At 38.2% G+C, this 72,089-nt stretch overlaps 3 protein-coding genes and 1 long non-coding RNA gene across 4 annotated transcripts; 2 read left to right on the forward strand and 2 right to left on the reverse strand.

The window, feature by feature from the left end:
• Positions 1 to 9,481: 9,481 nt before the first annotated feature.
• On the reverse strand, positions 9,482 to 25,101 carry LOC138888745 (uncharacterized). Its single transcript, XR_011406146.1, has 2 exons — positions 25,013 to 25,101; positions 9,482 to 9,720 (listed from the first exon to the last, which is right to left on the reverse strand). It is a non-coding gene; the product is annotated as an uncharacterized lncRNA (long non-coding RNA).
• Positions 25,102 to 25,169: 68 nt separating this feature from the next.
• On the forward strand, positions 25,170 to 28,440 carry LOC104230068 (ABC transporter I family member 6, chloroplastic-like). Its single transcript, XM_009782804.2, has 6 exons — positions 25,170 to 25,298; positions 26,252 to 26,302; positions 26,722 to 26,943; positions 27,060 to 27,182; positions 27,488 to 27,664; positions 28,081 to 28,440. Exons 2-6 carry the CDS (start codon positions 26,264 to 26,266, stop codon positions 28,165 to 28,167), a joined length of 648 nt encoding a protein of 215 aa, XP_009781106.2. The 5' UTR covers positions 25,170 to 25,298; positions 26,252 to 26,263; the 3' UTR covers positions 28,168 to 28,440.
• Positions 28,441 to 29,006: 566 nt separating this feature from the next.
• LOC104230067 (uncharacterized) lies at positions 29,007 to 32,765 on the reverse strand. The gene is made up of 3 exons (XM_009782803.2): positions 31,956 to 32,765; positions 30,763 to 31,035; positions 29,007 to 29,719 (listed from the first exon to the last, which is right to left on the reverse strand). The coding sequence occupies exons 1-3, from the start codon at positions 32,511 to 32,513 to the stop codon at positions 29,450 to 29,452; spliced, it is 1,101 nt and encodes a 366-aa protein (XP_009781105.1). The 5' UTR covers positions 32,514 to 32,765; the 3' UTR covers positions 29,007 to 29,449.
• Positions 32,766 to 70,285: 37,520 nt separating this feature from the next.
• LOC104227814 (uncharacterized) lies at positions 70,286 to 71,137 on the forward strand. The gene is made up of 3 exons (XM_070169617.1): positions 70,286 to 70,492; positions 70,696 to 70,745; positions 70,834 to 71,137. The coding sequence occupies exons 1-3, from the start codon at positions 70,286 to 70,288 to the stop codon at positions 71,135 to 71,137; spliced, it is 561 nt and encodes a 186-aa protein (XP_070025718.1).
• Positions 71,138 to 72,089: the final 952 nt, after the last annotated feature.

Here is a 72,089-nt window from a genome sequence, read left to right on the forward strand (position 1 = left end):
CTGAGATATTATATGAATAAATGAATATGACTGAGTATGAAATATCAATGAAATCAGTCAGATGACAGCAATAAACGACCACTATGGGTCCCAACAATATCGGCATAAAGCCTAAACATGATATCCAACATGATATACAGCTCAATTTACTTAGCACATGGTGAAAACACAGATATCGCCAAAGTAGGACCACTACACAGTGTCCTGAAAACAACAGAGTCACTATTCACAGGGTGCACGCCCACACGCCCGTCACCTCAACATCAATCACATAACACATAATTCGGGTTTCATACCCTCAGCACTAAGTTTAAAAGAGTTACTTAACTCAAACCGTGCTGTTCTTACCTCCGCTATGCCCTTGCCTCATAAATCGGCCTCCGAACGCCTTGAATCTAGCCACAATTAATGTGATTCAGTCAATACAATTTGTAGAAATTAATTTCATGTGAAAATATTAATTTTTCACAAAAATCCAAAATTTAACTAAAAATCGCCCATGGGGCCCACATCTCAGAATCCAACGAAATTTATAAAATCCGACAACCCATTCAATTATGAGTCCAACCATACCAATTTTACTCAAATCCGACTCCGTATCAATGTTCAAATCTCAAAAATACATTTTATGGAATTTTAGAAAATTCTCTATTTCTCTTGAAATATCAATAATATAACTCCAAAAATGAAGATTAATTCATAGAATATAATCACAAGGGAGTCAAGAACACTTACCCCAAGTTTTGTGGTGAACTTTGCCTCTGAAAATCGCTCAAACCGAGCTTCGAAGTCCAAAAATAAAAGAAAACTCGGACTGCTCCGCTATACACTGTCCAGAATTTTTGTGGTACTGTTCACGCGTGTTACTATTTACTCATGTTACTGTTCACTCGTGTTACTGTTCACAGTACTATTCGCAGTGCTGTGAAAAAAATGCAGCAGCTTTTCTACAAGTCTAAATCGATCCGTTAACCTTCCGAAATCCATCCGAGGCCCTCGGGACCTCAACAAAATGCATCAACCAGTCCTAAAACATCATACGAACTTAGTCGATGTCTCAAATTACATTGAAGAATACTAAAACATGAATTACACCCCAATTCAAGCCTATTCAAAACTAATAAATTCAAATTCTACATTCGATGCCAAACCTATCAAATCAATTCTGATTGACCTCAAATTTTGCACACAAGTCATAAATGATATAACGAAGCTGTTCCAACTTTCAAAATCATATTTCGATCCTGATATCAAAAAGTCAACTTCCCGGTCAAACTTCCAAACTCAAATTTCCTATTTTCTCCATTTCAAGCCTAATTTAACTATAGACTTCCAAAAAGAATTCCGGACACGCTCCTAAGTCCAAAATCACTATACGGAGCAATTGGAATCATCAAAAATCTATTCTAGGGTAATTTACACATATTTTACCATCCGCTCCATTTATTCAACTTAAGCTTCCTAAACATGAATTGTTCTTTCAATTAAATTTTGAATCATCTGAAAACAAAACTTGACCACTCTCGCAAGTCATATTACACAAAACGACGCTACTTAAGACTTCAAATAGCTGAACGGGATGGAAATGCTAAAAACAACAGGTCGGGTCATTACATGTGGTTTCCTTCACAATATGCATAAGGAGGATTAAAAGTAGAATTACCAACATCAAAATTCTCATAATTCCATGATGCCATGTTTCTCAAATAGATAACAAAACTAAAAAAATAAAATAAAAAATCAAATACTAAAAAAAAAGTTCAAACTTGAAACCTAGCAATATGTACACCTACAACTACACTGTTAATTCCCCAGCAACGGCGCCAAAATTTGATCACGCCCAACTATGCCTTATAAAAAGGACTAAGCGGTCGTTGCAAATATAATCCGATTTACAAGTCCGGAGTCGAATCCCACAGAGAACTAAGGCTTAGCTACAACTGTTCAATATTGCTAAGAAGACAAGTTCGAACAATTCCTAAGTTATAAATATTAAGATTCTTATATCTAATTAACTAAATAATTAAATTAGTAGATTAACAACTAAAGATACTACGGGTTGGAGAAAATATTAAGGAGGTCTAGAGTTATGATTTTCCCAATTGTCGGAATCCTTCCCGCTATGTCTTCTATAATTTCACCTAAGTATTCTCTACCGATCATGAGCACTCTGCGTGTTTTAATTCTCTCCCGAGTAATTACGATAATTTACTAGACATACTGTCCCGAGTTACGCTAGCTGGCTTTAATTACAGCTCACTTAGATCTCACCCAAGGTTTCATTATCCCTAATCCCACATTTAAACCCTTGGTTATTGATTCCTCACATACGTCGGGAGTGATGTTGTTCAACAACTACCTAAATATGCACTCTCTCTCGAGTAATACATACTAAATAGGCACAGCTAATTGAGGATCCTATCAATTAACTACAACAAGAACGTAGTTGAACAAATAGAGATTATACTACGGCTCAATTATATAAAAACATAACAAGAATTTATCCTACAAAAGGTTCCATCAAAACCCTAGATAACAAATTAGCTATTCATAATAGTATGTAAAACTACAATACTAAAAGTCATAACCAACAATGAAAAATAGGAAGAGGAAGGAAAAACTCGTAGAAGAATTCCCCGCCTTGCTCCTATTGTGTCTCTGCCTCCTTAGGTCGAATCTGTGGCTCAAATCTGTCCAACTCTTAGGTCTAAATTATGTCAAAAGTATGTCCCCCTTCTCAAAATAGAGCTTTTACATGTATTTATACCAAGTAGGGTCGGGCCCAGACGAAAATAACTTCTCCCGCGTGATATAGGGCACTCACTTAATTTGCATTACCGCACCGCATGGGGCGATGCGCCATGCGGGGCGGCAGTGGAAAAGCTCAGATTGTTGATTCTGACAGGCTGCAGAAAATTTTCACAAGCGCAGCGCACCGCGTGCCGCACCAGGCGCTGCGGTAGTGGGAATTTGTAAAATATAAAACATGAAAGTTGTATTCCTTTTAAATAGCTTTCCAACGATATATTGGGTAGCCTAAACGGAGTTGTGAGTGAAACTTTATGTGCATTTTACTAGACAATGCACCGTATGCCCGCTCGATTCTTCATTTCGTTCTTAACTATCATTCGTCGATCCCCGAACACGATCCCGGCTTGATTTCTTGGTCTTTTACTCAAACTTCAAAGCTCCAAATCACTTGAATTCATTCCATAACATCTACATAGCTCGGAATCACTCCTTCAAGGCATAAAATACATAATTAGTGCAAAACACTAGCGATTAAAGCTCAAACTCAATTAAAGTGCAGTAAATTAGAGTGTAATAAGCGACTAAAATACAAAATTATAGCCTATAGTCAGTCTACAATAAATATCTGGGATTCAATATAAATTTAATCCTAACGTCGTTAAATCACTTCAATAAAAAAAATGAATTGATTTTATCTTTTTAGTCGTATCCATTCAGTAGGAGCTTGCTAGTGTACTTTTAGTCGGAGACTCATTCATTATCCATACTTTTTTTCTTATTTCATGTCATGATTTTGGTTTTAGAGTATGGAATTGTAACCATATGATGAATTCAGCTGGAAACCAAAACATGGCAATGATGAATTTCTAACATGAAATTCAAACTGCTACTCCTCATCCATCATAATTTCACATGGCCGGGTCCCAAGCTTCCGGGGATTTGTAATCGTACCCCTATATTTGTGCCACATTTTAATTTGTACCCTATTTTTAAAAATTATTAATTTGGTAGCCAACTGACAAAATATCCGTAATAATGTGATAATTATACCCCTGACAATAGATATAAAACTTGCATCACGCATTAATCGCGTGATCTGCAACCTCATTCGTGAAAAAAGATCTCCTCTTCTCCTCTCAGCAACTTTATCAAAAAATCATAAACTTGAAACAGATTCATCTTCAGAATTACACTTGCATGAAGTTGTTTGACGGATATAGCATGAAGTTTTCACGTTGAAGTCTGAAGTTTTAATCAAACACAAGCTAAAACTTCATGCTAATGTAGCATGAAGTTGTTTCACATTTTCACGTTGAAGTCTGAAGTTATAATTAAATACAAGCTAAAACTTCATGCTAATACAGTATGAAGTTGTTTCATATTGAAGCTAAAACTTCATACTAATATGCTGAAGTTTTTTAGTTCATTTGCTAAAACTTCATACTAAACATGCTTAAGTTTTTGCTAATGCATGCTGAAGTTATTTAGTTTATTTGCTAAAACTTCTACCAAAACATGCTGAAGCTTTGTCCTGTAGTCTACAGTTTTGTCCGAAACTTCAGTCTAAAGAAGCTGAAGTATTTTAGTTCATTTGCTAAAACTTCAGACTAAATATGCTTAAGTTTTTGTGATGATCTGATAGGTCATCTAGAGTTTTAGAACTTAATTCTGTGTTTCGAAGTCTCCAATAGCTTCTTTAAGCCTTCCTCGATTTACGTGTGCAGTCCAGGTGTTTTTCCAGAAGGCTTTTATGTTAAAACTGATAAAATATGAAATTTTACTTCAAAAATTCATTTGAGTTGAACGTTTTGAGCAAACAGACCCGGATCCGTATTTTGACGATCCCCTAGGTCCGTATCGCGATTTAGGACCTGGGTGTATGGCAGGAATCGAATTCGGAGGTCCCTAACTCGAGTTATTAATTTTTGTCGAAATTGAAAGTTTAAAGGTTTAGCGATTTTTAAGAATTGACCGATGTTTGATTTTGTTGATACCGGGTCCGTATTTTGATTCCGGAGCCCGCAGGTCTGTTACTATATTTATAACTTGTCTATTAAATTTGGTGAGAAATAGAATTGGTTTGACGTGATTCAGACGTTCAGTTGTTAAAATAGAAGTTTTAAAGTTTTATTGAAAATTTCATTTGATTTGGTGTCCGATTCGTAGTTCTATGCATTATTTTGGTGTTTTGATCATACGAGCAAGTTCGTATGAGAGTTTTAGACTGGTGTGCATAATTGGTTTGGAGCCCCGAGCGCTCGGTGAATTTCGGATAAGCTGCAGATGTTTTGAAACTTAGAAAATCTGGTTTTTATCAACTTCTGCTTGTTTCTGGTTTCCTTCTTCACGATCGCGAAGAGTGATCTGGGCTGGGTGGGATTTACTTCATCGCGAACACGATGGTTGGGTCGCAAATGCGGAGTGGTGGGGATTTTACCCTCTGCGAACGCAACCAGTCTAATGCAAAGGCGTAGCGTTAAGGACCTGGGGGAGGGGAAACTGACTTACTCTTCGTGAACGCGAAAGCCACTTGGGCTGCTGCACATCGCGAACGCGGCAGGCCCTTCGCGAATGTGAAGAAGGCATGACGCCCAGACCTTAAAACATTTCAAAAATTAGATTTCTCCCATTTTTCATAACCCTTCCATTAGAGCTCGGCCTGGGATCGATTTTTAAGAGAAAACTCAACATCATTTTAACTCATTTTTTTCCATTTCTAACATCACCCATTAATTCCTAGCCCTAATCATTGTTCTTCCATGGTAGAAAACTAGGGATTTAGGAAGAATCGAGGGTTTTTGCAAATTGGGGATTTAGACCTCGACTTGAGGTCGGATTCCGAAACTAATTACATAATCAGGTTCGGGGGTGAATGGGTAAAAGAATTTTGGTCCGAACATCGAGTTTTGACCAAGCGGGCCCGGGGTCGATTTTTGACTTTTTGGGAGAAAGTTTAGAAATTCTAAATTTATGCATTGTAATTGATCTATCTAGCAATATTTGATATTATTGAGTCAATTGTGGCTAGATACGAGTGGTTTGGAGGCGGATTCTAGGGGAAAGGCCCCGGTAGAGCTCTGAATTGACTACAGATTGAGATAAGTGTCGTGATTAACCTTGATTTGAGGGAATTAGGAACCCTCGAGCTCTGTGCTATGTGAATTTTATGTGTTGCAGCGCATATGCAAGGTGACGAGTGCTTATACGCCGCGAATTACCCGTTTTCCCTGATTTTCCGCTTTTCCTTAATTATTTCTTTCCCTGTCTTAAATGTTATATACTCTAAATGCCTTCTATGCTTATTTTCTACCTATTAATCAATGTTTTCTTCTGTTAATAATGTTAGATCCTTTCATATTTTCATGATTCACTGTTACTTGCCTTAACTAACTTACTTGCACCTTCTAATTGTCATTATCGGACTTGGCTTGTAGTGTAGTATTATCTATGTGAATTCCCATGTTGTACGAGGTTTCCTTTTGGGTTCAGCTCGGTATTTATTGATCGTAGAGGTTCTTGTGATTTGAATTATTAATTTGATCGTATATATTGAGTAATTGGTTCTGATATGGTAGGATCGGGTAATGTTGCACGGTGGGCCGGGCCCGGGCCTAAATAGGCTTAATGGGCCGGGCTTAACGGGCCCGGGCTCTGGTGGTCCCGGGCCTGGCGGTCCCGGGCTTCGTGGGCTCAACGGGTGAGACCAGCCCATGACGGGCCTAAGCCCATATGGTCCTGGGCTTAGCGGGCCGGGCTCGTGGGCCTAGCAGGCCTAGCGGGCTTTTTTTGTTTTGTTTAAGGCAATATCTTGTAAACCATATCATGGCTATATAAAATTGTAGAAATCTAATTATTAATAGTGCTTGACGAAAAAGTAATATATATATATAGACTATAGTATACTAGTATAGTATATATAATATATATATAGTATACTAGTATAGAATGTTATGTATATATATTTCATTGTATATTTTCTTGTAGTATATATTGTATGTTATGTATATATATTCCCTTATATATTTTCTTGTAGTATATATTGTATGTTATGTATATATATTCTCTTATATATTTTCTTGTAGTATATATATTGTATGTTATGTATATATATTCCCTTATATATTTTCTTGTAGTATATATTGTATGTTATGGATATATATAGTATAGCTTATATATTTTCTTGTATTATATATTGTATCTTATGTATATATATTATAGCTTATATATTTTCTTGTAGTATATATTGTATGTTATATATATATATATATATATATATATATATTGTATGTTATGTATATATATTATAGCTTATAAATAATTTCAAGTTAAAGACAAAAAAATATTGCAAAAAGATATTCAAGGGCATGTCTTATAATTTTTATTACCAAAAATGACATATCTTTCTTAGTCTTTCTTCTCCCAATGGAATGAGCACAACAAGGTACTAATACCACCATTAAAAGGAAAAAAAATCTAAAAGAAGAGGTGCCAAAGTACAAGTTACACCATAATCTACATTGTATCTCTAACAAATCTCATAAATCTTTCAAGGTTCGGAGGAGGTTGCGTTGGTGGTGGTGGAAAAGAAGCTTGTTCATCACCACTTCCGGGTGAAGCAGAATCCTCCGCAAGTTCCGCCATCATTTCTTCATAAGCTTCATCTATCGCCGGTTGTGATTCCGCAATTCCAAAGTTTCTTCTTTCCGAGCGGATCCAATCTCTGAATAGTACTGATTTTTCCAAGCTCTCCCTCATAGACGCTCTATGATCACCTATTTGAAGTCTTGCTTGACTGAAAGCGCTCTCTGATGCAACAGTTGAAGCTTGAATAGATAAAATATCCCGAGCCATCCTTGCAAGAACCGGAAAATTGCCTTCCACCATTCCAAAAGATCAAAAGAGCCGTCTGGATTCTCCTTTTCAAGTCCCTGAGACAAATAAACTTGAAGCTCATTTAGATGTGAAGTTTCATCATAATTATCACCTTGAGAACCCCTGAACTCCGTCCAAGATTTAAGAGCTTTTAAGCCCGCAACTCTTTTAGACGATTGTGAGCTAGACGAAGTAGGGGTTGGAATATTTGGCCTAGCATGCTCTAAGGCAAGTTGATAAGCATTATAAACTGTTTGAGCATTAATTTTAATTGAGGCTTTTGCATCTGCAAGTGTAGCAAGTTCCTCATTTGAAAGATCTAAAGCCTTATAAATATTTGAATACCAAAAATGAGGACCTCCCAATTTCATTGTAGGATTTAACATTGCAGCAAGACCATAAATAGGAGGGATAGGAAAAAAATATTTTTTAAACTTTTGTTTCATTTCATTTATAGCAAGTTGATAAATTTCCCCACCCTCCAAAAATTCAAAAAACAAATCAGATAGTGCTGCAATATAAACTAAACAGTTTGAAATAGTAGGATAATATTGCCCAGAAAATGCATTTGTAGCAATTTGAAAATGTTCTAAAAAATCTAAAAGAATTTTAACATTCGTCCAATCTTGAGTAGTAAGCATTTCATCATCATCCTCACCACCTACCCGAGAATTAAACGTTGCATTAATTGGGTTTCTATATTCATATGCAACTACTAAACTTTCGTACATACAATTCCATCTAGTCGGGCAAGGTTTAGGAACCTTTCTTTCTCTAAGGCCATATTCATCACATTTTTTAAAATACTCTCTAAGTCTACTTCTACGGTTTGAATAAAAAAGCCAATTAAGAGTCATTCTAACCTTTTCAATTTCTATGTTTAATAGTCTGCGCGCCAGAAATCCGGATAAGGAATTATGTTAACCCGGGAGAAGGTGTTAGGCATTCCCGAGTTCCGTGGTTCTAGCACGGTCGCTCAACTGTCATATTCGACTTGATTATCTGATATAATACATGTTGAACATTTGTGCGAATTTTAACTTTTAACCGCTGTTATCATTATTATTATTTTAACAGAGAATTGCAACATCGTGAAAATATATCTCGAACCACGTCAGATCAATGTACCCGTGGTTATCGACATATTTCGACTCTGTTGAGATTTGGATTTGGGTCACATAAATGTGCACCCGAGTTTAAGAAAATAAATTGTTAAAGGCGCGCCTAAAGCGACTAGCGTATCATTATTTTGGGTAAGGCCGTGAAATTTGCTAAACGACCGATCCCGAAGTCTATACAATTATTAACCATTTATTGAGGGCCCCACAACTTGTGCGTTTTATTGGGTGAGGCTCATCTCATTTATTTTAAAAGGATAATCCTAAATTTCCTACATTTTTTTCTATTAAATTTGTCTCTAAAAAATGAAAGAGAAAAGATCCTAATTTATTTACATGCTTACGAGTTGTTATAGTCGGGTTCCGAACGCAATTTGTTAAATCAGAATGTAAGCACAATATGGACAGCCCGTTGGCCAACGTGGACCCAGGCCCAACGTGTATGGCACAAAATTGGACCTGGGCCATCTCATTCACATGTTATTACCTAGTTACATTATACTAGACATGCTCACAGTTTGTCAAATTAAAAAAAAAACTTGGCAATCTAATTTTAATCCTAAACCATTTACATGCTGAAATTAACCAATAGTATCTAGCTAAACAATATTCCTACAATTTCCGAAACGGTCTATTCGTTTAATGAGCTAACTGTTGAATGTTTAAGAATAGTCTAAATCAGCTAACATGCTTTTTGAGACATGATAATCATCCAACAATAACGAACTAACTGGACAGAGTTACTACACCATTTATTTATTTTTTAGGCAATATATAGACAGTTCGTCCACTAAGCTACTGTCAGATGTTCCATTATATATATTAAACAACTACATGATTCTGATTTAGAGGAAGCTAAATAATGTATATATACAAATAAAATTTAGAATATAACTAAGATAATTCAGAACTTCAACTCTTCATTTCATATTCATGCTTCATGTTTCAGTTTACAGTAACCAGCGTGCCAGTTGTGTACCTGATATTGGAAGCAAAAGAAAAGGAAGATCAGCAGGAATGCAGTAGCATACAACAACAGCAACACCCAGCAACAGATTTGAAAACCGAGCAGAAATCCAGCAACAACCAGTGAAGTAGTAGCAAATAACCAACCAAACTCAAAGAACAAACCAAATGAAAATCTAGAAACACCAACAACAATCAACGGGCAGAAACAAAGTGAATCTTTTTCAGATTGAAAGACCAGTTAATGTTTAACCCTTAATTTCTGAATCCGTATATCCAGTGTATTCAGATTGTATATCGGGTGTATACTACTCTCTCTTTAAATTTCCAGAATGTTTTTTCTGTTCCGAAAAACCCTCAAATCTCTCTTAATATTCAGAAAATCTCCTATTCTCTCTCGATATTTTCGGAATTCTCCCCTACTTTTGTCAAGCTCCCCCCTTTAATTGTGTCCAGCTCCCTTATTTATAGCCAAACTTCAAGCATTTAAAATTAAATCCCACTATCTTCTACCCATCCCCCTTTAACTTCCCACTACCTAATGTTTTGTCCCCCATTATATTAAACAATGTATTAATTCCCCACCATTATGCCTTATCTCCCACTACGTATTATTTTAATATTATTTAAATATTATTTATTACTTAGTGGACAGAGCACTCATTAATGATTTTTAAGACTCCTTTAGAATCCCGAAAATGCCTTTGAAAATACTACAATTTACCATTCTACCCCTGAAAATACTACAATTTACCATTCTACCCCCATCAACTATAACCAATTCACCTAATCAATCTAACCAAAATACAACAGCTATAACCAATTTCTAATCAAATTTCGTCAACAAATTTAGGCTAGAAACTCAATATTTTTGACTGAACAATATTTTTAAACAACAAACATACTTTCAGATTCAATAACAGTAACAAATTGATCATAACAAACAAGTAGATTCAAATCACTAAACTCAATAATCAATTGAACTTTAAATTAAATCTAACAACATTACAACCAACAATTTCTATATTAAACTAAACAAGAACATAAAACAAACTGAAGAAATAATCAAAAATGATAAACAACGAACAAGAAAAGAATCAAACATATACTGATTTCAAATCCGAGAATATCAAACAAAATACGGACAGAAACGAAACTTAAACCAACTAACCGGAAATGACCAACGACGAACTCGAACGGAAACGAAAAACTCGAATCAAGACTGCCAACGACCTAACGGATCTCGAATTCAATGAAAACCCACCTTCTCTTTTAACCTTGACGAACTCAAACTGGACCTCACCGAACGACGAACAACGGACTCAAACAAAACCAAATGAAACCTTGACAGAACTTCGCCGGACTTTAACCGGACTGCCTCGCTTTTCCTCCGTGTGTGTGCGTGTGGTCATGGTAGCAGCAACAGCTATGTGTTTGGACGTGAGCTGGTATTATGGTCGTCGAGCAGCAGCAGCCATGGCGAGCTGGCTGGAGCCGCGACTAGACGAAGCAGAAGCCGATGGGGTTCGCTTGGACGTGATGAACTGGACGTGAGGAGCAGATGTGTTGCTGCTTTGGTGGTTATTTTGGAGGGTTGACGATGAGGAGATGAAGTAGCTGGTGAAGCTGCACGCAATAGTGGTGGCGTTGGGCAGTCCGTCGATGGCTGGAGGCTGTCGTGGTCGTTGGGCTGCTTCACGTAGCAGAAACGATGGCGGATTTGGGTGGTGTATTGTTGGCGTTGTGTGTGTTGTTCACGGCTGGAAGACGAAGCAGGAGGGGGTTGTTCATGGCTGGTCATTCAGCTGAGGAAGATGGACGACGGGGCAGCTGCTGCGTCCATGACGACGTGAAGACGAAGCAGAAGAAGGTGAAAGGGTCGCCATTGACGGGCTCGAGCTCGACTAGAGTTATCGAAGACGAAGAAGATGAAGGATGGTCGTGGGGCTGCTCGTGCGTGTGTGTGTGTTGAAGGAGAAGAGGCGGGGGGAAGGGCAGCCATGGTTGAGGTCGAGCTCGAGCTCGGCTGGAGAAGGTGAAGGGGGGGCGGTTTTGGAGAAGAAGAAGAAGAGGGAGAGAGGGCGGATAGTTTTAGGGTTTTTTAGGGTTGAGAAAAATGAAAAATGAAAATGGGGGTGGGTTGGGATTAGTTTGGGTTATGGGGCAGACTGGGTCGGGTCGACCCGGTAGGAGTTTATTTGGTTTGGGCCATGGTTGATTTAAATTAGAAGGTGGCCCAATCCGATTTTCTTCCTCTTTTATTGCTTCGTTTCTTCTACTTTCTAAAACTAAAATTCTAAATTAAGTTACAAACTAAATTAACTTATTAAAAATACTAATTAATTCCTAGCAACAATTATCTTATAAAATGAAATGACAATTAAAATACAATCACACAATTTGGACACTAAAGGCTAAAAATGCAAAAAATGCCTATTTTTGTAATTTTCATTCTTGTAAAACAAACTTAATTACTCATAATTGCAAACTTAAATCCTAAATGCAAATGCGATATATTTTTGTATTTTTTATTAATTTAGCAAATAAACATGCACAAACAAATGCAAACAATACAAGAAAAATAACACAAAATTCACAACAATTGCAAACAAACAAAAAATTGTTTTATTTTTGGAATTTTTGGGAGTAATTCTCATATAGGGCAAAAATCACGTGCTTACAATATGCAACTACTAAACTTTCATACATATAATTCCATCTAGTCGGGCAAGGTTTAGGAACCTTTCTTTCTCTAAGGCCATATTCATCACATTTTTTAAAATATTCTCTTAGTCTACTTCTACGGTTTGAATAAAAAAGTCAATTAAGAGCCATCCTAACCTTTTCAATTTTTAAATTTAAAATTCGCATACCATCACCGACAATTAAATGATAAATACATCTAACATGGAAAATATTACTAAATGCAAGATTTAGTGTTGTTGTAAGTATGCCTATAGCACTAGTGTTACTAGAAGCATTATCCATAGAAATTGCCATTATTTTATCTCTAAAGCAAAAATATCTACAAATATCTGCAACAGTGTTAGCTATAAACTTACCTGTGTGACGTGAAATTAATTATTCTATACGCAATTATGCGTTTTTGCATTGTCCATTCCTCATCTATCCAATGACTTGTAACAGTTAGATAATCACAATCATTACCACTTCTACCAATATCAGTAGTAATAGAAATCCGATTAGGTATATGAGTAAATAAATACCGCAAATATTGTTCATATTCATGTTTATATTTATAAATATCGCTCTTAACTGTTGCGCGAGGCCAACCTTTATAAGTAGGATTAAAAACTCTTCTAATATAATGAATCCAATTAGGATTAGAAGCAAAAGTATAAGGTAAGCACATAACAGTAATCATCTTTGCTAATTCTTCACGATCTCTATTAGGATCGTAATATAAAATACCTCCGGTCACAGTGTTAATTCCTGGTTGAACTAGATTTGAACCTGTACTAGGGTTAACCGTAGAATCTACACTTGTCCCCTCTAGCTGCGCTTTCATTTGTAAAAATCTAGCTTTATCTCTAGGGTGTGTTTTTATGTGCCTAATCAAACTACCCGTGCCGCTACGGTCTCCAGTATATTTATGCGCCATTAATTTCCCACAAGTTTTACACTTAGCCTTATTTTGTTCTCTTACTTGAGTAAAAAAATTCCAAACTCATGATGTTTCTAGGCGTTTAGCAGGCTCTCTATTAAAAGTAGGAGTTTCTACAGGTGGGTCGGCCGGTGCATCAGTTGGGTTATTAACAGGACTAGTAGGTGTATCATCTAAATCCGGTGCTTGGGTTTCATCATCATCCTCATTTTTCTCATTATTTTCTAAGATAGTTTCATTAGGATAAAGAACATTCATAATTTCATCATCTAATCTTTCACCTGGTGCAACATTATGGCAAAATTCACTATCGGTAAATTGAAAACAAGGGTGATCACTATCAAGAATTACGGGAGGAGGAGGACGTCTAGGTTGGCGACTACTTTCAACTTGCTTATCTTTTCTAGGTGGGGGAGCCGGGGGAAGGATAGTTGGTTGGCCACTACTTTCACCGGTTTTATCTTTTCCCTTACCAAATATTTTTTTCAAAGAAAATGCCATATTAATTACAATTATGCAAACTAAAACACACAAAAATATATTCTTAAAACTTAAGAGTTGAAACGAGTTTACCGGATTGCCGAACAACTTCTTGAAAATTGAAAATCGTTGAAGACTTGAAGACTTCAATTCACTAACTTCACAATTTTTCACGAAGTTTCAACAATAAAATAAGCAATTCTAGTAGAGAGATTGAGAGAAATTGATGAATTGGTGAGTAAAAATGAAAGAATTAGGGGGTATTTATAGTTGAGAAATGGGGAAAAGTGTAATTATATAAAGTTTGGGGGCCAAATGGCTATTTTATAAACTACCAAACGGTCAAAAAAAGCCCCAAACGGCTACTTTTTAAATATGGCCGTTGGGTTGTTTTTTTGTAATTTTTTTTTTTTAAAATTATAGTCGTTAGGCCTGTTGGGCCCGGACCAGGCCCGCCAGTCGGTCCCGGGCTCGTGGGCTTAACGTTGAAGACCAGCCCGCCTCGGGCTTTAAGGGAGCGTTAAGACCGCGGGCCCGGCCTGGTCCGGTTCAGGCCCGGCCCACAGTGCAGCATTAGGATCGGGTTACATGCCACAACAGGTGAAATAAGGGTGAACTTGTACTGATACGGTGGGATCGGGTTGTACACCGCAACAGGTGAAATAAGGGTGGTTTGTCACGGTGAAATAAGGATGAGTTATGATACTGATATTGTTATATGGTGGGATCGGGTTGTGCGCCGCAATATATATATATATATATATATATATATATATATATATATATATATATATATATTGTTGTTGATGTTGTTACGGTGAAATAAGGGAGGATTCTGTGTTGTACGGTGGGATCGGGTTGCGCGCTGCAACAACCTATGTGTTTCTATTTCCTTGAGTTGTGTTGGTTTTCGGTATTTTTATTTGAAACTCTAAGGATTGGTAATTCAGGACGTCATTGGCATATTTCTTGAGGTTGTAGCTATTATTTTTAGTTGATTGTCTTATTTCGTTCCGTATTCCCTTTTCTGTCTTTATTACATACTGCGTACAGATTCTAGTGTAAGTGACCTGCCTTTCGAGGTTAGACTCGGCACTTACAGAGTTCATGGGGTCGGTTGTTCTCATACTACACTTTACACTACTTGTGTAGATTTTGGAGTCGGTCCCAGCGGCGACTATTAGCGTGCTTGGATTGATCAGCTTTGCGGAGACTTGAGGTACAACTGCTCAACGCCCGCAGCTCCTGGAGTCCCCCTTCCATTTATTTAGCTGTGTATTTTCCTTCAGAAAGCTTTATATTTATTTCAGACCCTTGTATGTACTGTTCTAGTAGCTCAGGCACTTGTGACACCGGGTCTAGTGATGTTAGCAGACGTTTGGGTGTTTTAGCTTTCACATTTTTACTTTGGATTTCTGCAGTTATTTCAGTTCTTTCTCGTTATTTTACTTAAACTATTAAAAATAGATAAATTATTCTAACATTGGCTTGCCTAACAAGTGAAATGTTAGGCGCCATCACGGTCCCGACGGTGGGAATTTCGGGTCGTGACAGTTTTTGTCTTGCAGTATGTAATTTTCTAATGAGTTTTTGCTAATGCATGATGAAGTTATTTAGTTCATTTGCTAAAACTTCATACCAACACATGCTGAAGTTTCATCCTATAGTCTACAGTTTTGTAATGAGTTTTATCTGAAACTTCAGTCTAAACAAGCTGAAGTTTTTTAGTTCATTTGCTAAAACTTTAGATTAAACATGCTTAAGTTTTTGCTAATGCATACTGAAGTTATTTAATTCATTTGCTAAAACTTCATACAAAAACATGCTGAAGTTTTGTCCTGCAGTCTACAGTTTTGTCATGAGTTTTATTCGAAACTTCAGTCTATTTTGTTGGAAATAGTCTTTTATTAAAGAAGGGCAAAATCATCTTTTTAAAATACTTTTAACAAAAAAAAGGTACAGATGCGAACGGAAAAACAAAAACGGGTACAAGTTAAAAAGGGGCGACCAAATAGGGTGTCCATAAAATTTTTACCAAAGCTCCCCTAGAATGGTTTCGGGCCCTAATGTGGAAAAGAGTAGGAGTATACATGGACTGGGTTGGTTCGATTTTTATTAAAACCAAACCAAATCAATTATATCGGTTTGGATTGGTTCTGTTTTGTCAGGTTTTGTTGAGTTTTTCGAGTTTTTTTTGTTACATGAATATTATTTCAATTTTACTTTGTTAAATTTTTTATAAGTAAATATATGTTTAGTAAAAATCGAAAATATTGACAAACAAATGATCTATTAAAATAATTTTATGGGAGAATTTTGTTAATAATACATGATAGTTATTTTTCTAGTCGTCTGAAAATAATATTTTGTTGACGTATACTTTTAAGGTTAAACGAATTTATTAATTAAATATAAAAATTAATATGATGCCTAATTAATGATATGTTCTATTTAATTTTAGATTGTCAAAATGCCCCTTCAAATTCGAAAAAGATATAAAAATTTAATAAATCTTGGCATATGAACCTGGAAGAACAAAGAGATTGACGCATTCAGTAATACTTGATAAGAAAATGATTATATAACCCATTACTTAAGGTTAATAAAAATGGAGTACTTCATATTCTATTAAATATTACATCCCATAAGAGAATCCCAAATATTTCTAGAATTTTTGTAAAGAAAATTCTATATAAAGTCTTAAAAGTATATATAAAAATTATATATTTATATGTCGGTTTGGTTCGGATTTTTTTACTCAATACAAAACCAAATCAAACCAAATCAAACCAAACCTAGTCGGATTTTTTAATCGGTTTGGTGCGACTTTTTGATTCGGTTTGTACACCCCTAGAAAAGAGCATTAAGCCCATTATTTTGCCAGATAAGCCCAAATACTTTGTCCACAAATCATCTGGACTCTCAAGTCCGAATAAACATGTAATTCTTCATTCTTGTTATGAACAATAAAAGAAGAAGAAGAAGAATATTGCAGAGAAAAGTAGGGAGAGAGAATTCTTATCGATTTTGGGATCAATTATAATAGAATAAAACTCCTCTATTTATAGAGGAAAAGTGACTTAACTACCAAGTAACAAACCCTAAGATCTCTCTAAAATATAGACATTCACCTTAAATAGAATTCTATATATAACACTCCCCCTTGAATGTCTATTCAACAGATAATGTGCCTCGTTAAAACCTTAACTAAAATAAAACCAAGTGGGAAAAAAAATTCTAGAGAAGGAAAAAGATCACACTTGTTTAGAAATTCACCTTTTGGTTGCCTCGTTAAAAACCTTGCAAAGAAAACCCGGTGGGACAAAATCTTGTAAGGGAAAAAGAGTACAACGCGTATTAACTCCCCCTAATGAGAGCATCAATTCACATCCTTGAGCCTTCACATTCCAATCTTGTGCACTAGCTTCTTGAAGGTTGACGTCGACATAGATTTGATGAGTAAAATAGCCATATTAACTTCAATGAATATGTTGCACCTTGAAAATTCTCGCTATCACATTATCATGCTTATAATTATAGCAAGATACATTTGTGAACAAATTGCACTAAGGAAGTGGTACTTCAAGATCAAAAATTGTATATGCTTCAAGCAATTTAAATCCTTCAAGGATTATCATATAAGTATAGTCAAATAAGACATATAAATAGACTTTAGATGCATATCAAGTTTTTATGTCATGCCTAGACATATAAGATAGATAAAGGTGATTGCACACACCATTGACTTTATACTTTTAAGTTTTTGAACTACATGTCCAAAATTATATGTATTTCATATGATTCTTCAGACTTAAGATCATCATTTATATTTAGTGCTATCATAGATGTCGTCGACGAACATTTTATATCGGTTCCAAATTCCTTATTTTTCATAAAGTCATAACATAGAGATCTCTTCATTCATATTTTCAGATACCTGAATCTCTCCTGAGATTTTATGAAGTGTTATGTCATGTGATCTTCTAGATCACTTGACTCCTTATTATGATCATTTTGATCATTTGCTCATCTTTTTTATCAAGAAGTTTTATTTGAAATCGATTTGTCTATATGCTTTAAACGTACCATAGACTTTGTTCTTCTAGGACTTAATAGGAGCATTTGCAGTGAGAATATAGTTACTTTCTTTGGACCAATAAATGCATCTGGCATGCTTTGCAATATATTGCAAATGAATTATCCTTTTATGAACTTCAAGTTCATATTATTTTATTCAAGGATCCATATGTACACATGATAATTCATTTCACGTAACTTTTTCTCAACTGTTTATCGTGTCTCCCCCTCATGTAAGAAAAACTAACTTGTTTTCTCAACTTTGAGAATCCATCTTTGTGCGTTATGGTGTTAATCAAAATATACACTGTACATCAATAATAATAAGATAGAATTCTTTGGTTCCTGACCCTGAACCATTTGTGAGGGAGAATGTAATATACTTTCGTATATAACCTATATCAAACTGATATAAATAACGCTGTTCTCATAAGCAATAGTTTAGCTATTAAGTGGAGACACTCAATAAATTATTTTGCTAAACCAACTGTGATGTAAACCAACTTATCAAGATGAACTTCTTAAATAGAAAATTTGAAAATTATGCTCGAAATTAAATTATTGAGCAAGTTACCTCGCAAAACACCATGTTGCGAGTTAATAATAATTGCACATGTAACCATCTCATAGATGCATATTATGTGGTATACATGGCAGGTGAATGAGCCCATATTCACCTTTGATATTTCCAGCATTCATGGGATTTAATCCCAATTTTAGTTGGTCAATTAATTAATGAGAACAAGCAATATAAGAGAATTCGTAAAGAACTTTCTAGTTCTTTAATATTTAACCATGTGAATTCTCTATTATTTTTGCACATCATACTTAAATTGATATGGCTAAACCAATTATGCCAACTGAATAAATTATCAATATTGATAAACTTCTGGTTTACACCATGACATGTGCAATTATCAATAAACTCCAAGTTTATTATGATATGGGTTTTTATATCAATAAACATTCACTTTAGTGTGGTGTTCTTTTATTTGTGTAGTACAAACTAGAGAATAAAGCGGGTAGCTTTTCACATACATATTATCCCGCTATAAGTTGTAGTAATAGAAGATATCAAAATTTTCCTTTATTTATAGTCTCAATATAACCGACCGCTTTCGCGTATACTTTGGAAACTGAATAAGTTTCTTTGAAACTTACTACAACATAATGCCTTATTGGTAATCAATTATGTTTCTCCAAAATAGTATAATTGGGTGTTGCAGAGTTCTCAATTAATTTTGTAGTACCACATATTCATCAACATCCATATGGTGAATATCTCTTTTAAAGAGAAAGTTATATCATTATGGTTATGGTCAAAATCCGTTTCTTGCATTATCGTTATCTTTTAGTAATCACAATGCCAAAATATTTTGGCGTACAACAAGTACGTGACTAATGACCATTTATGCCATAATAATGATATTATTTTCTTATATCATCTCAAACCTCCTTCTAGAGATGAGTGTAGTATATTCACTACCACTAGCACGTTCATATTCTTCCAATAATGAATATGTATTCATAAATCAGATGTTGTCACATTCACATCATGAATGGACCATAATCATCTACATGTGCTTTATAAAATCTTATGTCAAATCGATGACAAATATTACTTTCACAGAGTGAAGGATTATTTTGAGAATCCTTATTATTCTCATTATCACAATGATGACGATTATAATTTCGTCTATTACCATGTCCATATCCATTGATACCTTCACGGTAATAATTTTGTCTTCTTTCAGACTTATCACTTATTGCTACCACATTCTCTTAAGGAATGAGAATGAAGCAAATTCAATGGGATGGGTTTCCACTTCTTGTGCCCACGATCATACATGACTTTGATCATGTCAAGACATAGAAGTTTTACCACTTCGAGTGGTTATAATTTCTTACTAACTCCATTAGAGTTATAATCAAAATTTATTGTCTTTGCTTGTATTTAAAATCAAATTATAGAATAAAAGAGAAAAATATGGTAAAATACATACCTTAAATCCAGAATTTAATCATGAAGGAAGTTTAGGGAACAATTGATAATCATTATGCTCAATCCCAAAGCTTCTACTCAATTGGTTAGAGTCTCGTGCTGATAACGTGTTATGAACAATAAAAGAAGAAGAAGAATATTGTAGAGAAAAGTAGGGAGAGAGAATTCTTGTTGATTTTGGGATCAATTACAATAGAATAGAACCCCTCTATTTATAGGAGAAAAGTGACTTAGCTACCAAGTAACAAACTCTAAGATCTCTCTAAAATATAGACATTCACCTTAAATAGAATTCTATATATAACGATTCTTCATATTTTTGTTAACAATTCCGTTTGGCAAATTCTTACGTTGGCTTGTTGGAAAGCTAATTTAAAGTTGCATAGGATTTGATAATTAAAAATTTATTTAATTTATGTTTAAATAAAATATGTAACCAAATTCATATAGGAATATAATTTCATATTTTGAGTTAAAGTAGGTTTTTTATTATTATAAATAGAGATGTTTCTAGCTATTTTATGTGTGGAGACGCGCGTAGATCCACATAGCTTTAGATAATATTTAAATTATAAAAATATTTTAGAAATTTTAAATATTATTCCCCCATGGTTGTTACTTAGTATTCATCAACAACAACAACCCAGTGTAATCCCATAAGTGGGGTCTGGGGAGGGTAATATGTACGCAGACCTTACCTCTACCCCGAGGGGCAGAGAGGCTGTTTTCAGGAGACCCTCGGCTCAAAGAGACAACAAGAGACACTATATTAGTACTATCAATAGACTCATAATAAAACAACATAAAATACCATAAAATCCATAACATAACATACATACCATAAAATAACAAAGTAACAGCAATATAAGAGATATAGGAAATACGAGAAAGATGTAAGGTATTAATACACAGCAGATAAAGACCATCATCAGTAGTTGATCAATAGCATCCTAAGACTAATTCCTAACTGGCTAGTCTCACTCTAGTGCGCTGTAAAAAAGACATCACAATTTCCCCTAACCTACAACCTTAATGCTCGATCTCCACAATTCCCTGTTTAGGGCCATGTCCTCAGTAACCCTAAGTCGCGCCATATCCTGCCTGATCACCTCTCCCCAATACTTCTTAGGTCTCCCTCTACCTCTCCTCGTACCCACCACCGCCAGTCGTTCACACCTTCTCACCGGTGCATCAGTGTTCCTCCTCTGAATGTGCCCGAACCATCTGAGTCTTGCTTCCCGCATCTTGTCCTCCATGGGGGCCACACCCACCTTCTCTCGAATATCTTCATTTCTAATCTTATCCTTCCTTGTATGCCCGCACATCCACCTCAACATCCTCATCTCTGCAACTTTCATCCTCTGGATGTGTGAGATCTTCACCGGCCAACACTCGGTCCCATACAACATAGCAGGCCTAACCACTGCCCTATAAAATTTACCTTTCAGTAACAGTGGCACTTTCTTGTCACACAGGACTCCCGTCGCTAACCTCCATTTCATCCACCCCACCCCTATACGGTGTGTGACATCCTCGTCGATCTCCCCGGACCCCTGAATAAACGACCCCAGGTACTTGAAACTACCCCTCTTAGGGATGACTTGAGAATCAAGCCTCACTTCCACTCCCGCTTCCGTCGGCTCTGCCCCAAATTTGCACTCAAGGTATTCCGTCTTCGTCCTGCTCAACCTGAAACCTTTGGACTCAAGGGTATGTCTCCAAACCTCTAACCTCTCGCTGACGCCGCGTCGTGTCTCGTCGATTAGGACTATGTCATCAGCAAATAGCATGCACCATGGCACCTCCCCTTGAATATGATGCGTTATAGCATCCATCACCAGGGCAAATAGGAAAGGGCTGAACGCAGACCCTTGGTGCAACCCCGTAATAACCGGAAAATAATCGGAATCGCCTCCTGCTGTCCTAACCCGAGTCTTAGCTCCATCATACATGTCCTTAATCGCCCTAATGTAGGCAACCGGGACCCCTTTAGCCTCTAAGCATCTCCATAAGACCTCCCTAGGAACCCTGTCGTACGCTTTCTCTAGATCGATAAACACCATGTGGAGATCCTTCTTCTTATCCCTGTATTGTTCCACCATCCTCCTAATAAGGTGGATAGCTTCTGTGGTAGATCGCCCCGGCATGAACCCGAACTGGTTGTCTGAAATAGACACCGTCCTTCGCACTCTCATTTCTACCACTCTCTCCCAGACTTTCATGGTATGACTTAGTAATTTAATACCCCTATAGTTGTTACAGATCTGGATATCGCCTTTGTTCTTATACAACGGGACCATTGTACTCCACCTCCACTCTTCGGGCATCCTATTAGTCTTGGATATAACATTAAGCAACTTAGTAAGCCATTCCAAGCCTGCTCTACCCACACACCTCCAAAGCTCAACCGGAATTTCATCTGGTCCGGTAGCTCTGCCCTTCTCATCTTACGCATTGCCTCCATAACCTCATCGACCTCAATGTCCCGACAATCACTTAGTTCATGGGGGTTGTCGGCATTCCTCAATTCACCTAGTACAATATCCTGATCCCCTTCCTCATTTAGAAGTTTATGAAAGTAGGTCTGCCATCTCCTCCTAATCTGGTCATCCCCTAACAAAACTTTGCCGTCCTCATCTTTTATGCACCTCACTTGGTCCAAATCCCGAGCCGTCCTCTCTCTCACCTTAGCGAGTCGGAGTACCTTCTTCTCCCCGCCTCTGTTCCCTAGTTCCTCATACAAACGAGCAAAAGCTGTCGTCTTTGCCTCCGTCACTGCCATCTTTGCCTCCTTCCTAACTACCTTATATCTCGCAATGTTCGCTCTCTTCTCCTCCTCTCCAGTGCTCCCCACTAACCGCAGGTAAGTCACCTTCTTCGCTTCCACTTTACCTTGTACAACTGCATTCCACCACCAGTCTCCTTTGTGGCCACCGGTGCGGCCTGAAGATACCCCTAACACCTCTCTCACCGCCTTCCTTATATAGTCCACCGTCGTCGACCACATAGTGTTTGTGTCCCCACTACTTCTCCAAGCTCCCATTGCCGACAACCTTCCTTCCAACTCCTGGGCTTTAACCTTAGTCAAGGCGCCCCACCTAATCCTCGGGCGGCCTCATACTGACCTCTGTTTCCTTCTTATCATAATACTAACGTCCATCACCAAGAGCCTATGTTGCGTTGCAAGGGTCTCACCTGGGATAACTTTGCAATCCTCGCACAACCTTCTGTCGCATATCCTGAGGAGGAGATAGTCAATTTGAGTCTTCGCCACCGAACTTTGGTAAGTAACCAAATGCTCCTCTCGCTTCGGAAAACTCGAGTTTACAATCACTAGATCGAATGCCTTGGCAAAATCCAACAGTGAGGTGCCCCCTCCGTTCCGTTCCCCGAAACCAAAGCCGCCATGCACCTCAGTATAACCACCTGCAGACGACCCAATATGACCATTGAAATCCCCTTCTATGAATAACCTCTCGGAAGGCGGAATACTACGAACAATGTCATCCAACCCTTCCCAAAAACGCCTTTTAATCTCCTCATCACAACCTACTTGTGGTGCGTACGCGCTAACGACGTTTAAAGTACACTCACCCACCACCAATTTAATAGTCATTAGTCTATCATTCACACGCCTGACCTCTACCACCGACTCCCTAAGATGGCTATCCACTAGGATACCCACTCCATTCTTACCCATCACGACTCCAGAGTACCACAACTTATACCCATCCGCGTTTCTCGCCCTCGATCCGACCCACCTAGTCTCCTGGACACACGCTATATTAATCTTCCTCTTCTGAAGGATCTTCGCCAACTCTATAGACTTACTCGTTAGCGAACCTATGTTCCATGACCCGATTCTCAACCTATAGGCTCCCTTGCCCCCTCTACCTCCCCTGCCTCCCGACCCACCCCCTGACCCCGGGCCCACTCTTTGCCCCACACTCTGCCCCACCTGAGGACATGCCTTTAATCTATCATCCCAGACTGCCGCCACTACACCTACGACAGATCTACAAAAGACTCGCTAGTGCACAACGGACAACGAATCAAACTAGAAGGAAACAAGTGACTACCTGTACACCTATTGAATGATTTAACTATTGTGAACTAAAGTAACATCAATTTAGCTAACACCAAAAGGAAAACAGTAGAACGGGAGGTACCAATTCCCGAGAACCAAACCTGTGTTGATTTGCAGCCCTCGATATACTTGCAAGCTCACGCACCGCTTCCCACCGCCCTTTGCTGACGCTCGTCCAGGTTGCTCTCCTTTGCTAGTGCTCGTGCGCCCAACTTGTCTCCAACAACTTTGAGAATTTCCCTGAAAACACAGAAAATACCACGACCCAAAGACCAAAAAGGGCTATCACCGCTACCACTGGTGTAGCACCGAAAGTAACTAGCAGCCGAAATTAACTGAAGAAAAATAACAAGCAAGCTTCTGAAATAGGCGAGGAGATCCGGCAACATAACAACAACAAACCGGTGACCAAACGAGTGCAACTCGATAGCAATGGACAGCGATTCAATCCGCCAAATTCCAGAAATTCTTAAGCTAAAATCAGAAATCAAATTAGCAAAGAAACAAAATCGAAAATTCTCTTATTTCTGTTTTTTTTGTTTATTCTTTCAGCCCTTTCTAAAATTTCAAATCTGGATTTTTATTCCAGATCTGTCAGGTTCTAGTGAGGGGATGAGAGGAAGAAGTCAGCGGCAGCTTCCTCAAAGGGGAGGAATCGGGGAAGAAGATAACAATTTTGGGAGAAAGCAGCCCAGAAAGAAAGAAAACAAAAATAAAAGACAAGATCTGAAGGTGAAAAATCAGAATCAGATCTGTATTTTAAGACGAGATCTGCGCATATGCTACGCACCTACCGAGCAAAGGAGCATACAAAAGAGTGAAACAAAATTCAATCAATCAGCACAATCGCAAATGATATATCATTGAAAATGCCAAATTAGACTAAAGATTAAATATCACAGCAAGCAAATCAGTCAACTAAATCGGAATCAAACGATTTCAGAAGAAAACCCTAGTAAGGTAGGTGTAAGGAAATTAAGAAAACCTGAGCAACGGAGAAACTAGGGTTTCGACGATATAAGAGATTAACTCACTTGAGAGAAATGGATAGAGAGAGAGCTGAAGGAAACGAGCCTCATTACTTAGTATTCATCAACCCATCCAATTCCCTCCTTCAAAAGCTCCGCTTTCGCTACCTCAGTTCACCGCATTTTTAGAGTTAATGCCACCGTTACCGTCGAGTCCCCGTCGTATTCCGCCACTGGCGGCGGAGATGACACGCGGAAGCTGCTGCTCCGAGTGAAGGACCTGTCTGCTGTGATAGCTGAATCGAGACAGCCCATTCTCAAAGGCGTTAACCTCACTGTCTATGAAGGCGAGGTGTTTATTCTGGTTCCTCCGTCTATTCTTCCAAATTACTCATTAACTACACTCTTTTTATTTGGAACCAGTTAATGTAATGCAATTTCCTTATTAGTTCGTTTTACAAAGAATGATACATTGCTAAACGGATCGGATTTCTACAATATGCATGCACCACTTAAAAAAAGGAAAAAAAAAGTATTAAGTGCGAATTGATTTCTAATCTTTTGCGTAAATAACTCTAACATTCGACCAAGTTCACCTTTTAGCCTTCTTGGAACATTGGGGCCAATAGATAATATAAAGATACCTACTAGTGGAAAGACCACGAGTCCATGTGCACCATCGATAGGACATTAAATCCGCCCCTGACATTGCTATGTTAAGAACTAGTTATGCTCTATTTAAAAACTGTTCCGTTTAATGAGAACAACCACACAAATATTATGATTATGATATGTTTAAAAACACAAGTTTTAAAAGTGTTATCGCCACACAATATTGTTGCATGATTAAGACCACAAGTTACTTTATTTCTTAAATTTCGTGTTAAGTCAAACTACATCACTTAATTTAGAACTTAGGAAGTACATAATTTCATTTCTTTGCAGTTTTCACTAAGTTTCACCAATTTATGTTCACTTTTTTCAATCATTAGTGACTAATGTATGTATTTCCATAATATATTTTGGTTGTATGGATTTAATTTAGTACGTACTTTGTTGGACCCCTTAACACTTGAAAAATGGGAGGAACTGTATGTATTTATGCGTTGGGGAGATAGTAATAATTAGATGTTATAACAGAATAAAATAACAAGGATAAATGAAATGTTCCTAAATTTTGCAGTTCAATTTAGTAACCCGTGTGATAGGTTTCCAGCAAACTATTGTGTCATTTTCCATTTGTATCACGGTTGCTAGCTGCTTGGACTGCCTCAGTTCTGATGTGATTATTATTATTTGAATTAGGTACATGCTGTAATGGGAAAGAATGGTTCTGGAAAGAGCACTTTTGCCAAGGTTATTACTTTTCTATAATTTCTTTTTGTTTTAGATTGTAATCACCTACTTCTTTTATTACTAAGATATGAAATTGAGTATTTTGTTTTTATTTTGGATGATAATATTTGGTATCCACCTTTTTCTAGGCCTTAAATTTGCAACTACATTCATTTTTGTACTTTTTCTCTAAGTTCCAGGAGCAATATATAAAACGCTTTCTATTGTTGATTCTTCAATTGGCATTAGCCAATGCTTGGCTATTTTCTATCTACAAAATCATGGTTTCCAGCTTATGTTCTCTGAAACTTATAGTATTACTTTATGTATCTTGTAAATGCATCTCACTAAGATACCTCTTTGATGCTGAAGTCAGTAACTACCAGCTGAGATTAAGATAATGCTGTTCTTAGCCATCTATTTATGTTCAATTTCTATAGGTTCTTGTTGGGCATCCAGATTACAAAATTACTGGAGGCAATGTGTCATTTAAAGGTGAAAATCTTCTTGAGATGGAACCTGAGGAAAGATCTCTTGCTGGGGTTTTTATGAGCTTCCAGTCTCCAGTTGCAATACCTGGAGTCAGCAATATAGACTTTCTTAATATGGCATATAATGCTAAAAGGAAAAAACTTGGACAGCCAGAGCTTGGACCAATTGAGGTAGTTATCCTTCCGTTAGAATAAAAGAATTAAGGTCTGTCACCAATAGGAAACTTCTTGTCTTCTTATTGCCGAAGCTAGAAGACTAACAAAAATAACCATTTGTTCTTGTGCAGTTCTATGGGCATATTGCCCCAAAGCTTGAACTTGTGAATATGAAGATAGACTTCTTGAACAGAAATGTCAATGACGGATTTAGCGGTGGAGAAAGGAAGCGCAATGAGATTTTGCAATTAGCGGTATTCCATGTTCCTTGTCTTTCCTGCTTTGTCAGTAACATGGAGTAAATGTTTATTTTTGTGGCTGCCATATATAGTGAGAATCTACTACTGTCAAGGTTCTATATTGTATCCATATAATTGTCTGATGACTGTACTTCAAATTTTTTGAATGATCTTTTGGTCTATTACTGCCTAAAACTCACATATTATGAGAACTTTATCTTTTGATTGCATAGAAAAGGTTGTTCCAGCTCATCTCTAGGATGAAGCGTTTTACTAACAAATGCTTTATAGCTTTCTAACTTTTGTTGGTTTGTCTGCAGGTTCTTGGAGCAGACTTAGCAATACTTGGTGAAATTGATTCGGGTTTAGATGTTGATGCACTTCGAGATGTGGCAAAGGCAGTAAATTGGCTTCTGTCCTTTAAGAATTCTGTGTTGATGATCACACATTATTTGAGATTGCTAGAGTTTATCAAGCCAACCTATATTCATATCATGGTAAGCAAATTCTACTGAACAGAGTTGCTAAGCGATACACAAAATAATAAGGTCGACTATAGAAGTTGGATGTTGATGAGCAGAAAACAGGAGAGTTGAGACTGTAAACTAGGAATCTATCACCTTTGCGCATATTGCTATATATATTTGAAACAAGTAAAAGTGATTGGCTATATGTTTATATGGTATACTGAGGCAACCGGTACATGCTTCTTCATATATCTGCATTCTACTAATCTCACTTACTTTTGTTCGCTCAGAGTCTGGATCATGCAGTGTATAGTATGTGTATCTCTCAAAATTATGGGTTTACATACTAATGATCAGTTGCAACAAACTTGTTTCTGTTCTCTTCTTTACTTTACACACCCTTAAGTTTTTTAGTATCTAGTGGTTAATATCGATTACTTTTCCAGGAGGATGGGAGAATTATCAAGACTGGAGATATTTCAATAGCTGAAGTTCTGGAGAAAGAAGGGTACAAGGCAATTTCTGGCACATAGGATACGTAGTGAAGAGAGGCCCTCCATACAACATTTTTTGCGTTTCTCATCAGCTCTGAGTAAATTTCGCGTTGGGATATCTTGTGATAGCATTGGGTACCCTTCTTGTAAATTTTGTTTCCTAGTCCAGTTATACTTGTTGAGACTTGCTTTTTGGCTAATTGATATGTCAGAGATTAGTCATTTCATCTTCTCAAACACACTACATGATATTCTAGTTTATGATACCATAGGAAAAAAGGGTACCTTTTATTGAAATTTTGAGTTTTGCCACTTTGCTGATTGCTTCTTAATTTGAGTTCATTTAATGCAAAATGCTTAAAGAAGAATTAAAGATGGTAAACACCTTTTAGCTGAGGATCAATTGGTCACCAATGTCCATGCAGAAAACCAATGTGATATTCCTATTAGACAGCGAATTGGTTCTGATTGCTCTCCATATCTAGTTCTATTTGGCAGGTAAAGACTAATGGGTCTTGTCATTTAAAGAAGTTCCGCTTGGTCCGCAGAAGGAAATATGCAGATTGCAACGAGAAGCTTTGATACATACGTTACTCAAAGCACCTGTATATCTGATCAAAGATTTGAATGTGCTCTCTTCATTTACTTTACCAATGCTTGAGTCTTTAAGACCATGTTGGTCAAGCGCAGGCTTCTTGTAAAAGAACTAAAGCAGAAGCATTGGTCGAGTAACTTCTGCTTCTTGGTAGAGGCACCTGTTCATTCTCAGGTGAAGAGCAATAAAAATGCCAGAATCTGCTCGAGTGAGCTAAGACAAAAAAACAATCCCTGAAGGTGCTAAAGAACAACTCGAAATTATGCAACAATAACACTCGATCTTAAAAAATCAAAGAAGTAGGTAAACTAGCCATCATTTCAGGCAACTAAAGAATTTTAACTGCAATCCCATATCTTTATGATGAATATCAACCCATCAGACTTGGGACAACTCAAAGTAGTTATTTTGCTTCTGCCAGTAGGAGCCCCACAAGGTTGCACAATGAAAAAAAGCATGTACGGATTACATTAAGGATTGATGCCTCCAGGGATATCATACTTATTGGTGAACGGCAAACCATTACAGAAAATTCTGAGGGTATGATCTATATTCCTGCCTGTGCATACCAAAATAGCTGTTAACTCAACCAGAGGTAAGGAAAACTTGCAAACTCAACAGTTAGAGCATTGTTAGCCTTTCGATGCTCTACCTAGTACACTGCCTTTGTAAACAACTCCACTGTAAAACCAAAGAGGTAACCAATACAAAAGAGCTTCAGCTTAATCATCTCGAATCACCTTTTTCAAGCTTTTCAATTTCTTCCTGGTGCCTTCTCTCCGTTTCTTGAAGTTCTCTTTCAGCATCCTCTTCATCCTCCAACTCGTCGCGATCTTCGAACTCCTTAGTTGCTGCCATTGCTTTAACAACGGGATCTCTTAGCTCAGCAATTAGACCACCACCAATCCTGTATTCTTCTTCATCACCAATCAGGAAAAGACGCTGGTCCGGTCCTGAGGCCATCGGTATATCTACTGCCAATAATTTCATATCATACTGCAGAGAGAAAAGCAGGAGGCAAAAAGGTTAGCATAAGCATGGCTAGAATGAACATGAAACCAGTCAGATTCTTCTGCTTTGTTTATTTATCTGGTGTTTTAGCAACCAAATCGGGAAGCTTCAAGTTCTGGTGACCTTTCTTCCTCTTTTTTTGGATACTTCAAGTTCTGGACAACTCTAATGAAAAAGTATATCTCAGACATTTAGTTAGAAATACTACACTGTAAATGATCATTTGACAAACTAATATGGCCTTATTTTGTCCAGAGTGTAAAGGTTGGGCTCTAAACAATCCAGCTCCAATTGATTATAAAACCAATTAACCCGAAATTATGCTCACAGCACGAATACTTGCTCATTAAATTTGAAAAGTCAGTTATAATGGGTTAAATCTGCAGCCAAGCCAAGTACTATGACGATTGCAATTTCATATGGATATCTTCTCCTTTTTTTGGGGTCCTTTTCTTATTAGCTGGAAAGATGGAAATATAATGCTCAATAACACTGGATCGCAATATGAGATCCTATATTTCTATTGATAAAGCTCACTAAAATGTCAGTGCAGGCAACCTCAACGCCTCATAGGCTGAGTTCAAGCCTGTTTTTTAACTTATTACTTAAGTTAAAATCAAACTCAACTCAACTATAGTTGAGCTGATTTAGCAGATTACATTTTACACCAAATTTTGATCTTGCCACCACGTGCACTTTAACTAATTCTGATCTTTCTCCCTCTCCCTCTCCCTCTCTCTCTCTCTCTCTCTCTCTCTCTCTCTCTCTCTCTCTCTCTCTCTCTCTCTCTCACCCTATCTTATTTATTTATTACTTATTGTTAAGTCTTTTAGTTCATGATGCTATAAAAACTATCCCTTTTAAAGCTTTAAATTTTCTACTTAGGCATGATTAGCAAAAAAAAAGGAAAATTACTGGCAGTTTTGAAGCTCATGATATGTGATATTCAGGTATTAAGGGAAAGTTGCAAAGACACACAGTAAGGCTTCATCATATAAAACTGAAGAAGAAGCTGATTTGAATCAAACCTGGCCTTTCTTGTTCTTGACTTCAACACTTACTAAACCTTTCCGCTCAGAACCTCGTATTGGAAAAATCAGAAAACATCTTTTGCCCCTAAAACGTGGCTTGAAGTTCTTAAGGGTAACACCACCTCCTGACATCACATATGCTCTCAAGTCCGTTCCAGAGAGTGGAGCACCCATAACCTCAAGAATTCCAGCTTCTGTATTAAGTCTTCTCATTGCCATTCTGTACACCTTATCAGGATTGATGGTAAATCTTGAGCGAAGATACAAGCCCTATCATAACAAAGCAAAAGTTTTCTTAACTATAGTTATCAAGAAAAAGTACAGAGGATGCTCGTTCAGCAAGAATTCAAGACATAGAAAGAAGAAGGAAAACTGGGAGACTTCAATCATAGACCATCCACTGTTCAAAGCACTAAACAGTTCCTAAAGAGTTCCAAAAGTAATAACTAGTCCCAACTACCAAGCAGGTAGATGGAATTGGAGCTCCACATAACGTGATGCGCAAGTTTGAATGTTAACTTAGATTGACCATTTCAGACCTTGAAGTTCATGGCCCAAATATTAGATTTGCGAGGTTGACAAGTTCCTGTCAGCGCCTATATTCAATTATTACCTAATAAAGTAAGCATTTCATTGATAACTCTGCCACCATGAGCTTGCTCACATTGCCGTTCCCAAGTCCGGATAAAGGAGGTAGGCTTGCAGCCAGCGTAAAACTAGCCAATTTCATGATGAATCCTCACCACACAAATATCCTAGTTTTTTAAGCATTTCATTGGTAAGCATCCAGAAGATGCAAAGCAAAATACAAGTAAGATTAGCTCCGGTACATGTAAGTTCCCAAATAATTCTCATGGACTAGACATACTCGCAGTTTTAACTTTTTTTCAATCAGTAACTAGTCCTAATAATTTTCTTTTTTCACAAAGAATCATTCCAATTCTCACATTAACTGTTCTTTTATAAGGCACATTATGACATTAATACCAGCAAAGTCACACTGAGGATACAATTAGCACATTCAAAACCCCACCAAGAACAACTCAAACAACGATATAATTTCTAAAATATGCATGCTCATTTACGCATAACATTTATATTTCTTATGCATCAACATCAAAGTGAAAACACCAGCAAAAGAGTCCAACACAATCAACTACATTCAAACAGGAAATTAAGAAGAAACTCACAGCAAACGCAACAATGGCGGAGGAAAGAGCAAGGAAGCCATACTTGGCCATGCCTTCAGACAATCCAATAAAAGTAGTAGCAATCCCAAATAGAACCCTCCAAAGCAAAATGCAAACCATAACACCTGCTGCGCCAAATAATACCAGAGAATTCCTCTTCCAAAATGCCTCTATCTGCAACCCCACAGCTCCCTTGTACCGCGTAGCCGTGTCCTTTGCAGCCACAACCGGATTCTTCAGCACATTTTTCCCAAAATTCCCACTCTTAAACGAGAAGTACCTAAACCCTAATAATTTCCTCAAATTACCTTCTGGGTCCAACTTCTTAGTACAAGGGTTTTGCAAAATCCGGGGTAAAGGTGAATACGAAAAATGGGCTCTTTGGGAATTCGAAACCCATGGGTTTATAACGGGTTTTTCGATTATCTTTGGATGATTAGTAAGGAAGTGAGAAATACCACTGGAAGTAGAATTTGGGTTTGAAAATTGAGAGGGTTTTGATGAAATGTACTGATAAATGTTCCTCAGGACGAATTTTGAAGATGATGATTTCGACATTTCCACAGCTGATACTAACTGGGAATAGATTTAGATTCACGTAAAGCACAAACTCAAGGAATATACAATAAGATAATTGTTCAGTAGCTGAATATAGATAGAGAAAGTGGTGCTAAAGATAGAAATAGAAAGTGGGGTTTGAAAGTTACTTGCTGTTGAAGCGTCTCTAGGAGGGGGCAATGAACAATCTGTAGCTCTGAGAAATCTCCCGGTCAGCGGTATTGTCCTCGTCGGGGAATATTTTTGTTGTTTTCATAATAGTACCTTTAAAACGAAATTTTGAGGTTTCTGCCCCTTGTGGTTGGATGAATATCACTTCAGCCCTTACAGAAATGAAATTATATTTCTTGAACATCACTTTTACTTCTTTTTTTCCTTTGGGACTCTTAGCTTCCACTAGAAACTATTATCCGCTAGACGTAAAAGTGTATAAATTTTATATATATATATATATATATATATATATATATATATATATATATATATATATATATATATATATATATCATATTTTTCCGACTATTATCTTGAGAGCGGTTATACAATATCATTTTTTCATTTTTCTTTCGCAAAGGTAACACGGGGAAGAGGGAGTGTAACTTGATTATCAGTGGCCAGGAACTCACGGCATTCGCTTCGGAACACTTCCATTCAATTTGTGACATTTTAACTGTTGAATATCATTGCATCAACGTGTATTATTTTCTTAAACTTTTCCCATGAAGCGAAGTATTTTGATGTTTCATAAATATATTAAATATGAGATAATTCACCTTTACACCTTGTTAAGTTTCATTGTTAAAGAGTAGCATGAAGCAGTTGTAGCAACTTATGGGTTTAATTTTGAACCTTCTAATATTATATAATAATAAAAAAATTAAAAAAAGTTACCTCTTTATTTGTTTATCTCGCCCTTCTTTTTTTCTTTGATTTTAGATGGTAAAAAAACTAAAATACGTCTTATAAAAAACTAGGAGCGGGGAAGAAAAAAGGACCAAGAAGAAAAGAATAAAATAATTGATTGGACACTCTAACTAGCATTAACCAAGACTTCAGAATTAGTAACATTTCAGTCATCACCTTTTAGATCTTGGATGCCTTTGCATGAGGTTGTCGTTTTTTATTTTCCGACTTCTCTTGTAACTTGTGAGGGACAGTATTTTCATGTGTCACATAAATTTTGAATGTATATAAGTTATATCACGGATAGGCTGAATTAAAACTTATCAATTAGTACTATTAAAAAGAGTTCCTTATCATTATCTTTTAAGTAATCTGATTGTGTAACTATTTTTTACACCGTAAATACACAATACTTAAACTCATTTTGTATATAAGTTCATGGTAATTTACCATCGCACCTTTTTAAGTTTCATTGTTGAGGAGTGATTATGCCTAACTATACCTTATAAAAAGGACTAAGCGGTCGTTGCAAATATACCTTATAAGTTTTATTGTTGAGGAGTGATTATGCCTAACTATACCTTATAAAAAGGACTAAGCGGTCGTTGCAAATATAATCCGGTTTACAAGTCTAGAGTAAAATTCCACAGAGAAATAACTTACTAATCACGACAACTAGTTTTGCCAAAATCTAAGTAATCAACTTTTAGAAATTTTAAATAATAATTTGAGTGGTTACTAACTAAGAGCCGAGTAATTAAAATGATGTAAACTTCTAACTAACAGAGTAAATGTTGTAAAAAGATTGAAAAAGTCTAGGATTATGATTTCCCCAATTATCGGGATCTTCCCTGCTGCGTCTCCTATAAATTCACCTAAGTATTTTCTATTGATCGTGAGTACTTTTGGGTGTCATAATTCTCTTCCGAGGAATTATCACAATTTACTAGATGTATTCTTCTGAAATACGCTAGCTTGCCCTAATTTACCTCTCACTACCATCGCACCAAGGTTTCGTTATTCCTAACCCCACCTTTAAACCCTTTGTATTGATTCCTCAAATATGTTAAGAGTGATTCTGTTCAACAACTACCTAAATATGTACCCTTTTTCAAGCAGTACACACTAAATAGGCACAATTAATTGAGAGCTCTTCAATCAACAACAAAGAAAACATAGTTGAGCAAGTAGAGAAAAATTAACGGCAAATCCATAAAATCCTAAATGAGAAAGTTTAGCTACTCATAAATGTATAAACAATCAATATAATGTTCAAAAATATTAAACTACAAATTAAGGAGGAACAGAGGGAAAACTCATTTTATTCCTTGCTCCAAAGTGTTTTGTAGTCTTTTTTCTTCTCCAATAATGCCCCACCCTTCCTCAAATCGTTTGGGGAGTATTTATATAATAGGGTCGAGGTCCTTGAGTCCAAATTGAAACACAAGAGGGGAGGGGTGAATTGTGACCAATTTAAAAATCAGTTGACTAAAGAAAGCAATAGTCGACACCTTTTCTTCCAAGGGTTAAAATTTAGCAGAAGCAAATTGTGCAGGAGTATGAAAGCAGTAAAGACACAGATTTTTTATAATGGTTCAGTACCATTGTGGTACTTACATCCAGTTCCCTTGGGTCACAAAGGTTCTCTTAGATCTTCAATATGTGAATCATTACAGCAGTTGTGGTTTTAGTTCGTTCACCACTAACGATAATTCAGTAACAATGGTTCTTTATGCTTGACACAACTTCTTATTGTTTTCTAACTTTTTTTATCTTTTATGACATTTTTAGACTCAAGAATACAGTATTTGTACTAAGAACTAGAAAGATATATAAATATGTATATCAAGTTGCAGTGATTTTTCCTTCTGTCTTTCAGTTCTTCATATAGGTAGGTCTTGTGACCTTCTCGTTGATGGAGCCTGTCACACCTCCTTTTTACTACTCCCGGGGGGTATATAAGGGAGTTTTTTCCAATTTAAGTGACAATCAAAACGAGATTATTTATATAAAATCAGAGTCGCCACTTAGGATAATTTATGGTGTCCCAAGTCACCGGTTAAAATCCTGAATCGAGGAAGTTGACTCTTATTTACGGTCCGCGAATACAGAAATCCGAGTAAGGAATTCTGTTAACCCGGAAGAAGGTGTTAGGCACTCCCAAGTTTCGTAGTTCTAGCACGGTCGCTTTGATCAGAATTGGCTTAATCAAATTGTCTAATTACTCATTTAAGAACCTATGTGCATTTGCCTTTTTTAATTAAGAAGTTATCCTGAAACAGGTCACGCGCACGTGCGCCCATTCATTTGGCCCGTCAAAAATCATGTCACGCGAACGTGTCCACAATTAATAATGCTTTATTATTATTAAAGAAAGTTTGGCCAAAGTTGCGTGAACGCATACTTCGGTTTTGTTTTTAGAAATCGTAATCATGTCACGCGAACGTGTCCACAATCACAATGATATATTAAACGGGCCTAAAGCAATCTACGAGCATTTGTCACTTTTATATCTAAGTTATGAAATTAATATGAGGGCCATGAATGATCAAATTGTGGATGGCGCACCTCGGACTATATGAACCTAATTTAATTTAGCGGCCTATTAAAACTAACTTTATTATTAAGAAGAATTTGATCAAAGTTGCGCGAACGCATACTCCAAATTGATTTTTAGAATCATAATTATGTTACGCGAACGTATACATAATCACGATGGTGTTTTAAACGTGCCTAAAGGCCTTCCTACGAATATTCATTTTAAATAACTAGTTATGATATTTATGAGGGCCATGTGTGATTTGATTAAAATGGCACACCTCAACTGTTCTAAAGAAAGAATTAAGGATGCTCAGATTTAATCTAATTAAAGTCCAATCTAAACTACCAATTGAAAGTAGACACTGAATAGATTACTAGGCACTTAATTATTTAAAAAAATTCTGGGACAGCAATGAGCCCAACATCACTTAAAGCCTTTTAAGAAAAACAAGGGCAGGAGAGGGGCGTCGGGCTGGAAATTGAGCCCAAAGATAAGGGCAAAAGGGCAAGTGAGCTTGATTTGGCCTAGCTGCTGGATTGGGCTAATATCAGGCCCAACGAAAATTGTTATGTTAGAACTCGTTACTTGTAAGCCAATTGATAAAGGAAGATTGCTGAAGGTAACTGGGCACGAGGTTGAGCCCAAAAACGAAAGCAAAAAGAAGTCAGGCACTCTAAACCTGGTTTCAACTAGGGTGCCACGCCTAGGCCCAGGCCAGACCCAATTATCATTGAGGCTTACTGATCCTCTCCAACACACTTAACCACAAATTACATAAAGGCTAAAAATTAAACTATGACTAACCATGCCAAAAGTAATTGAATTAATTTATACAACATGGATAACTAAATTATATTTATACAACATGGATACCTAAATTAAATTTATATAACTCTAGTTATAATAACTCAACACTCATGGTATCTAGCTAATTAACATACAATTGAAGCAAATGAAACAACAGTTAGGGTGATTATAACATTTCCATGACTTAACACACAAAAATCAGAGAAGAGACATGCCAAACAAATTTTTTTATTTAAAAAAGGGTTATTTCAACGAAACAACAAGTCCATTGAACCATAAAATTCAGAATTAGCCAACAAAGCCATCAGCCATCAAAACATCAAAGTTAGTTATATTACATGCTTGAAAACTTAAGGTATTAACTTGAATCTGGCTTTCACTACCATTTGAGTTACTATCAAACTTCAACTAGAACAATTGCATAATCAAACTAGAAGGGAACATTTAATCATTGTAATCCTTAGTGATCAATCACAGAAATAACATAGAGAAGATATTTTTTCATTGCATGAATTCAGAATAAGACAAAGTAGGTGAAGGTTTACATACCTAGAAGGGAGATAACAACAAATAACCAAATAGAAGTATGAAATATAGGAGTGAAATCAGCTTTTTGGGTAACAGCAGTGAGAACCAGCAACAATACACAAGACAACTGTGCTATCAATCCATTCTTAGCTCCAAAAACCCAAAAATTTTAGAGAAAACACACTTCCAAACTTTAGAAAAAGAAGCTGGACCTCTCAAAAGAATTTTTAGGTCTGTTTTTTTCGTCTGTAAAGAGTGGGGGAAAGGCCTTATTTATACAACAGAAATCTGTTGTGTGACTTCTAAGGCAAGGAATAATTTTCTTGAAAACACCCCTCGCAAAGCATCTTTTTTAACAGCAATTGAACAACTGGCGATTTCTAATTGGCTTCAGCATTTGTACTGGCAGAATGAAACCAGCTGTCTATGCTCCAGAACCTTCTAAATACCTTATCTGAAACCCTCATTTCTAAACCCCAAATTACCCTCCCTTAAGTTACTGATTCGAATCCTTTTACCCCTCGTAAGTTTAATTTGTTCACAAAATAAAAACAACAAACCAAACAGAACTGGGCACGAATTAAGAAATCAGTAATAATTAAAAAAAAAACCTAAATTTTTATGCTATTAAATCCTGAATTACTCTCAACCATAACTAATGAATCAAATTGAGAAACAACATGAACAAACATCGACAAGGAATTGCTTAAGCTGACTAATCCAGCCACTGAACTGAGAACTCAAACAAATTTTAACAAACCAATATGAAACTTAACCCTAAATTAATCTGCAAATCGGAATCATGCAAGCTAAGAAAATGATGAGAAGATGAATAGCGAGAGCTCTTACCCCAAACCTGCCCCAAGAAAGGTACTGATGATGGATTTCGACCGGAATCTGATGAGTCACCCAAATCCGGCGATCTCGAAGTGACTAACAACTACCGTCAATAGATTGCTCTTGTAGAGAGCAGTCTATTAACATAAGTTTTTAGTCAAATTGACTCGGATTTATGAAGAAAATCGAAGAAGGGAGAAATAGGGCTAATTCTGGAATCCCTAGATCTGAAACTAATAGTAATTGGTTTGATTCTTCAGGAGTTTAATGGTGGCTCGTCAGTGAGGCGGGCATGAACAATATGGGGTGTGGATCTAAGCGGGTTTGAAAGTCGTTTGGTGGGGTTGGAACGGCGGATGGTTGATGGAGTTTTTAGGGGCGGCTAGGATTTGACGAGATGAGAGAGGGGGACGAAGTGGGTTGTGAGTTTAGGGTTTGGGGGGGGATGGGATTGAGTTTGGACAATTAAATATAACCCCGGTACCTAGTTCACAGTCGTTGGATCATATAAGATCAATGGCTGTGATGATAAGGGCCCCAAAACGGCGTCGTTTGGTACGGGGTAAGGCTGGACCGGGCTATTGGATGGGCTGGGTCGGGTGAGAGAAAAAAGGCTTTAGCATCTGGTCCAATAACAATCAGCCCTATTTTTATTCTCTCTTTCCTCTTTTTTTCATTTGTTTTTCTTTTCCTTTTTAATTAATTAAAACCTAAATTAACTCCTAAAATAATTAATTTGAAAAACTAAGCTGATCATCTACTATAATATTTACGAAAATTAATTATTCCTAAATTAAAAAAAGGAAATTATTATTTTAAAATTAAAAGGCTAAAAATGCAAAAGTAAGCGAATTTTTGTGATTTTCCTTTTTTTATATAAAATAAGTAATTACTGATTAATCCTAAAAATGTAAAAATAGAACCTAAATGCAATGCATGGTATTTTTGGCATTTTTATGATTTTAACAAAATTAAACATGCACAGAAATGCAAACAATTAGCACAAATTCCTATAAAATTGTAAGAAATGGAAAAAAATATTTTTTCTTGTATTTTATGGGAGTAATTCCTATAGGAAAAAAATCACGTGCTCACAGAGCCATTGCAAATAGACCATTGATTGAGGCAAAGGATTCTAAGAGATTCAACCAAGGGTTGCCTCTGAATCTAGCTCGCATGGAAGATTGGATTCAATGATCTTCTTCCCCTTTTGTGTTCCTGATTTCCAAGAGCAATTAGCGTCATAACTTGATTGATCTTTGATCATTCTAACTTTCTCAAAATCTTTCAATTTATTTCTTTAGAGATTCTCCTATATTCACGAACTGATTGCTCATCCTTATTTGCTTTAGACATCGCTTTAAACAGCTGCAACTTGATCTCTTTTCCTTTTGACATCTTCAGTAGTTGCATAGCTTTCCTTTTAAGTTCCTGAATTCTTGCAATCAATTTGAATTGGTTAGATTTATATTATTTTCATCATTAAAACAAGGTATAACAATCTTCCATTTTTTGATGATGACAATCAAAAGGAGTAACAAAGCATATGACATATCCCTTTAAGTGATGCTCCCCCGAGTGTGTGCACTCCTGAAAATTTTGGTGATGATGCTCCCTCTGAGTTTCTGCTCTGCTTCGCTAATTTTTCTCTCCCTTTTACATCAATCAAAAAGGAAAAATCTATACAAGCAGTAATGCAGATAAGGTAGCAGATAATGAGCACATATAACATAGCATAACAAATAAGGTAGTAGATAATATGCCTTCAGCTGAGGCATAGGAAAATGGTTCTTACAGACTAATGCAAAATAAACAGTACCAAAAAAATTATTTTGTCACACACACACAGAGTAGGCCTTAGTTTCTCCCTAGAAAGTACCTCAAGGTATTGATCACTTTGGTGCAGAAAGAGTCATAGGAGGTTTCAACTTCTTTGGTGAGCTTGTCCATTTTCTCTGTCATGGAGTTGCAAGCCTTGATTCCTTGTCTCCTAGTGGCTCCCATGCCCATCCTGAGTTTAGCCACATCTGTACTTGTTTCTTTAGTGACATCCCTGATCTTATCTACTTGTTCTTTCATGGCAGTGAGCATGGTCTTCAGTCCTTCCAATCCTTGCTGAATTTGATGTGAGTTGTTGGGATCAGTCAACTGAGTCTCTATTGGTTCAGCAGGTGGATCAACTTGCACTGGAGTATCTCCAATCTCGATACGCCTTACCCAGCCATTTTCACTTAATGTGTATCCCATCATAGCAAAAGTTGTCTTATCATAGGTACTAGAGATGATTTTGGGAGAAAAATGTGCCAGATCAACCTTCATTACTTCTAGTATATGAGAGATAAACAGACCATAGGGTAAATAGGACGCAGAGGAAGAAACATCTCTAATACTTTTAATCATGTACTGGCGAATCCACACAAACCAATAAAACTTTTTGCTGCGCAAAAGATAATACAGAACAAATATATCCCTAGTGGTTAAGGTGCTGAAAGAGCCAGCCCTTGGGAAAAGGGTGGTTGCAATCATATGAGCTAATACATGATGTTCAAACTTTAAACTTTTGGGAACAATATCGGGGGGGGGGGTTTCAGACATGATTATTTTTGCCTCTTCTAGGGTCACTTCAAAATCTTTGGACCAAGAGTTTTGAACAAACACATCATAACCATGAAACTTAGCACAAAATATTTTCTCAAATTGATATGCATCAAGCACAATACGAGTACCTAAGACCATTGACTCCAAATCGTCTTTGTAATTCATAACATATATGTCACGACCCGGATTTTTCACCCTTAGGAGTCGTGATGGCGCCTACTGATGTGAGCTAGGCAAGCCGATCCCTTAAACTAATAACTTCATCATCCATTTTTTTAACAAACATAAAGCGATAACGTATGAACAACGAAAATTAGAATTTAAGCGGAAGAAAATAATAAAATATCTGAAATCTGCATCTATTACAACTGTTAAGGCCTTAAATACCCAAAACCTGGTATCACAGTGTCACAGACGGTCAAATATTTACTACATACAAAGTCTGAAGAAAATAACAATACAATGTTTCTGAATGTAAGGAGAATGAAACAGGAAATAGGGATAAAGGGAGATGTCAGGGCCTGCGGACGCCTGCAGGTCTACCTTGGATCTCCGCATGGACTGAAGGTAGCCTCCAAACTACGGTCCAAGAGCTGCTCAAGGATCTGCACATAGTACAGAGTGTAGTATCAGCACAACCGACCCCATGTGCTGGTAAGTGTCTAGCCTAACCTCGGCGAAGTAGTGACGAGGCTAGGACCAGACTACCAAATAAACTTGTGCAATTCAGATATATACAGCGGAAAAGCAATATAGAAATAAACAGTCAAGTATGGGAGGGGTAGCATGCTGCGAGGGAGATATCGATTCCAAATAGAAAGACAACAAGTAAACGAAAGAAACAATAAAACTCGGACATCAACAAAGAGTAAGAAATCGATAAATGCACGATATCACCCTTCGTGCTTTTACTCTCGTCCTCACCAAAGCAATTATATAATAAAAATGTGCACGGCATCACCTTTTGTGCTTTTACTCTCTTTCCTTACAATATAATCAATATAATCGGCACGGAATGGTACATCGTGCAGCACGACATCACCCTTCGTGCTTTACACTCTTTCCTCACAAAAAAACAATGCACGACATCACCCTTCGTGCTTTAGCTCTCTTCTTCACCCAAACAACAATCACAAACAATAGGGCAAGGGAATAAATGAGATTATAATAAGAATCCCGGCAAGAGAACAACAAATCGACAATTAAGTCCCGGCAAGGGAACAATATCAGTAATATCAACATCCTGGCAAGGGAGATAACAAATAAAGCAACAATAGCCCGGCAAGGGTGGCAATATAATGATCTCTTACCTTTCTCACTTTTACTTCACAATTCACTTGACAACTCGAGTCAATGCTCTAGAGGTTCAATTATCACTTATAATTTTAAAATTCGTTATACAACTTGAGCCAACGCTCCTCAACGTTCATAGGTCACAATTCCTTCCACAAACTTTACACAAGAAGTAGAAACCATTACCAAGGCATGAAAGATACAACGAAGTCATGATAAATCACAATATAAGACTCACGGGCATGCTAGAAACCAACGTATAGATACTCATCACCATGCCTATACGTCGTACTCAACAATTACCACATAGCAAATAGGACTCGACTCCTAATCCCTCAAGCTAAGGTTAGACCAAACACTTACCTCAAAGCCACGAGTACAATCAGCTTCAACTACCGCTTTACCTCTTGGTTCCACTTCCAACTCGCTTGTATCTAGCCATAATTTACTTAATTACATCAATAAACGCTAAATGAATCAACTCCAATGCATGAAAATGAGTTTTTCAAAGTTTTATCCAAAGGTCAAAAATTGCCCCCGGACCCACTTGGTCAAAACTCGAGGTTCGAACCAAAACCCGATTACCCATTCCCCCATGAACCCAAATATATAATTTGTTTTGAAATCGGACCTCAAATCGAGGTCCAAATCCCCAATTTTTGAAAAACCTAGGTCCTACCCAAAACACCCAATTTCTCCCATGAAAATCATTGATTTTGAGTTGAAATCATGTAAAAAGATGTTAATGATTGAAGAAAACGAGTTAGAAATCACTTACCAATGTTTTGGAGAAGAAAGGTTGTTTGAAAAATCGCCTCTTATATTTTTGGGGTTTTGAAAAATGAAAAATAACTGAAAATCCCATTTTAATATACCCCTCTAAGACCCCCTGTGCGGACCGCACAAAATCGAGTGTGGCCGCGCAGCTCCCGTGTGGACTGCAATGATATGCTTTAGTATTTTGGCCATAACTTTGTCTACAGATGTCCAAATTGTTCTTTTGTTAGATTTCTGGAAACTAGATATGAAGGGATACAACTTTCATTTTTGAATCATCTCAAAATTCCTTGTAGATCAAAAGATATAGGCTTCCGAAGTTGGACTAGTGAAATTTTTCTTCACCGCGGACCGCACAAAATCCAGTGCGGCCGCACAGGCCCCTCCGCGACAGCACTCCATTTTGTGCGGACCACACTAGTTTGTTCAGAGGCGTTCCACTTCTCTGAACCTGCAACAACTATGTTTTAAGCCTAAGACATCCCGGAACCTACTCGAAACTCACCCGAGCCCTCGGAACTCCAAACCAAGTGTGCATACTAACTCAAAGACATCATATGGACCTACTCGTGCGATCACATCATCAAAATAACATGTAAAATCATGAATTAAATCTCAAAACTCAACATTTTCATCAAGAACTCTCAAAGTTCATAACTCTTCAACCGGAAGTCCAACTCACGTCAAGTAAACTCCGTTTTTCACCAAATTTCACAGTTATCTTTCAAATACTATAACAAGTTTGTACCGGGCTCCGGAACCAAAATACGGGACCGATAACAATGGTTTCAAACATTAATTCTTTTCTTCATTTCTTAGATAATTCAGTAAAATAATATCTTTCAAAAATTGATTTCTAAGGCTTGGGACCTTGGAATTCATCTCCGGGCATACGCTCAAGTCCTATGTTTTACTGCGGACCTCCTGGGATCGTCGGAACAAGGATTCAGGCCCGTGTGCTAAAAATGTTGACCAAAGTCAACCAAAGAACCAAATTTTTAACTCTAGGAATTTTTATTTCTCATTTCTTTCACATAGAGAGCTTTCCGGGGTATAGGTCCAGACCACACATGCAAATCAAGGTGAGGTAAAAGGGAGGGATTTAGGCCTCGGAACACTGAATTCACTTGCAACACAAGTGATGACCTTTTGGGTCATCACATTACCCACCTCTAAAACAATCGTTCGTCCTCGAACAGACATAAGAAGGAAGTACCTAAGTCAGGAAAAAGATAGGGATAACGGCTCCGTATATCGGACTCGGACTCCCAGGTCGATGCCTTAGCGGGCTGACCTCTCTACTGAACACGAACAGAAGGAAAACTCTCCGATCTCAACTATCGAACCTGCCGGTGTAGAATAGCTACCGGCTCCTCCTCATAAGACAAGTCCTTGTCCAACTGGACAGTGCTGAAATCTAACACGTGGAATGGATCGTCGTGATACTTCCGAAGCATGGACACATGAAACACTAGATGCACGACTGATAAGCTCGGTGGATACACAAGTCTATAAGCCACCTCTCCCACTCTATCAAGAATCTCAAACGGGCCAATGAACCTAGGGCTAAGCTTGCCCTTCTTCCCAAATCTCATCACGCCCTTCATAGGCGACACTTGAAGCAATACCCGCTCACCGACCATGAATGCCAAATCATGAACCTTACGGTCGGCATAACATTTTTGCCTGGACTGAGCTGTACGAAGCCTATCCTTAATAATCCTGACCTTGTCCAAGGCATCCTGAACCAGATCTGTACCCAACAACCGAGCCTCTCCCGGCTCAAACCATCCAACCGGAGACCGACACCGCCTACCATTTAAAGCCTCATACGGAGCCATCTAAATACTCGATTGGTAGCAGTTGTTGTATGCAAACTCTGCTAAAGGCAAAAACTGATCCCACGAGCCTCCAAAGTCAATGACACAAGCTCGGAGCATATCCTCCAAAATCTGAATGGTCCGCTCGGATTGCCCGTCCGTCTGAGGATAAAACGCTGTGCTCAACTCAACCCGTGTGCCCAATTCTTGCTGAACTGCCCTCCAGAAATGGGAGGTAAACTACGTACCTCGATCCGAAATGATAGACTCGGGCACACCATAAAGACGAACAATCTCCCGGATATAGATCTCAGCTAACCTCTCGGAAGAGTAGGAGACTGCCACAAGAATGAAATGCGCTGACTTGGTTAGCCTATCAACAATAACCCACACTGTATCAAACTTCTTCTAAGTCCGTGGGAGTCCAACAATGAAGTCCATAGTGATCCGCTCCCACTTCCACTAAGGAATCTCAATCTTCTGGAACAAACCACCAGGCCTCTGATGCTCATACTTAACCTGCTGACAATTCAAACACCGAGCCACGAATTCTACGATATCCTTCTTCATTCTCCGCCACCAATAATACTACCGCAAATCCTGATACATCTTTATGGCGCCCGGATGAATAGAGTATCGGGAGCTATGGGCCTCCTCTAAAATCAACTCTCGGAGCCCATCCACATTAGGCACACAAACTCGACCCTGCAATATCAAATCTCCATCATCACCTAAGGTAACCCTCTTAGCACCTCCGCGATGCACCGTGTCTCTAAGGACACACAAATGGGGATCATCATACTGCCAATCACGGATACGCTCCAATAAAGAAGAACGAGCGACCGTGCCAGCTAACACACGACTGGGCTCAGAAACATCCAACCTCACGAACTGGTTGGCCAAAGCCTGAACATCCAAAGCAAGCGGTCTCTCACTGACCGAAATATAAGCAAGACTGCCCATACTGGCTGACTTCCTACTCAAAGCATCGACCACCACATTGGCCTTTCCCGAATGATATAAGATGGTGATATCATAGTCCTTTAATAGCTCCAACCACCTTCTCTACCTCAAATTCAACTCCTTATGCTTGAACAAGTACTGCAGACTCTTGTGATCAGTGAACACCTCACATGCCACGCCATACAGATAATGCCTTCAAATCTTCAATGCGTGAACAATGGCTGCCAACTCTAAATCATGAACCGGATAATTCTTCTCATGAATCTTCAATTGTCGCGAAGCATAAGCAATGACCTTGCCATCCTGCATCAACATCGCACCAAGCTCAATACGATATGCATCACAATAAATTGTATATGGCCCTGAACCTGTGGGCAAAACCAACACCGATGCCGTAGTCAGAGCTGTCTTGAGCTTCTGAAAGCTCACCTCACACTCATCCGACCATCTGAACTGGGCACCCTTCTGGGTCAACCTGGTCATCGGGGCTGCGATGGATGAAAACCCCTTCACGAACCGACGATAGTAGCCTGCCAACCCCAATAAACTCCGAATCTCTATAGCTGATGCTAGTCTAGGCCAGTTCTTGACTGCCTCAATCTTCTTCGGATCAACCTGAATACCCTCTACTAATACAACATGACCCAGAAATGCAACTGAACTCAACCAGAACTCACACTTTGAGAACTTAGCATATAACTGACTATCCCTCAAGGTCTGAAGAACCATTTTAAGATGCTGCTCGTGCTCCTCTCGGATACGGGAATAGATCAAAATATCATCAATGAAGACTATCACGAACAAATCCAAGTAAGGCCTGAACACTTGGTTCATCAAATCCATAAAAGCTGTTGGGGCATTCGTCAACCCGAATGATGTTACCAAGAACTCATAATGCCCGTACCGAGTGCGAAAAGCTATCTTAGGGATATCAGATGCCTTAATCCTCAACTGATGGTAGCCAGATCTCAAGTCAATCTTTGAGAATACCTTAGCACCTGAAGCTGATCAAACAAATCATCAATCCTCAGCAATGGATACTTATTCTTGATTTTAACCTTGTTCAACTACCGGTAATCAATACACATTATCATCGATCCGTCCTTCTTCTTAACAAAAAACACCGGCGCACCCCAAGGCGAAACACTCGGCCTAATGAAACCCTTCTCAAGCAAGTCTTGCAACTACTCCTTCAACTTTTTCAACTCATGCGGGGCCATACGATACGGCAAGATAGAAATGGGCTGAGTGCCCGGAGCCAAATCAATGCAAAAGTCAATATACCTGTCGGGTGGCATACCCGACAAGTCTGAAGGGAATACCTCAGGAAACTCACGAACAACGAGCACATAATCAATAAAAGGAACCTCGGCACTAGAATCACAACATATGCCAAATAGGCCAAACACCCCTTCTCGACCATACGCCGAGCCTTCACATAAGAGATAACAATACGGGTAGAATGACCAGGAGTCCCTCTCCACTCTAAACAAGGTAAACCCGGTAAGGCTAAGGTTACAGTCTTGGCATAACAGTCCAAGATAGCGTGGTAAGGTGATAACCAATCCATCCCCAATATGACATCAAAATCAACCATATCCAGAAGAAGCAAATCTACACGAGTCTCAAGACCCCCAATCACAACTATACATGAATGATAGACTCGATCTACCACAATAGAATCACCCACCGGTGTAGACACATAAATAGGAGCACTCAAAGAATTACTAGGCATAACCAGATATGGTGCAAAATAAGATGACACATACGAGTATGTAGACCTTGGATCAAATAACACTGAAGCATCTCTATCACAAACCAGAACCGTACCTGTGATAACTACATTGGAAGCCTCAGCCTCGGGCCTGGCTGGAAAAGTATAACATCGGGGCTGGGCCCCACCACCCTAAACTACATCTCTGGGACGGCCTGCTACTGGTTGGCCTCCACCTCTAGTGGCCTGAGCTCTACCTCTAATACCTCTACCTCCACCTTTAGCAACTCTACCCCACCTCTAGCTGGCTGGGCGGGCTGTGGAACGCCTGGTGCCTGAACCATGGCACGGGAACCCTGATGCTGAGAGCTACTCAGTGCTCGAGGGCAAAACCTAGCAATGGGACCCATATCACCACAAGTGTAACAAGCCCTCGACTGCTGAGACTACTAACCCTAACGACCTGAATGACCACCCCAAAAATACTAAAGCGGCGGTGCACTGATAGGGGCTGGTGGTGCACTGTAGGACTACTGATCAGAATACTGCATCTGAGGACCACGACCACCTGAAGCATCGTGAGAAACCTAGAGTGCTAACTGAAAAGTCCTAGGAGGATGGCCTCTACCATACGAATCCCTACCTCCAGACGAAGTACCACTGAATCGGCCTAAATGACGGGGCCTCTTGTCCAACCCATGACCACCTCCTTGTGATAGAACCATCTCCACTCTCCTGGCCACATTGGCCGCCTCCTAGAAGGAAATCTTAGTCCCGGTCTCCCTGGCCATCTGAAGACGAATCGGCTGAATAAGTCCATCAATGAACCTCCTAACCCTCTCTCTCTCTCTCGGTGGGAAGTATAATAAGAGCATGACGAGCCAAGTCGATGAATCTGGTCTCATACTGGGTGACAATCATAGAACCTTGCTGGAGACGCTCAAACTGCCTCTAATAGGCCTCTCTCTGAGTGATGGGGAGAAACTTCTCCAAAAATAGCTGAGTAAACTACTCCCAAGTCAAAGCTGGCGATCCGGCTGATCTAGCCAAACAGTAATTCTTTTACCAAGTCTTGGCGGATCCAGACAAACAAAAAGTAGCAAAATCGACTCCATTGGTCTCAACTATCCCCATATTCCTAAGAACCTCATGACAGTTGTCTAGATAATCCTGGGGATCCTCAGAAGATGCACCACTGAAAGTAGTAGTGAAGAGCTTGGTGAACCTATCCAACCTCCACAAAGCATCGACAGACATAGCTGCTCCATCACCGTCTGAGCTACTACACCCGGCTAAACTGCTCCAACTGGCTGAGCTGCTGGAGTCTGGAACTGGGGAGCTACCTGCTCCGGAGTGCGAGTAGTAGGAGTCTGGGCTCCTCCTCCAGCCTGAGAGACGGCTGGTGCTACAGGAAGCAAGCCTGCCCGGGTGACACTATCTATAATGCCCACTAGGCGGACCAGAGCATCCTGAAGAACTGGGGTGGCAATAAACCCCTCTGGGACCTGAGCTGGGCCCACTAGAACTGTCGGGGCCGAAACCTCATCATCAAAGTCAACTTGAGGCTCCGTCGCTGGTGCTGCTACTCTAGGCTGAGCTCTGCCCCCACCTCGGCCTCTAGCACGGCCTCGGCCTCACCTTTTGCCCCTCGTGGGAGCTGCTGCTGGGGGCTCGGGCTGCTGGTCAGTGGATGAGGAAGCGCGTGTTCTCGCCATCTGCGAAAGAATAAAGTAGAAATTCAATTAACATTGAGAAACCAAACCGCACGATAGGAAAGAATAAATGTGAATTTTTCCTAACTCTATAGCCTTTGGGGGATAAATACAGACATCTCCGTACCGATTCCTTAGACTCTACTAAGCTTGTCTGTGAACTGTGAGACCCATGTAACCTAGAGATCTGATACCAACTTGTCACGACCTGGATTTTCCACCCTTGGGAGTCGTGATGGCGCCTACTGATCTGAGCTAGGCAAGCCGATCCCTTAAACTAATAACTTTATCATCCATTTATTTCTTTTTAACAAACATAAAACGATAACGTATGAACAACGGAAATTAGAATTTAAGCGGAAGAAAATAATAAAATATCTGAAATCTGCATCTATTACAACTGTTAAGGCCTTAAGTACCCAAAACCTAGTGTCACAGTGTCACAGACGGTCTAAGATTTACTACATACAAAGTCTAAAGAAAATAACAATACACTGTTTCTGAATGTAAGGAATGAAACAGGAAATAGGTATAGAGGGAGACGACAGGGCCTGCGGACGCCTGCAGGTCTACCTTGGATCTCCGCATGGACTGAAGGTAGCCTCCAAACTACGGTCCAAGAGCTGCTCTGGGATATGCACATAGTGCAGAGTGTAGTATCAGCACAACCGACCCCATGTGCTGGTAAGTGTCTATCCTAACCTCGGCGAAGTAGTGACGAGGCTAGGACCAGACTACCAAATAAACTTGTGCAATTCAGATATATACAGCGAAAAAGAAATACAGAAATAAACAATCAAGTATGGGAAGGGGAGCATGCTGCGGGGGAGATATCGATTCCAAATAGAAAGACAACAAGTAAATGAAATAAACAATATAACTCGGACATCAATAAAGAGTAAGAAATCGATAAATGCACGGCATCACCCTTCGTGCGTTTACTCTCATCCTCACCAAAGCAATCATATAATAAAAATGTGCACGACATCATCCTTCATGCTTTTACTCTCTTTCCTCACCATATAATCAATATAATCGGCCCGGAATGGTATATCGTGTGGCACATCATCACCCTTCGTGCTTTACACTCTTTCCTCACAATCATACACGTCATCACCCTTCGTGCTTTACACTCTTTCCTCACAAAAAAACAATGCACGGCATCATCCTTCGTGTTTTAGCTCTCTTCCTCACCCAAACAACAATCACAAACAATAGGGCAAGGGAGTAAATGAGATTAAAATAAGAATCCCGGCAAGGGAACAACATCAGTAATATCAACATCCCGGCAAGGGAACAACATCAGTAATATCAACATCCCAGCAAGGGAGATAACAAATAAAGCAACAATAACCCGGCAAGGGTGGCAACATAATGATCTCTTACCTTTCTCACTTTTACTTCACAATTCACTTCACAACTCGAGCCAATGTTCTAGAGGTTCAATTATCACTTATAATTTCACAATTCGTTATACAACTTGAGCCAACGCTCCTCAATGTTCATAGGTTACAATTCCTTCCACAAACTTTACACAACAAGTAGAAACCATTACCAAGGCATGAAAGATACAACGAAGTCATGATAAATCACAATATAAGACTCACGGGCATACTAGACACCAACGTATAGATACTCGTCACTATGCCTATACGTCGTACTCAACAATTACCACATAGTAAATAGGACTTGACTCCTATTCCCTCAAGCTAAGGTTAGACCAAACACTGACCTCAAAGCCACGAGCACAATCAAGCTTCAACTACCGCTTTACCCCTTAGTTCCACTTCCAACTCACTTGTATCTAGCCACAATTTACTTAATTACGTCAATAAATGCTAAATGAATCAACTCCAATGCATGAAAATGAGTTTTTCAAAGTTTTACCCAAAAGTCAAAAATCGCTGCCGGGCCCACATGGTCAAAACCCGAGGTTCGGACCAAAACCCGATTATCCATTCCCCCACGAACCCAAATATATAATTTATTTTGAAATCGGACCTCAAATCGAGGTCCAAATCCCCAATTTTTGAAAAACCTAGGTCATACCCAAAACACCTAATTCCCCCCATGAAAATCATTGATTTTGAATTGAAATCATGTAAAAAGATGTTAATGATTGAAGAAAACGAGTTAGAAATCACTTACCAATGTTTTGGAGAAGAAAAGTTGTTTGAAAAATCACCTCTTATGTTTTTGGGGTTTTAAAAAATAAAAAATAACTGAAAATCCCGTTTTAATATACCCCTCTCAGACCCCCTGTGCGGACCGCACAAAATCGAGTGCGGCCGCACAGCTCCCGTGTGGACTGCAGTGACATGCTTTAGTATTTTGGCCATAACTTTCTCTACAGATGTCCAAATTATGATTTCTTTAGCTTTCGGGAAACTAGATATGAAGGGCTATAACTTTCGGTTTTGAATCATCTCAAAATTCCTAGTATATCAAAAGATAAAGGCTTCCGAAATCGGACTAGTGAAATTTTTCTTCACCGTGGACCGCACAAAATCCAGTGTGGCCGCACAGGCCCCTCCGCGGCAGCACTCCATTTTGTGCGGACCACACTGGTTTGTTCAGAGGCGTTCCACTTCTCTGAACCTGCAACAATTATGTTTTAAGCCTAAGACATCTCGGAACCTACCCGAAACTCACCCGAGCCCTCGGAACTCCAAACCAAGTGTGCATACTAACTCAAGGACATCATATGGGCCTACTCGTGCAATCACATCATTAAAATAACATGTAAAATCATGAATTAAACCTCAAAACTCAACATTTTCATCAAGAACTCTCAAAGTTCATAACTCTTCAACCGGAAGTCCAACTCACGTCAAATAAACTCCGTTTTCACCAAATTTCACAGTTATCTTTCAAATACTATAACAAGTTTGTACCGGGCTCCGAAACCAAAATACGGGCCCGATAACAATGGTTTCAAACATTAATTCTTTTCTTCATTTCTTAGATAATTCAGTAAAATAATTTCTTTCAAAAATTGATTTCTAAGGCTTGGGACCTTGGAATTCATCTCCGGGCATATGCCCAACTCCTATATTTTATTGTGGACCTCCCGGGATCGTCGGAATAAGGATCCGGGTCCGTTTGCTAAAATATTGACCAATGTTAACCAAAAAAATTAAATTTTTAACTCTAGGAATTTCTATTTCTTTTTTTTTTCACATAGAGGGCTTTCTGGGTATAGGTCCGGACCATGCACGTAAATCAAGGTGAGATAAAAGGGAGGTTTTAGGCCTCGGAACACTGAATTCACTTACAACACAAGTGATGACCAATATACAATTTTTCCAATAGTGTCAAACATGGGAGAAAGGCGTTGAAAGTCAAAAACAGAGACAACATCACAATGAAAATCTTTCATGAGAGAGAGACTTGCAGTACGCCCATATTCCATAGATTTTGACTTATAAGATTCTAACCTCAATTTTTCAGCTGGACCGTAAAAATTCAACTTGTCCCCAGGCCGAAATTTAGTGCTTTTCCCTTTCCCTTTTTTGCATGTAGGCCCTTTGGGGGTGTTATCCATGGGTCTCTTGTCGGCTCTTTTGTAGTTTAGTGTTTGATCTTCCAATGAGTCACTACTCTCATTGTCAGTTTTGAGAGGATCAGAGTCGAGAGATGACTCAAGATCAATAGTTTTTTTAGGGTATTGAGTCTTTTTGAACCGTCTGCTCCGCCCTGTGACTATGGAGGAGGAGGGATTTTTCTTTGCTATGATAGAGAGGTTAGGTGAGGAGTGAAAGAAAATGAGAGAAGGGAGTACTTAAGAAGCCTTTTGAGAGTGTGAAGGGTTGTATTGGTTAAAGGAAAAATTATTAACAGAGTGAAGTGACTGTTCTGAGGAGTCGCTTCGGCGGTACAAATGGAAGGTAAGAATTACAGTCATATCATAATTAATGAAGGCATACACTTATCAAACATTCTAAAAGAAATAGAAAAGTTCTAAATATACTCTTGTACTATGAGAAAAGATTTAAATATACCCCTGATTATACTTTTTGCCCAAATATACCCCTATCATTATACTATTGGTTTAAATATACCCTTTGTCCGTTAAGTTTGTCCAAGGTGGACATCCAAGCCTACATGGCACTAACATTTGATGAGGTGGATGATACGTGGCATGCCACCTCAGTGCCCCTAACCCATTTACCCCTCCCTTTTTTTCTTCACCACTAAAATTTCCTTCTCCTCCACCAATATTGTCACCATTACCGCCATCATGAACAATTTACCTCGATGTGCATTATGCACCATAAATATGGAATCAATCTTATTATGACTATATAATCCCTTCTCATAACTTGTACCCTAATTTAGCATGGAATCAATCTTATTATCTACAATTTCAAGAGCCTTGGTAATTGGGAAAAGTATCGAAGGAAAGGCCCATTACAGGAACATCGAAAGAGGTTTCCAATAGTAGATGTTGCTGGAAAGCGTCCAATGCTCCACCACTTTTCATTATATCTTTCATGCTAGACTGATAATATTCTTTAAACTTTTTCAGCATACACGTGTAGTGCATTTTCAGCCACCTCAGTCGAACTCGGCAGAAAATTTTTACGAAAGAAGAATCCCCGACGAGGGTTCTTCTCACCTCCTAGTCGCACGCTGGAAACGTCTTTTTCCTAAATGTGATTTTTCGGTGGGCTGGGACCTACCGAAATACGTGGCATCCGTTAAGTTAGGGGCGCTGAGGTGGCATGTCACGTGGCATCCACCTCATCAAATATTAGTGTCACGTAGGATTGGATGTCCACATTGGACAAACTTAACATAAAAGGAGTATATTTGAACCAATAGTATAACGCTAGGGATATATTTGGACCAAAAGTATAAGGAGGGATATATTTAAACTTTTTCTTATAGTACATGGGTATATTTAGACCTTTTCCGTAAAAGAAATTACAATATTTTGCCAATCTTAAGAACGAGAAAGAATCTTTTTACACAACAGACAAATTTCTAATTTTACTATGTAGTAAGCAAAAGCACTCTTCTAAAAGAGGTTTTGTAAAAATATCAGTAGCTTGAGACTCGGCATTAATAAATTTAGTACTATATCACCTTTAGCAACATGGTCACGAATAAAATGATGCTTAATTTCTATATGTTTTGCCCTGGAATGATGCACAAAATTTTTTGGTAAACAAATAGCACTGGTGTAATCACATAAAATGAGAGTGGAAGTAAGATTAAGATCATAGTCTAGGAGCTAATGCATAATCCAGAGAAATTGAGTGCAACAACTTCCAACAACTAAATATCCATCTTCAGTAGTCGATAATGCAACACAATTTTGTTTCTTGCTATACGAAGAAATTAATGCATTTTCTAGTAATTGATAAGTTCCACTGGTGCTCTTTCTGCCACTTCTATCACCTGCAAAATCTGCACCTGAAAAGCCTTTTAGATCAAAATTGTTAGAATGAGGATACCATAAATCTAAATTGGTGGTGCCATTAAGATATCTAATGATACGCTTTACCGCAGTCAGATGTGATTCCTTAGGAGCCAACTGAAATTTTGCATATTTGCAAATGCTGAACATTATATCTGATCGACTAGTTGTGAGATATAGGAGGGATCCAATCATTCCCTTGTACATGGTTTCATCAACACTTTTTCCATCTTTGTCTTCTTCTAGAATTCTTTACAAGCTCATGAGAGTTCCACTAGGCTTTGCATTTTACATACCAAACCTTTTTATAAGCTCCTTTGTGTATTTGGTTTGGCTAATGAAGATTTTTTTGGAAGATTGCTTAATTTGTATCCCCAAGGAATAATGTCAGCTCTCCCATCATGCTCATTTCGAATTCTCCTTGCATAGTATGGGCAAATTTCCTCATATAAAATAGAGTTAGAAATTTAAAAAATAATATAATCTACATAAATTTGAGTAATAAGATTACCTGAATTTGATCGCTTAATAAATAGAGTTGTATCAATATTACCTTGTTTGAAGCCATGATTTAACAGGATGGAGCTTAGTCTCTCATACTAGGCTCGGGGAGCTTGTTTGAGACCGTATAAGGCCTTTGATAACTTGAAAACATGATTTGGAAGACTATTGTTTACAAATCCAGGAGGTTATTTCACATAAACTTCTTCAGAGATGTATCCATTTAAGAAAGCGCTATTTACATCCACCTGAAATAGTCTGAAACCATTGTGAGCTGCAAAAGCAAGTAATATTTGAATGGATTCTAACCTTGCCATAAGAGCGAAGGTTTCATCATAGTTGATTCCTTCTTGTTGTGAGTAACCTTGAGCGACTAGTCTTGCCTTATTGCGAACTACTTGATCAGACTCATTCAACTTATTTATGAATACCCATTTTGTTCCTACAATTGATACATCAGAAGGTTTTGGAACCAGGTTCTACACTTTATTTCTTTCAAATTGTTCAATTTCTTCTTTCATAGCTTTGACCCAATTGTCATCCTTGAGTGCTTCATCTACAAGATAAACTTCGTCTACTTTACATATAGAACTTAAGGGGACCTTTCCTACCCCAATGACATTTCCTTTGGATTTATCTCCAAAAGTGACTAACCCACCATCTAGGTTTGGAACAGATTTAAAAAGTTATTTGTCACTCGTCATATGTTTGAAACACGCACTGTCAAGATACCATTTTCCTTTTCTGCTTTTCTTGCGGTGTTCCTGCATAAGAACTACATCATTTTTTCTTAGGTATCCAAGCTTTCTTGGGTCCTTTTTAGTTAGACTTAGAGGTGGAAGCCTCATTAGTTGTTTAGAGTCTCCAAAACCATTGCTTTTTGTTCCTAAACCTGCAACTGTTAGAAAAAAGATCAGATTTACCACAATAAAATTAAGCAAGGTGACTCTGTTCAATACCGTCATGGAATTTGATAAAAGGTTCCCACCTGGGACCTTTTTGAGCAGTCGACTTATTTGACTTAACAGAGCTATGACTGGTGAATTTTCGTAATCCATTTAACTAAAACTAGAGCTTATAGACTTCTTCCTGAAGCATGTCTCTTTCAATTTCACAAACCTCCAGTTTTAGTTCATAGTCCTTTTTTTCTCTTTGAACTTTGTGAAGTTCATGAAGGACGTTTTCAAGATCTATCATAGCTAAAACAATAAATTCTTGAAGCTCAAAGCATTTATGATAGGAACGTACCTCGTTGGTTTCTCTGATAGCCATAAGACTTAACTTTTCATCCAGTTCATTCTCTGATTCTTCATCATCACTCTCTCTTATTGCCATGAAGCATATGTTGGCTATTTCTTCACTTTCAGATCCTTCTTCGTCACTCCAAGCTCTGAATGATTTCTTCTTTTGAAAACCATTATTGATTTTGCTTTTTAATTCTTAACATTCAGCTTGTATATAGCAAAATTTTCCACGTTCATAGCACCTTCCATCATTTTCATTTTGTGACCCTTCTTTTCTAGAAAATTGTTTAACTTTTCTTCCTTCTCTGGTTTTTATGATCATATTTGATACTACCCAAGATAACATTGCTATGTTTTCATCCTTCTCTTCTCTTCTTCCTTCTTCTTCATTTTCAGACTCGGCTGCTGTTACTTTGAAAACAACATTTTCCTTTTTCTCTTCTGGTGCACGTTTGTTTAGATGAGTCTTTTTGAAGGCTATGAGATCTCCTCGTAATTCATCGTATGATATTTTATCAAGATCTTGACATTCTAAGGCAATGAGCTTAGGCTGCCATACTACAGGTAAACTTCTGATGATTTTTGTGATTTGTTCTCTAGTTTCAAGGTTCTTCCAAATGATTTCAGATCACCAACGATATTGCTGAATCTTGAGAACATTTCTTCAACGGGTTTACCCTCTTTCATTTGAAATAGTTCATATTCATGAACCAGGTTTACCTTCTTTCATTTGAAATAGTTCATATTCATGAACCAGAAGATTTATCCTTGTCTCTTTGACTTCGTTCGTACCTTCATATGTGACTTATAGTTTGTCCACATTTCTTTTGCAGTTTCACATCTTGATATCTTTTCAAACTCTTCTCCACTTATGGCATTGTACCGGAATTTTTTTGCCTTGGCATTCACTTGAACAATGAATGTTTGTTCATTAGTGTAACCATCTAAATCGAGAGGGTCGGATGATACCATAACCTTACCGTCTTTATCTTTGCTTGGTGGAATTGGGAGATCTCCCTTTTTGATCATACGCTATACCTTAATGTCGTATAATTTTGTGTATATTTCCATTCTCACTTTGCAATGTGAAAAGTGCTGACCATTAAAGTAGGGTTGTCTTACTTGAGAGGTTCCCTCTTGGAATAGTGCTCTAATGATTGTGTTTGATTCCATGATGTTTTCCTCACTTGCGTTAAGCATTACTCGTGAGACTTTGCTCTGATACCAATTGAAACACAAGAGGGAATGGGAGAATTATGACCAATTTAAAAATCATTTGACTAAAGGGAGCAATAGTCAACTTTTTTTCTTCTAAAGTTTAGAATTTAGTAGAAGCAAATTGTGTAGGAATAAGAAAATAATAAAGACACAGAATTATTATAGTGGTTCAGTACCATTGTGTACTTACATTCAGTTCACTTGGGTCACATGGGTTCTCTTAGATCTTCAATATGTGAATCGTTACAGTAGTTGTGGTTTTAGTTCGTTCACCACTAACGATAATTCAGTAACAATGGTTCTTTATTCTTGACACAGCTTCTTATTTGTTTTCTAACTCTTTTTATCTTTTATAACACTTTTAGACTCAAGAATACAGTGTTTGTACTAAGAACTAGAAAGATATATAAACATGTATATCAAGTTACAGTGATTTTTCCTTCTGTCTTTCAGTTCTTCATATAGGTAGGTTTTGTGACCTTCTCGTTAATGGAGCCATTGCAAATAGACCATTCATTGAGGCAAACTATATCCTAAGAGATTCAATGGTTTGCCTCTAAATCCAGCTCACATGGAAGACTAGATTCAATGATCTTTTTCCTTTTTTATGTTCTTGATTTCCAGGAGCAATTAGCGTCACAACTTGATTGATATTTGATAACTCTAACTTCCACCAAAATCTTCTGATTTCTTTCTCCAAAGATTCTCCTTTATTTACGAACTGATTGCTCATCCTTATTTGCTTTAGACATCACTTAAAACAGCTGCAACTTGATCTCTTTTCCTTTTGATATCTTCAGCAGTTACATAGCTTTCTTTTCATGTTCCTGAATTCCTACAATCAATTAAATTTGGTTAAATTTGTACTATTGTCATTATTAAAACATAAGTGTAACATAAATCAGGGCCGAAGTATTTTTAATTTGCGAACAATTGGCCACCGGGCGCCTGATCTCGCGAGGCCAGGCTTGTAGCATGCATGGGACCTCGCGATGGGCAGCAAGCTGTAGAGCTGGCGACGCTTGGCCTGGCTTGGGTAATTCGTGCCTTTGTGCTCTTTTCTTGTATTTTCGTCCTTTTTTCGTGCAATCTTCACTTGTCTTTGTCTTCTGATGCTCATACACATAAAATGACATAATTTAGCTCAAATATCATGCAATTAACTGCTAAACCAACAAAATATAAGATGAGTAATGTACTAATAATATAGAATTATGGTCAAACATCTAGGAGCTTGACAAGATGCGCCTTAATTATGAAGCATTAGAATACAAATGGAAGTCTCTTAGGGTGAGAAGAGAATCAAAAGAGGACAAAATAACTGTTGGATACACTCTAACTAGTGTTAACCAAGACTTTGGGATAAGTGTTAACACCTAAAATAGTCCATGTAATGCCAACAAGTGGGTATATTTTAAAAAGAAAAGTCAATCACTTATCACCGGAGACAATTGCTTCTCTAAAAGTCTGATTTTTTAGCATTACCTCTAGAACTAATAAAAGTTGGGGAATGCAATTGAATCTCATCAAAATAGTAATATATATCCATTTTATTAATTGCAGCGGAATCAATACAAAAGAACATAAAATAAAATTCTAAATGTAAATAGAAAAAGTTCACAAAGTTTTGGGAGTTTCTTAAATTGAGTGTATGTTTGTACGACCATCGTGACTCACAGCTCAATTAATAATACTAATCAATACTATTATCTTTAAGGGAAGATTATGTATACATTCGTTGAGGTTTAGTGATCTGTTGTATGTACACAGTGAAGAACTTGCAGTTTACTTTTATTAATAGTAATCCGATAATGCCAAAGTGATACTAGCATTCAAGAGTGTCCAGAATATTCAAATCATATTTGGCAGAGACAAAAAAGCTAAGTGATTCTTTTTCATCTTTCTAAGCTTTGTTAGACGGTTTAATTATTTGATATTAGTCAAAATGTGCGCAAATTAGTCCAAATACCACCATTATCCAAAAAGGAATAATGCCAAAGAAGTGAAGAACGTATCATTAGAACGGCCGGGCTGGAGCTTGGAAGCTGATTATTTCTCAATGTTTGACCAAAAAGTATGAAACCTTTTGTTAAACTAATTGAATGAGAAGATAAGGGGTAAATCCAAATTAAATATAATAATTTTCAGATCTGAAACGTGTTAGTACGAATAACATGGGATTGTGTTAAAATCGATTTAATACAATGTATATTAAACGATGCTGTTATGAATGAGTAGGGAATAATGATAAGCAATAAATACATTAAATGACACTAAATGTAAATAGAGAGAATGATTCACCCAATATTGAATGAAGTGGATGATTCCTCTCTCTGACAATGACGTAAGACAAATGAATATGAGAATATCAGGATCTTTCTAGGATTTGATGCGAGAAAGATGGGATAAACAGCAAATCGAATCTCCATGGAAAGGCAATATTTGTATTTTTCTAGAGAGTCAACTTTTCATAAGAGTTCTTCTCATATAGAATATTACATGCCCCTTTTCTTCTCTCTACCTTTTTATTTATATGGGACATGCCCCTTACCTAACCTAAAGTACAAGTGCAGAGAATATTCAATAGAATATTCCCCTAAAATACCTTATTACAGAACTAGCCATTATTACTGGCATGAGTACCCGACCTCGGCCCCGATTAATCAGCTTGCCAGTAGGTTCCTTCAATCTTGTGTGCGACCTCGGCCTAATATCCTCTTAGTAATCTATACTTGTGCCAGATTCCCTTAGTTAGATTTTGACCCATATAGTTAGTCCCTCCGCTTATCGAGGTTGTTCTTGGACGAACTCTATGGGCGGACTTCGCTAGTTGCAACTTGAGAAATCTAGGCGTGTAGGTCGAGTAGTAACATTTTTATGGCAAGGTGACGATGTGGTGCTTCGAGGGCCACATCTGACCGTTACGTTAGTTTGGAAGGACATCATTTCATCATGTGTCATTATGGCGCATGTTCCCGATATGTTACGTCGTTTCCCGCATTCCTTCCATTTTGAAATTAATGTGGCGATGCTTGGCTTTCTCGATTAGGGTGCCAATATACTTAAAAATAGGGATGGGGACTCCCTATTTGACTGGCTGCATTTCTAAGCATTTGAATCTTCAAGCTTTCCCTTCTTCTCCTTAGAGTTCTTGCATCCTTATTTCTCCCTTCTTTAGCGCTTTCTGCCATTATCACCCCTTTCGCATCTGCAATTTCTCCCTATATACGTGACGAAAAATGGCTATTGCATCTTATAACCTTGAGGGAGCTTCTGATACGGTTCCATTGACGGTAGATATGCCTTCTCACGATGAAGGAGTGGCCATTGCTGTAGAAGAGGAGAGCTTCCCCACTGTGGATTAAATAGTTCCACACTCGAGGAGGACCAGGTCGGACTTCTCAAAGCGGCATGAAGATGATCCTGAGCCTGTTGTCTTTGAAATGGATGCGGCGGCCCTTGTTGAATTTAGGGCCAAATGAAGAATCACAGACCATATTGACCTTATCCTGGATGGTGACGATGTGGTACAAATTCGTCGCCCTAGATACTGTGCATTCTACGCGTATCCATTCGTCGTTGGTTATTCGCTTCCTCTTCCTTTTTTGGCAGAGGACTTCTGCTGCTATTATGGCATCTGCCCGGCCCAGCTCTCCCCGTATATCCTATAAACGTTTTCTTATGCTGACAAAGTACACAGAGCTAGCCAACCACGAGATCTCCCTCCGTCATCTGCTTCACCTTTTCGCCCCAAGCTTTCACAGGGGTACGATGATACACCTCCGCCACCGTGGGACCAAAGGATTGGTGGTGAAGATGGATGATAAGATAAATCGTTGTCTATAACCCTTCTACGTTAGGACAGAGCACGTGGTGTCGAACCCCAATGGATTTCTCGAGGAGTAGAACTTTGCTCGTAAGTGTTTTTGCCAACTGGCTGTTAGTTGCTTCTCTTCAGTGACTTAATTGTTCTCCCCCCTTTTTTTCTATATGCAGCCAAGAAGGATCCTTCTTTGTTGGTCGCCGACATTCGCGACAGGGTGAGCCAAATTTTACCTCACACAGTGGAGATCCTTGAGTGGTCACAGTTTAATGAGAAGTTTCGATGCAAAACTTCTCCGATCGGTGAGTCACTTCATTTGATCTTTAGTTGCTTCGACTTTCATACTGCCTTTTTTTCTACTCTTCTTTTTTTGTTGATAGGTTGAAGGGCTCTGCGGAGGGAGAGGGCTCCTATTCCCGCTTTTCGTCAGTCAGGTGCCTCGACTGGGTCTCTGCTCGCTGCGACTATAGGCGAGTTCATTCATATTGCTGCTTCTTCTCGGACCCCGGCCTCGTGTAGGCCTATCCTTCGGGCAGCTGCCCCATCAACGAAGACTCTGACTTCTCCAATATTTCACTTAGTGAATCAGTCGTCGCTGAGCTAGGGGGAAGCAATTCCACTAAAAAGGTAGAGAATAGAGGTCAGGGGCGAGGCGGTAGGGAACAAAGAACCCATAAGGGGCAATCCCGAGCCAGCCGCGATTGCGCCCGAGAGTGGCGTGGTTTTGGATGCAGAGACTGCATCCCCTTTAGATGTGGAGATTACTCCTTTGGCAGAGGCCTCCATGGAAGGAGAAGGGCGATCAGAGGCAGCGGAGGTCATCCTGAGGAGTGATCCATCGACGTCAAGGCGGGCTGGCATTCCTTCCTCTACCGAGGAAAAGGAGAAAGGTGTGGCTGTAGATGACTACGAGTCCAGCTCCGACGCCGACCTTGAAGAGGAAAGGATATTCAATGAGGGGTTTACCTGGGTCGAGGTGAGTACGAATGGATCTACTCGTTCTATAGTCATCTCCTTGGACTGCAACCTGTTGACGAACAGAGAGAGCGTGGTCCCATACTTGGTCCCTTTTTGCTCCGGCGCCGAGAACAAGACTCTGCGGTCATTTAAGGATGTCGATTTGTCATTAGGCATATCTTGAATGGCTTTGAGGGTAGTTGTGTTCTTATTTTTATTTTTGTACATTGCATCCTTTCTCCTTTCTATTTTTACTAAATTTTCGGCTCTTTCTTTTTCTCTTAAGACTCTCATTTTGGAGATCGAGAGTGCCCGCCGAGAGGAGAAATGGAAGATTGTTTTCAAGAAAATGGTTTTAAAGTATCGCAGGTATTGTGACAAGTATCGTGAGATGCATGTCCGGTTCAACGCGGATGGTAATTTCCAGTCCCTTAGAGATGAGTTGGGCAGAAGAACGATGAGCTCGTGCAGGTCATTGGCAGATGCAGTGAGCTCGAGGGAGCCGCTTAGAGCCAAGGAGGACGAACTCAAGGTTAGCAAGGGGGTCGTGGCTAAGTGTGTCGACCTTCAAGCGCATGTGGCGTCCCTGCGGGCCGAGCTTGAGTAGAGCTCGATCAGAGCTACCAACCTGAGTGATGAGTTGATCGAGAAAGTGGCAGAGTTGGAGAGGACCGATGAGGCCAGGGTAGCGACTTTGGCAAAGGTGGCGGCATTAGAGGAATCCATCCGTGTCCTTAGATCTGAGCGGGTGAATGATGTGAAGACGACCGTTCTTAGGGAGGCACAACTTGATGAACGAATTGGTGGGCTCAAGAGGGATGTTTCAAGCCTTAGTTATCAAGTTGTTGCTCTTAAGGCCGATAAGGCGCGGCTATTGGCCCGACCGTCCTCCTATCATACTTCTGCTTTCCCCGATGTTCTGCGACACTTATATGAGATGTGGATCTACACCGAGGCTCAGCTGGACATAAATAGGAATTTGATGACGGTGGGGAAGGTTCCTGAGGCTGATTTTGAGGATGCTCGTGTCAAGGCGCGTGCAGCTAGGATTGCCTGCGGTTATGACCCTACTACGCCGGGGGCCAGTGATGGTGAAGATGATTTAAACGGGCTTGAGTAAGATGCTCGATATGATAATGAGTATTCCGATGGCGGGGGCGATAGTGGTGACGATGCTGGGGGCGATGCTGCCGAGTAGTATTTTTGTAATTTTTGTTTTTATTTTTGTGGGCGTCTGTTCGGCCCTTGTAAGATACTTCTTGGAATGGGATGATTATAACTTTTTGGTCTACGTTATTGGGTCTTTTATTTTCCTTCGAATGTTTTTCTTCAAATGGTTGCTTTATAAGAATTGTGTCAATATGTGCTATCTTGAATGTGGTCGAGTATATCTTTGATTGAAGTCCCATGTCATCGTAATTAACTCAAACGAAGTTAACTTGTAAACCAAACTCAAGTCAGGTTGAGTGTGAGTTGAATTCGAGTGTGGTCGAATATTTCTTTAATTAATTCGAGTAAGGTCGAATGTGAGTTAATTTGAGCGAGGTCGAATATCACTTTAATTAATTCGAGCAAAGTCAAATGTGAGTTAATTCGAGCGAGGTCGAATATCACTTTGATTAATTTGAGCAAGGTCGAATGTGAGTTAATTTGTGCAAGGTCGAATATCACTTTAATTAATTCGACCAAGGTTGAATGTGAGTTAATTCGAGCGAGGTCAAATGTCACTTTAATTAATTCGAGCAAGGTCGAATGTGAGTGCATTGGTTGGTGCGGATTTAACTTGGTTGAGATAGGCGAACATCATGTGTTTTGTATGCTTTGCTTACATATATACATTGGAGAAGTCTACACGTTTTCCAGACCGACATTCCAGTCCTAGTCTAATTTTTCAGGCTGGCATTCCAGTCCCGGTCTATCTAGTCCCTTCATTGGGCGACCTGGAGCAGTATTGAGAGGTCGGGAAATGAACATATTGGTCTGCACCTTCAACGTATTCACTTGAAATGTTCTCCTTTTTGCCTCATTAAAAACCTTCCCTAGGAAACCCAATTGGGACAAAACTCAGGTGAGGGAAAAAAGAGTACGGCTCGGAGAATGTTTTTCCTTAGAAGTTAAAGTACTTGAGGTGAGCGATGTTCGAGTTGTTTGGCAGTAGTTTTCCTTCCATCGTTTCCAGTTGGAACGACCCTTTACTTGCTGTCGTCGTAATTTTGTACGGTCCATCCCAAATAGTCCATATTTTTCCTTCTCGTGGATCTTTTCTCGCTTGTGTTTTGGCTTTAAGTACGTATTCCCCAACTTTGAGCTGTTTGACCTTGGCTTTTTTGTTGTAGAATCCCTCTACCTGCTGTTTCTGAGCGACCATCCATATGTAAGCCATATCTCTTCGTTCTTCAGCCTCATCGAGGTCCTGCCTCCTACTCTCATCATTAGTCGGCCCGCTCTCATGTGAGCACCTTAGACTTTGCTCTCTGACCTCGACCGGTATCACTGCATCAGTCTCATTGACTAGCGAGTATGGTGTTTCTCATGTGCTTGTTTTTGGCATTGTGCGGTATGCCTATAGCACTCCCGGTAGCAACTCCAGCTATAGTCCCTTGATTTTCTCGAGTTTCTTCTTCATGATGTTCAATATTGACTTGTTAGAGGACTTCGCTTGACCGTTTCCTGCGGGATAATATAGCGTGGAGAGTATTCTTTTGATTAGAGGACTCCACCTGACCGTTTCCCGTGGGATAATATGGTATGGAGAGTATTCTTTTGATGTGCCATTTTTCAAAGAACTCGGCAATTTTTTTCCAGTAAATTGGAGCCCGTTGTCACAACTGATTTCTTTGGGGAGGCCTAAGCAACATACAATATTCCTCCATATGAAGGTGATCACTTCTTGCTCGCATATTTGTGCGAATGCACCTGCTTCCACTCACTTTGAAAAATAGTCAGTTAAAACTAAAAGAAATCGTACATTACCTCGTTCTGCTGGGAGGGGGCCGACGATGTCCATCCCCCATTTGATGAAAGGCCAAGGCGAGGTAACACATTGGAGGTGCTCGCCTGCTTGATGGATCATGGGGGCGTATCTTTGGCATTGTTCACATTTTTATATGAGTCGGCGACTTCCTTTTTCATTGTGGGCCAGTAGTATCATGTCGTATGAGGCATCTGACTAGGGCTAGATTGCCGGTGTGAGCCCCGTAGTGACCCTCGTAGACCTCCTACAGAACACGTCATGTCTGGTTTGGGCCTAAGCATTTTGCTAGGGGGCCGCCATAAGTTCTCTTGTACAAGTCGTTGTTGATGACACTGTACCTGTCCGCCTGCATTCAGAGCTTTTTGGCTTTTCTTTTGTCGTCTAGGAGCACGTTGTTCTGCAAATATGTGATAATACGGTTACGCCAGTCCCAAGTTAGGTTTATAGTTCGTACCTCGATTTGATCGACCGAAGAGTGGAGGAGAGTGACCACGTTCCTTCCTCCGGTTATGCTTTTAGTAGCCGCTGCTAATTTGGCGAGGCCGTCTGCTTCGGTATTCTGTGCTCGAGAGATCTGGTCGAGCTGGCATTCATCGAACTCGGGTAATAGTTTGTAGATCTCGACCTGATACCTTTGCAGCCTTTGTTCTTTGATTTGGAAAGTCCCTATGACTTGATTGACGACAAGATGAGAGTCGCAATGTAGGGCGACTTGCTTTGCTCCGTACTTGAGTGCTAACTTTAATCCTGCAATCACGGCCTCATACTCGACCTCTTTGTTAGTCATATCAGGGCATCTTATGGACTGGCGAATTATTTTTCATGTTGGGACTTCGAGCACGAGTCCCAGTCCAGATCCTGGTGCGTTAGAGGCGCCATCGATGTATGGAATCCATAGGTCGTGTATTTTGGTGGAAGTACTGGCGGCTTCCCTTTCGACTTCGGGCATTATTTTTGCACTGAAGCCGGCGACGAAGTCGGCAAGTACTTGCGGCTTTATTGCTGTTCGCGGCTAATAGATTATATCGTGCTCGCTCAGCTCTATGGCCCATTTGTCTAACCTACCCTACAACTCGGGTTTGTGCAGGATACTCCTTAGAGGAAAGGTTGTGACCACTGAGATGGGGTGGCACTAGAAATAGGTTCTAAGCTTTCGTGAAGCTACGACCAAGACTAGGGATAGCTTCCCGAGGTGGGGGTACCTCATTTCAGCGTCGACCAAAGTTTTGCTAATATAGTAGATTGGAGACTGTGTATCTTTATTTTCTCGGACCACGACTATACTTACTGCAATATCGGACATGACTAGGTAGACGAGAAGACGTTCTTCGGGTTCCTCCTTAGCGAGCAGCGGGGGCGAAGACAGGTATGCCTTTAGTTCTTTTAAGTCGTCGACGCTCTCGAAATTCTATTGGAGTCCGTTGTCTTTTTTGAGTACGCCGAAAAATTTGTGGCACCAAAGGACCGTGAGATTAATCTTGACAGGGCGGCTATACGGCGGGTCAGCTTCTGCACCTGCTTCTTGCTGGTCAAGTTCTCTGGTATTCCCTCTATAGCCTTGATTTGGTCGGGGTTGACCTCGATGCCTCGTTGCAATACTAAGAAACTGAGGAACTTTCCCGAGGTTACACCAAAGACGCATTTCTCGGGGGTTCAATTTCATGTCGTACCTCCTGAGTATGTCGAAGGCTTCCCTCAAGTGGTCGATGTGGTCTTCCTTTCTTTTCGACTTGACCAATTGTTATACCCTATTTTAACCGCGTCAAATTAGAATATAACATATTGGTAATTCTAAAGGTTTAATTAATTAAAAAAGTCGACACCTAACAAATTTAATGGTGAATTAGGACACTAATTTTAGCTTAGTTATGCTTAAAATTAACTCTATTTTATGGTCTACTTACCTTTAAGATTATGAGTAAGGGCTCTAATTAATCCTATAGGGAAGGTTATAAAGGCACCATATATGATTCGTTAACTATGGTTAACCTGCCAAACTTAGGTTAATTAATATAAAATTATCACACAATTAAAAGCAGGCTAAATTTTATGTCTTCTAAGTGTTAAAGTATTAAATATAGGCTAACTAAGTGACGAATTATAATTAAGTAGAAATAATGTGCATCGACTAACCTCTTTTAAACTTAGCTATTTATACTTTAAAAAATGTTTATAACATTTAAGGATCTAATGGGTTTAAGAAACCAATTTTTGATTTGAGGAAACCAATAATTTAAGATATTCTTTAAAGAAAAGCTTTGGAAAGAAAATTTCCTACGTTAGATGTTGTTAAAGGAAAAGACAGTTTTAACATGTATTCTTTAGAAAAATATTTAGCTGGAATTAAATATTGGGATTTTTTCCTTTTTATACCATATATAAAACTTTATTATCAAATATGTGCATAATTTCTAATTTACCCGTCATGTTCACACTTTTTCTACAATTATTATACCATTAATTAAATACTAATTATTAGTAGCTGAATCTTCCTAATTAGGCGCGCTACAAATCAGGAACAGAATATTCTAATTGATTTAGCGACCTTCAGATCAAATTTGAAACGGAAATCCTTTATCTTCAATTTAAAATCAAATTACATAGACTCTTTTCTGCAAAAACTCTGTTCTTCGATATTTTTCCTTAAACCACAAATCAAAAAAAGACAAAATCGTCAACAAATTCGAATCAAATTGTAGAAATCAGTTCTGCAAAAGCTCAGTTCGTTGACTTTTTTCCTCAATCCACTGATCAAAAAAGCGACAAAGTATTCAACAAATTCAAGTCAAATTGTAGAAATCAATTCTGCCGATACTCTGTTCTTCGTCTTTTTTTCTTAATCCAAAAAACCAAAAAAGCAACAAAATATTGAACAATACCTCAGCAAAGACACGCAATCATGTCCAAAATCCCAATCATGCTACAATTAAATGGGAATTGGGATAGTTATGACAGATTTAGAGATTTTCAAGTTGATGGCATTGTGCTCGATGAGGATGCAAGTTACAGTATGTTGATTTCTACAATTGTAGAACAATTAATGATTGATACTTCGGAAAAAATTGTAGAAATAAAAGAATGAGAATTGTCCTCCAATGGAGATTAGGAACGATATGGGGGTTCGTGTGTATATGGAGACAAAAAAGGAGAATAAAAACTTAGGATCGTATCCGTTATGTATAAGTGTACGAGATTTCAATATGGAATTGACTACTACCAATGAGAACACAAGTGCAGGTTTGTTATGTTTCAAATTCTATGGAAGTTTGATTTTATGGTAATATCTATAAAATTCCTACATTTATCTACAAATAAACTACACATCAGTTTTAGGATGTATAAATCAATATTGTTTTCATGATTATTTACAAAATTACTACATTTATACTACACTTAAACTACAATCTATGTTGAAAAAATGTTGACTACAAAATTTTTCTCTTAATCTACAAATTTTCTACAAAAATTCTACAAATATACTACAAATCAGTTTAAGTATGTATAAAGCAGTATTATTTGTAAGGGTATCTACATAATTACTACATTTATACTACAATTAAACTACAATCTATGTGGAAAAAAAATATTGACTACAAAATTTTCTCTCATCTACAATTTATCTACAACGATTCTACAAAATTGTAATGATACAGTTTATCTATATTTTCATACAGGTTCGTCGGTGACAATAAAGTTACTTGATATGCCAGCCTCTCCCGTCATAGAGGAATATCAAAGTGAAATAATAACTGAAGGTACATAAAGTATTATCGAAGAAGGACAAGTGTATCAAGACAAACAAACAATTGCAACTGTAATGAAGCACTATTCTGTCATGCACAAGTACCAATTCAGGGTTAAAAGATCTAGCCACAGAAGGTATGAATATATTAATGGTGAAAAGATCATTATAAACAGTATTTTCCTTGTGATATGTGTTTTTCAAACATTGTAGATGAAAAGTAGTTATATTGTATAGTGTGTTACTTTATGTTAAAACAGTCCTTTTGCTACATCTACATTCATAACCTGTATTATAAATGTATTTTTTTGTAGCTACTGGCTTATATGCGTTGGAGAAAACTGTAATTGGCACTTCAAAGCAACATCAATTAATGATTCTTCAATGTTCAAGGTCAGGAGTTTCAACCGAAAACACACATGCACCTTAATGGACGATACATTCATACAACGCAAACATATTGCGGCTGTAGTTGGTAGCATGATCATTCCAAAGTATTGTGATCCTAAGACAGTTTACACACCAAAGGATATACAAACTGACATGTTGTCCCAACACGGAGTGAACCTAAGCTACATGCAAGCATGGAGAGCAAAGGAAAAGGCTTTATAGTTTTTGAGAGGTCATCCGGCTGACTCCTACAACAAATTACCAAAATATTTTTATATTCTTGAGAAGACGTATCCTTGTTCAGTTGTTAAATTGAAAAAGACAGCAGATGAATGCTTCTTATATGCATTTGTTGCTCTTTGTACATCAATAACTGGTTGGAAATATTGTAGACCAGTAGTAGTGGTTGATGGGACATTCTTAAAGTCAGCCTACAGGGGGATTATGCTGACAGCAAGCACAATGGATGCAGCAGGTAAAATTGTAGTTATTTTGTAGGCAGTTTATAAATTGTAGATACATTGTAGATACTTTGTAGATATATTGTAGTTTATATGTATTTGTGTTTTTATATGCATTTTCAAAGCTGTCAGTTAATTATTTTTTGACTAATAATGTAGGTACAATATTGCCTTTGGCATATGCTGTGGTTGATTCGGAAAACGACGCATCATGGAAGTGATTTTTTGAGCAATTCAAGCAAGCATATGGTGAAAGAACTTCAATGTGTGTTGTTTCAGATAGGAATGAGAGTATCCTGAAGGCAACATCAATTGTTTATCCGGGCGTGCCACACTACTCTTGCATGTGGTATATTTGGACAAATATAAGGGCAAAGTTCAAGAAGGGTCATCTACAATTAAATGAATTGTACTTTGCGACAACACGGTCATACACTCTGGATGAGTTTAATGAAAGGATGTCGAAGATTGAAGAGATAGACCCATGTGTTAAATCATACCTCTAGATGGTCAAGAGTACATGCAACGGTGAATAGAACTTGGACTATGACATCAAACATTGCAGAGTCGTTGAATGCTGTAACAAAAGATGCAAGAGAGCTGCCAATATTTGACCTATTAGAGTATATGAGGACACTTCTTGAACGTTGGACGAATGAGAAGTTATTGAAGGCAAAGGGTACATTCACACTCCTTGGGTCCAAATTCAATAAAGAATTAGAGAACAACAGAACATTATCTCAGAAACTTAGGGTAAGATCTGTTTATTTGGTGCAGAAAAATAATATTTTAATATATAGTATTTCCATATTATAGATAAATTGTAGACAAATTGTAGTTAATTTGTAGATTGTAGATAATTTGTAGATAAATTGTAGATAAGTTGTAGATAAATTGTAGATAATCTATTTTTATGATTGAATATATTTTTCTTTCTGTTTGTTATGTAATTGTAGGTGAGTGCTTCAACAGATCATATTCATACTGTGATAGATGGTGTGAAGCGGTACATTGTGTCTTGAAAGCAAGAAATGTAGCTGTGGCCAGTTCCAACTTGATGAACTTCCATGTGCACATGCTTTGGCAACTTTAAGGCACAGGAATGAAACTTATGAAAACTATTGCCCTCCGTATTACACAAAGGAGAGCCTACTGCGTACGTATGAAATACCAGTAAATCCCCTTCCTGATGAAAGCAAATGGAATGTGCCACAATATATATCTGATGAAGTAGTAAATCCACCTACGGGAGATAAAAGGCAGCCAGGAAGACCTCAAAAGGAAAGATACAAAACCTGTGATGAACTAAAGTCAAAGAAGTACAAGGTGTCATATGGCAACTGTGGAGGTGAAGGGCATAACAAAAGATCTTGCAAGAATACGCCCAAAAAGAAATAAATATCATGTAGTTAGAATAGTATTTCAAAATAATTGTTAGTGTGTTCAAGTTAACAGAATTTTGTGTGTAATCGTTTAAGTTTTTAAAGATCATAATATAGTTAATTTCAATTTGTTTCTGTGTTTGTTAACATATTTTTCTGTATTGTGTCAAGCATTTACCTCCATTTTTGACATTCTGTTTATAGCAGTTAATATTTATTATCTACAATATAACTACAAGTTAAAAAAAATTAATTTAACTTGAACTGACAGTTATATACAGAAATTAAATACAACTGGAGGTATTCCCTACAAATTATATACATATTCAACTATAAAATTATATACAATCTCAACATTCAGTGTTTCCAGATTGTAGATAATTTGAAGTTTTTTTGTAGATAAATTGTATTCTAACAACATAATAACTACGTTTAAGATAATGAAGAACAAGTGCTGTAAATATTAAACAACTGGAGATAAAACCACCAAGTTATTTTCAAGTGAACTACTACACTGGATAGAAATTAACAAAATAGAAAGGTCTGCTACAATAAAAACACAAATGAATTGTTCAGAAAGTTGTGTACTATACTTCTCCTACAAACTAACATCAACTAAATTACATATACATGACACTACTTCTTCTTTCTCTGGACTCTTGTTTTCTCATTCAATGCAAGTGCACCCTTCCTCCTTGCTAGTATGCCCGTAACCTCACTTTCACTGATTGACCCATCTTCTGGCTTCTTTGTAGCATAGTCCCATAGGAGCGCTCCATAGCGTCTACGATGTTGGTCAATATCAGAAAGGTCTTCTGCGGGAATTGAAAAATCTCCAAGGCTAACATACTCCGCAAAGGCAGCAACAAATACACCACAATCGCTGTAGAAAACAATTTTTTTTAAATATTTACCAAATAATTAGAAATAAAAAAAGAATTAAATGCATCGAAAGAGAGAATAGATTT

Source organism: Nicotiana sylvestris, chromosome 3, assembly GCF_000393655.2.
Source record: "Nicotiana sylvestris chromosome 3, ASM39365v2, whole genome shotgun sequence".
In the NCBI taxonomy this organism is placed as follows: domain Eukaryota; kingdom Viridiplantae; phylum Streptophyta; class Magnoliopsida; order Solanales; family Solanaceae; genus Nicotiana; species Nicotiana sylvestris.

Excerpts from the sequence above, each read along its gene's own strand:
- LOC104230067 (XM_009782803.2), bottom strand. The coding sequence starts at position 32,513 with ATGTCGAAATCATCATCTTCAAAATTCGTCCTGAGGAACATTTATCAG. Across the intron at positions 31,036-31,955 it reads CCGCCATTGTTGCGTTTGCT|GGCTTGTATCTTCGCTCAAG; the intron begins GTGAGTTTCTTC and ends TTGTTATGATAG. Across the intron at positions 29,720-30,762 it reads TCAAGAACAAGAAAGGCCAG|TATGATATGAAATTATTGGC; the intron begins GTTTGATTCAAA and ends TTCTCTCTGCAG.
- LOC104227814 (XM_070169617.1), top strand. The coding sequence starts at position 70,286 with ATGACATCAAACATTGCAGAGTCGTTGAATGCTGTAACAAAAGATGCA. Across the intron at positions 70,493-70,695 it reads CATTATCTCAGAAACTTAGG|GTGAGTGCTTCAACAGATCA; the intron begins GTAAGATCTGTT and ends ATGTAATTGTAG. Across the intron at positions 70,746-70,833 it reads GTGATAGATGGTGTGAAGCG|GCACAGGAATGAAACTTATG; the intron begins GTACATTGTGTC and ends GGCAACTTTAAG.
- LOC104230068 (XM_009782804.2), top strand. The coding sequence starts at position 26,264 with ATGGGAAAGAATGGTTCTGGAAAGAGCACTTTTGCCAAG. Across the intron at positions 26,303-26,721 it reads GAAAGAGCACTTTTGCCAAG|GTTCTTGTTGGGCATCCAGA; the intron begins GTTATTACTTTT and ends CAATTTCTATAG. Across the intron at positions 26,944-27,059 it reads CAGAGCTTGGACCAATTGAG|TTCTATGGGCATATTGCCCC; the intron begins GTAGTTATCCTT and ends GTTCTTGTGCAG.